Source organism: Diceros bicornis, chromosome 4 (assembly GCF_020826845.1).
Source record: "Diceros bicornis minor isolate mBicDic1 chromosome 4, mDicBic1.mat.cur, whole genome shotgun sequence".
Classification (NCBI taxonomy): Eukaryota; Metazoa; Chordata; class Mammalia; order Perissodactyla; family Rhinocerotidae; genus Diceros; species Diceros bicornis.
Window position 1 is genome coordinate 73,308,727 of NC_080743.1, and position 72,089 is coordinate 73,380,815.

Consider the following 72,089-nt stretch of genomic DNA (forward strand, 5'->3'; position numbering starts at 1 on the left):
GGGTTCATTCTTCGTGTTGCACCTTCTATGGATTTGGATAAATGTATAATGACATGTACCCATCATTATGGTATCATGCAGAGTAGTTTCACTGCCCTAAAAATCCTCAGTGCTCTGCTTATTAACCTCTCTCCCCACCCCAACCCTGGCAACTGCTCATGTTTTTACTGTCTCCATAGTTTTGCCTTTTCCAGAATTATTTTTTTTACTGTGAATTATTTTACTATGAATTTAAATAACAAAGAATCAAATGACTTCCTAAACTATAACTAATTATAGTAGTGTTAATATCTTCTAATATTTGCTAATAATAAGACATGTTGTCTACATAGTTGAAATTTAGGTGTGTGTGATATGGGTTCTGTCCATAATAATTATTTTGTGTAAAAATATCCATGTCTTATTATGGATTATATATTTGTGATGTTAAGTGGATAATCTATGTGATTTTATCATAGATTGTTAAGTTATTTACTCACTGCTGGGCTATTTTTCTTTGATGTTATTGATCATTTAGCAAGATCTTTGCAGGTTAATTAAACCACCTCTGGCACTACTCAGCAAGAAAAATAGAGAAAAGGAAAATATAAAAGATAAGGCACGAGAAATTAAATAATCATAGATCTATGGGTAACAAAATTATAAATGAAAACTATGTTCTATAATTACATAATAAATTTAAAATATGAGTGTAATTGATTACACGCATGTTCACATAAACATATATAACCAATATTTACTTGGTTAAAAGTTTATTGACCTCTAGAGAAGTGGAAACATTTTTAATTGAAGATAAACCTCTAAAGAAGGTGCAAGACCTAGAAAAGTTTTTATAGTAAACTGATAATACCTTGCTAATTTGAATATTTTCAGGGAATTTTAAATTTTTGACAGGGGAAGGAGGCAGCTTGTAGAGCTTCTCATTCATTTCTTTGAATCTTTAAAAGCCAATGTTAGCTTCTTCTGGTGAATACTTGTGAATACAATGAGCACATTCATTGTAGGAAATTGATAAAATATGGACAAATAAAAAGAAGAAATGATAGTTGTCCCAAAATAACTATTCTTAACAATTTAATTGTTAAGAATACTCTTCATACCCATTTTTAATAAGCCTTATTTCTTCCAATAGTTATTTTCAAACCATGCTGAACATTTCAATTTTTAACATTTGCCACCGTCATAAGTATTGTTGCATTGTGTGTCTTGGGACCAAAATTATGGGAAAATTCCATGATTATTTTCTTGGGATAAATTCTGGGAAATAGAATTGCTAGGTCAAAGGGTATTTGCATTAAGGCTTTGGTATATATTGTTCGTTAGCCTTCCAGAAGTTTCTGTGCAGTTTTACTGGCAACAACTCTGCATGTGATACTGAATTCTTCACAGCCTTAACACTTTACCAATTTGTAATCAGTCATTCTTCCATGTTCCTCAGTGTTTTGAGTTCACTTTACAATATGCAATTGACAAGAATGGACGGTCAACTAATGAAGAACAAATACAACTAGGGCATGATACTGGAAGAATTTGAAGGAAGAATAAACAGAATGACCAAGAATAACCAGAATAACCATTCTGCAGAATGACCAGAGGCTTGAGGCAATTGCTAAGAATTATATGACCTTCTTTCATCATTCAGAGTAAGAGTAATAAGGAAGAAAGCAATCCACTTCCTGGGATTGTAATGTACTATTAAGAGGTGGCAGAGACAAATTTAATTTTCTCTAATGTCTTTTAAGTTTAGTCACTAGGAGAATGATCTTTATACTGGAAAGAGTTTACTATCAAAACAGGAAAGTAGGGCAATTGTATCTGAGTTCAAGTCCACAGTTTCAGATAAATTACCTCTAAAATAGAGAATCACCAGAAGAACCATGCAGGACATGACTCCAGTTTTCAAATATCTGAGAGACAACTCGGTACGACATGGATTGGATTTCTTCTCTGTAACTCCAGGGGCAAATATGGATCAAATGAAAGGAATTATGGGGAAAAATATTTCAACTGACTCTCACAAAGAGGTGCCTCCTAATCCCAAGTGACATTATTGCGTGAGAGGAGACAAGCAGCAGATGGGGAGCCAATGAGTCAATACCTAGAGGCAAAGAATGAAAAATGATTATACTCTCTACATATTTCCCACCTAAGTCACCATGAGAAAATAATAGCAGGTAGATGTTACAAATTGCAGGACAGATTAAAATCTGGGGGACCTCAAGAAAGAAACCTCATCTCCATCTACAAATTAGTCCTTTCTTTCTAAGGACAAGCTTAAAACTTCCCTCTTTAATCCATTCTCATTCCTAGTCTCTCACAACTCAGTGCAACAGTTCTCTTATTCACGATGAGACATCTTTGTACTTTTCTTTTGGAAACCCCCCAGAGTTGTGTTATCCATGTGTACTTCCATCCAGGAAATTATAAGATCCTTGATTAGCAGGGAAGATGTCTTATTGAAATACATACACTCTCTAGCACCTCACCTCAAGACTTTCAAGTGTGGGGTGCTCAAAAAATATTTGTTGATTGGAAAAAGAATAATCATGTTACCCTGATGATTCAGTAAATGAGAGTCAGAGGAAACAGCTAATCAGCTTTACACTTGAAATGTAAAAGGTAGGAGTACTTACTCACTGTGCCACAAAATCACTCAAAGTATGGCACAAAATTTGGAACATTTCATCATCATTGATTTTTTATGTATTAGGTATCTATACTCTTACTGTGAGAAATGTCACAAAGGATGCTCAGCTAAGCTATTCACATCTTCCAATGTACAGCAGGGCTAGACATGATTAAATAAAAGCTAAGGGGTATCGTGCAATGTCATATGACAGTGAGGTAGGTACCGGAACAGCTAAAAACTTTGCCTCTTCATTACGTAAGACATGTGATTAGGGCAGTAGCCATTTGTAGCAGAGACTACTGGTATCTCCATATCTACTTTCCTTTTCTTTGTTAGTTACAAAACCCTGTATTTTTTATTGGGCCAATGGCCACCTTCAATAAAGGCTTCATTTCCCAGCTTCCCTTATAACCTGGGATAGCCATGTGACTACATTCTGGCTAGAGATATTAAGTGGAGTGTCTGGAAAGTGTCTTTAAAGGGATGAGTGTTCCCTTCTTCCATTCTTCCTCTTTCTGGCTGGAGTTTGGACCATGAGATGAGATGAGTCAGATGGAAGGATCCCAGGTTTCTGTGCATCATGGTGCCAGCACATGAGCCTTGGACAGCCCTTGGTTCTTAACCTGTGAGAGAAGTAAACTCCTATCTTGTTTCAGCTCTTGTTGTTTTGTGTTTCTCTGTCTTTTATAGTTTTAATCTAATCCTAACTTATATACCAGTTCTTCCCAAAACAGTGATATAAAGATGATGGGAACCATGTGGGTATAGCAATGACAGTGAATATTTTTGTAGACACATTGAGTCTCTTTTATATTTAAGTAGTGATTGAATTTTACTTATTGTTAACTTGTTTTTTTATTGGCTATGTTGTAAAATCTTTTCAAGGGGCAAGCAATTATTTAATCTTTAAAATTTCTGCAAGCAAGCAAATTGAGATCCACTAGAGTGAGGAAGAAGATAATAATCCCTCCACTGCATGTGTGTTTCCTTCTGTCTGTCTCCTATCATACATTTAAAAGTTGTCTTAGGAGCACCGGATTATGGATGTTTTCTGATTTTTGACCTTGTAGAGGTTGCCGTTAACATGCTCACTATGGCTAATCTAGACAATTGGAGGAAAAATGCCAAGCAGTTTCCAGCCTGTTAGCTGCAAAAAACAGTGCATATTTTTCAAGGTGTTGTAAGACAGTGACATGCCACAGTAATGCTTATGTTGTAAGTTTTCGTGACCTGATTTCCCATCTCTGTGAAGTTCTTTCATTGGAGTCTACTTCTTAGCTCCCCTGGGCATTGGAAATTTGGGTAACCATGAAGCTAAACCATTGTCCAAGAAGAGCCACCAGTTTCTTTTGCCTATAAGAAATATAACACACTGTGGAGAAGTATGCCGAAACATATAGAGCCCATTAGGTGAGGTTCTGGAAGGGAGAATTAGGGGCTGGATATGGTGCCATTTCTATCTTTTTCTTTTGTCCGTGCATTTTGAACTATTTTGCATTTGAAGGAATCTATGAAGACTTTTTTTTTTGTGTGTGAGGAAGATCAGCCCTGAGCTAACATCCATGCCAATCTTCCTCTTTTTACTGAGGAAGACTGGCCCTGGGGTAAGAACTGTGCCCATCTTCATCCCCTTTATAGAGGACGCCTGACACAGCATGGCCTGACAAGCAGTGCGTCGGTGCATGCCCGGGATCTGAACCCAGGTGGTCAGCAGCGGAGCGCGCGCACTTAACCGCTAAGCCACAGGGCAGGCCCCTCTGAAGATGTTTAATAGGCTGCAGATTATTAAAGGTAGCTCACAGATATGGTTCTGTAGCAGGCCTCTTTTATTTTAAGAAATTTAAAGTAGAATTTTATTGGATTATAAAAGTTAACATATATTCATTCTAGACAAATTTAGAAGTCATCATTAACCCAAAGGTCAAAAAAATTCACCATCCATAGTTCTACCACTCATCATAGTTAAGTTTTTGCTATGAATCCTTCTAGCCGTTTTATCTAAAAATACACATGTAACCCAGATGTCAACTGGGCTATTACCTTTCAAGCAAGAGCTGGTTAAATTGGACTCAAGCACCAATTCCATATCTGTAAAGTACAGATTCCCATCTGCCCTCACCACCCCTCCTACCAGGAGTTCTCAGGTTTCTTAGGGCTGACTTCCTCATGTTTCTCTCTGTTTCCACGCCTCTATGGCCTCATCTGGTGGCTCAGGATTCTAGGTACAATATTTAGCTGCAAAGCCAAATCCCTTTGTGCATTTCTGTAAAAAATCCACTCACATTTAAGTATTTTATGACTATATTTCCTTTACTGAAGATTTGGAGGGGGTCATATTTTGAAGAGCGTCTCTAGCCATAATTTTGGCTCCTCTTTCCCTAGGCCTCCCTCTCTGGACTACTAAGTATCTTGCACCTATCCGTAACAGAACTGTTATACCTATATTTACTCCTCGCTTTTTCTCCAAGTAGTTTCCCAAACTAATGCAGTTCCTTTCCTGAGGATGGTTAAAAATTTTAACCTGTTTAAACCTTTACACATCTATAGTTACAGTTTAAACCAAAATGTTTAAACTCACACTGTACATGTTTTTATAACAACTTCAATAATTATAGACTATATTGTGAAAAATTTCTTCATTATTATGTATTACTCCACAACATCACTTTTAGGAGCTGTTTGTTGGTTATTACTTCAGTGCACCATCATCTATCTAATGAATTTCCTATTATTAGAAATTAATTTCTCATTTTGACTGTTAGGAAAAAACATTACATTGCACATTCTTGTACACATGAAAAGAAAAGAGACAGAAACTTCACGTACTTCAAAGCCTTCAAAGACAGCTTGAGGATTCAGATGTTAAGGGCCACCCAAGAGAGAAGATTTGTAGATTTGGGTGAAAGGCTATGCATAGTTTTAAGCCTTTTGGTACATATTTCCAGTTTGCCCTCCAGAAAACTTTGACCATGACCTACTCGTATGTCATGGCAGTGCACGTTTCTCTGAGCCTATATTACTATGAGGATTTGTCAATTTGCCAATCTAAAAGGAAAATATGGCATTCCATTTTTAAAGTGTTTTTCTCATATTACAAGTGATATAAACCTTTTTCTATGTTTATTTGACTGTTTCCATTTTGCTTTTGTAAATTATTTTTTCATAATTCTTTATCATTTTTCTACTTGGGTATTTACTTTCTATAATTGATGTATAAGAGCTATTTTGATATTTTTCCTATTTGATGTTAATCTTTATTTTTGTATGTTCAAAGGTGTTTTTTCTTGTTATTCACTTTTGTCAATCTTGTACATAGTAGAATTTTTCCTTGCTATACGCCTACAGAGGTTTCAAATCAGAAACATATTTGCTTAAATATTCATCTAGTTGCTTTATAGTTTTATTTTTAACATTTAACCTTTAATCTGTACAGACTTTTCTTTGGTGTATGACATGAGGCAGGGATCTAACTTATCATTTCAGATATTTGTCTTATATATGAGTAATTCAGGTTTTCCATGCCTTGAAATGCCATGTTTACCACTGCCACATTCTTACAACAACTTGTGCTATTTCTTGGGTTCTGCGTTTTGCTCTATGGATCTATGTCTCTATTCCTGCATCATATCAATTATTTTATTCTTTGAAATAAATTTTAGCATCACTTCGGTTTTGTAATATGTTCTGGTAGTAAACACCCCTTTTGTTACTATTTCAGGAAGTTCTGTTCATCAGTCACATGACATTTAGAGTCATTTTGTCAAATTAAAAGAAGAATGCCATTGGAACTCTGGTTGGAATGACATTAAATATGCATACTAATTCCAAGATAATTAACATCTCTGCAACACTAAGTCCTCTTCTAAATAAAATTTTTATCTTTCATTTCTTCAAGCATTTTTTTGTCTCCCAAAAAAGTGTTTAAATTTTCTACTTACATGTCCTACATAATTCTTGTTAAATTTGTTTCTAGATGATTTTGCTGCTTTTGTGAATGGTATTTTTTCCCACTATATCCCACTTGGTTGTTAATTATATAAAGAAAGTAACTAATTTATGAATATTTATTTTTTACTAGACATCTTACTAATATCTCTAATAGGGTCTGATAATTATTTAGTTAATTCCTTTAGGTTTTCGGGTAAACATTCATCAGCTAATATAATAACTTTTTCTTCTCTTTCTCAATATCTATTTATAGAGAGATCTGTCATTTTATTAGTTTGAATTTCAAGAACTTTAAAAAATAGGAAGGATGTGAAGTGTTCCTTTCATTCTCTTAACTTTAATAAATCCTCAAGCATGCTTCTATATTTTAGCCATTAATTATAATGTGGGGTTTTTTTGGCATCATAGAGTATATTTATATGACATTTATAGAAAGATATATTTTTCTATAATATTATAAAAAGAAATTTGGATTTCCTCATTTGGAACTATTTCTAGAATACCCCTCCTTCTTCACTTTGCATAATTCCTTTTATATTTTATGGTCATGTGCTACATAATGACATTTCAGTCAATGATGGACAGCATATAAGTCAGTGGTTCCATAAGGATTAGTACCATATATCCTAGGTGTGTAGTCTACGTTTGTGTAAGTACATTCTGTGATGTTTGCACAATGATGAAATTGCCTAACGACACACTTCTCAAAGCGTATCCCTGTCTTTAAGCGATGCGTGACTGTATTTAACATTTGATTTAGGATTTTAGCATTTATATTAGGAAATGAGCCAGAGATATATTTTGTTTTCATTTGCAATCTTTGGCAAACTTTAATATGGGCATGATTGTATTTCTGTGCTCTATAACAGTTTAAATAATCTTTTTATTATCTATTTCTTGACGTTTAAAAGAAGTTACAAAAGTGGGCCATTTTCTTTATTTGAAGGCACTTCTTTGTGGTGGTTTTAAATATGCCCACAAAGTCTTTGATGCACCTTCCTTCAAGTTCTGGAGCCTAATTCCTCTCCTCTTGAATATGGGCTGGGCTTAGTGACTTGATTCTAGTGAATAAAACAAAATGTAAGGGAAAGTGAGCAACTTCCGAGACTAGGTGAGAAAGGCACTATGATGTCTTCCTCTGTCTCTCTGATTCCTCATCTAGAAGAAGCCAGCAGCCCTTACAAGAGGCCCCTGAGGTGAGGAACTGAAGTCTCCTGCTAACAGCCATGTGAGTGAGCCTTCTTAGAAGTAGATCCTCCAGCACCACTCAAGCTATTAGATGACTGCAGCCCCAGTCAATATTGAAGACACTATCAAGGGAATGAAAAGACAACCCAGAGAATCGAAGATATTTGCAAATCATTTATCTGAGAAAGGTTTAATAAACAAAACTATAAAGAACTTCTGAAACTCATCAACAAAAAGACAAACAAACCAATTTAAAAAATAGGCAAAAGTCTTGAATAGACATTATCCAAGGATGATATACAAATGGCCAAGAAACACAGGAAAAGATACTAAACATCATTAGCCATTAGGGAAATCCAAATCAAACCACTTTTCACCTTCTAGGATGGCTATGATAATAATTTTTTAAAAAGAGAAAATACTTAGAATCATGGCCCTTCCCAAAACTGAATCAAGAAGAAATAGAGAATTTGCAGAGACCCATCAAAAGAAAAGAGATTGAAGCAGTAATCAAAAACCTCCCAAAAAATGAAAGTCCAGTATCAGACCTCTTCTCTGGTGAATTCTATGAAACATTCAAAGAATATGTAATACTTTTCCTTCTCAAACTCTTCCAAAAACTTGAAGAGGATAGAATGCTTCCTAACTCATTTTATGAGGTAAACATTACCCTGATACCAAAACCAGACAGAGACAACACACAAGGAAAATTACAGGCCAATATCGCTAATTATGTTTGATGCAAAAATCCTACACAGAATATTAGAAAATCAAATACAGCAACACATTAAAAGGATCATACACCATGATCAAGTAGGATTAATTTCAGGGATGCAGGGATGATTCAACATCTGCAAATCAATCAATGTGATACAGCACATTAATAAAATGAAGAATAAAAATCACATGGTCATCTCAATAGATGCAGAGAAAGCATTCAACAAGACTCAACATCCATTTATGATAAAAGCTCTCAATAAGATGGTTATATAAGGAAGGTATTTCAACATAGTAAAGGCCATATATGACAAACCCACAGCCAACATCATACTTAACAGTGAAAAACTGAAAGCTATTCTCCTAAGAACAGGAACAAGACAAGGATGCTCACTCTTGCCGCTCTTATTCAACACACTATTGGAAGTCCTAGCTAGAGCAATTAGGCAAGAAAAAGAAATAAAAGTGATCCAAGTCAGAAAGGAAGAAGGAAAACTGTCATTTTTTGTGGATGTCATGATTCTATGTATAGATGATATTTAGGAATCCACAAAAAAACTATTAGGAATAATCAATGAATACAATAAAGTTGCAGAGTACAAAATCAACATACAAAAATCAGTCATATTTCTATAAACTAACAGCAAACTGGCGGAAAGTGAAGTCAAGAATACAATCACACTTACAATCTCAACAGAAATAAGAAAATACCCAGGAATAAATTCAACTAAGGAGACGAAAGACCTATACACTGAAAACTATAGGACACTATTGAAAGAAATTGAAGAAAACATAAAGGGAAAGATATTCCATGCTCATGGATTCGAAGAATAAACGTAGTTAGAATGTCCATATGACCTAAAGTGATCTAGAGATTCAATGCAATCACAAACAGAATCCCAACAACATTTTTCACAGAAATAGAACAAAGAATGCCAAAATTTATGTGGAACCACAAAAGATCCTGAAAGGACAAAGCAATCCTGAGAAAAAAGAACAAAGCTGGAGGTATTACTCCCTGATTTCAAAATATACTACAAAGCTATAGTAATCAAAATAGCATGGTACTGGCTCAAAAACAGACACACAGATCAATGGAACAGAATTGAGAGTCTGGAAATAAACCAACACATGGATGGACAGCTAATTTTGTGTGTGTGTGTGAGGAAGATTAGCCTTGAGCTAACATCCATTGCCATTCCTCCTGTTTTTGCTGAGGAAGATTGGCCCTGGGCTAACATCCATGCCCATCTTCCTCTACTTTATGTGTGGGACGCCTGCCACAGCATGGCTTGATAAGCAGTGCATAGATTGACGCCTGGGATCCAAAACTGTGAACCCTGGGCCACTGAAGCAGAGTGCAGGAACTTAACCACTATGCCACCACACCAGTCCCAAGGGACAGCTAATTTTTGACAAAGGAGCCAAGAACATACAATGGAGAAAGAAAAGTCTCTTCAATAAATGATGTTGGGAAAACTGGACATCCATATGCAAAAAATGAAAGTAGGCCAATTTCTTATACCATACTCAAAAACTAACTCAAAATGGATTACAGATTTGGATGTAAGACCTGAAACCAGAAAACTCCTAGAAGAAAACATAGGCAGTATGCTCTTTGACATTGGCCTTAACAGTATCTTTTTGAATATCATATCTCCTCAGGCAAGGTAAAAAAAACAAAAAGTAAAAATTGGGACTACATCAAACTAAAAAGCTTCTGCATGGCAAAGGAAACCATCAAAACAAAACAAAACAAAAAGACAACCCACCAACTGGGAGAAAATATTTCCAAATCATATATCTGATATGGGGTTAATTTCCAAAATATATAAAGAACACATACAAGTCAACAACAAAAAAATGAGCAATCCAATCAAAAAATAAGTGGAGGATATGAACAAATATTTTTCCAAAGAAGATACACAGATAGGGAACAGGCATGAAAAGATGTTCAGCATCTCAAATTATTAGGGAAACGCAAATCAAAACTACAATGAGATATCACCTCACACCCGTCAGAATGGCTGTTATTATAAAGACGATAAATAATAAGTGTTGGAGAGGATGTGGAGAAAAAGGAACCCTCATACACTGCTGGTGGGAATGCAAACTGGTGCAGTCACTATAGAAAATAGTACGAAGATTCCTCAAAAAATTAAAAAGAGAACTACCATATGATCCAGGTATTCCACTTCTGGGTATTTATCCAAAGAACATTAAAACACTAATTCAAAAATATATATGCACCTCTATGTTCATTGCAGCATTATTCACGATAGCCAAGACTTGAAAGTAACCTAAGTGCCCATCAATATACCACATCTTTGATATATATATATCACACACAATGGAATACTACTCAGGCATAAAAAAGATGAAATTGTGCCATTTGCAACAACATGGATGGACCTTGAGGATATTATGTTAAGCAAAATAAGTCAGAAAAAGACAATCACCATATGACTTAACTCATATGTAGAAGATAAACAAAGAAACACATAGATACAGAGAACAGATTGGTGGTTCCCAAAGGGGAAGAGGGTGGAGGGAAGATGAAATGGGTAAAGGGGGACATATGTATGGTGACAGATGGAAACTAGACTTTCAATGGTGAACACGATGCAGTTGATACAAAAGTCAAAATATAATGATGTACACCTGAAATTTATATAGTTATAAACTAATATGACCTCAATAAAATAAATAAATAAATGAATAAAAAGAAAATATCTTCTGTCTCCACATGGGTATAGAATCCTGGCTGGAAAATGCTTTGCCTTCAGAATTTCTAAGGCATGGCCCCACTGTCTTCTAGTTCTAATTTGGCTGTTGCAATGTTTGTGCCATTCTGCTTCTTGATTCTTTATATGTTATCTGGGTCCTCCCCCTGACCCTTTATGGACATTTTTTAAGTGCCATCTTTTTCCTTGATATTCTGAGAATCAACCAGAAAAGTGCCACAAGCTGTATGATAATTTAGTAAGGTAACAGAAATTAATAAAAGATGTCATGGAAAATAGGAGTGTTGGTGAGAATATGGAAAAAGTGGAACCCTTGTACATTGCTGGTGGGAATGTAAAATGGTGCAACCTCTGTGGAAAACAGTTTGGTGATTGCTCAAAAAGTGAAACACAGAATTGCTGTCTGGTCCAGTAATTCCAATCCTAGCTGTATATCCAGAAGGATTGCAAACAGAGACTAACACAGATATGTATTTATGAAGTGTAGAGTTCAATTTGCTTTTAAGATTCAAATTGGAGTGTAGCATACAGAACAACATATATATCAGATTGTTTCACAGAATGGACTGGTTTGTGGAAACTTACCATAGAACCTCAGAATCAAGCAGTTGCACGGCTTCAAAAAAAGACTACCGTGCATCTCCCAGTAAATGTCATTTATGGCTAAAGAATTGTTTTCTCATCCCACAGACTGCTGAGCCTAGTGCTGTGTCAGAATCACTCAGGAGTCCAGCACAGGCATTGCTGGGTGGTTCATCTCCAGCATCTTCCCCACTCCCGCAGCCACACTGTGGGAGATCACAAGGCACGAGAGGAGCAGGAGAAGAAAGTCAGCTACCCCCAACCACCTGGCCCCTTGCAGACCCAGTCACGCTCCTGTCTAAGTTTAATGTGTGAGCAGTCAGTAACATCCCAGTTCCATGCAGAAATATTGCCTGGGATCCCCCTGCTCCCGGGAGTCTTGCTCATAATGAAGTTCAAGAACAGAATGAGATGAAAGTCCAGCTATGGAGCAGGCGGCAGTGGGCAGAGGAGCAGGAACACAGACTTTGGAGTTAGACCTGGGATCTACACCAGTCATTAGTCCTGTGACTTGGGACAAGATTTGCAATCACGTTAAGGATCAGTTTCTTCTGCCACAATGGGAATAATACCTGCCTCACAGGACTATTGTGAGAATTAAAAAAAACAACTTGGTGTTCAAAGTTTATTTCCTTCTCTTCTCTAGACACGGCATACTGTTATTTCCAGGACCCATGAAAAATGTAAGCCTGTATCTGGAGGCCTAAAGAATTGGTAGGGAACCTGAAACATACAGAATCTACTTTATGTCTTTCTTTCTCTTGTTTATGGAATCAGAGGAAAAATAGCCATGTTTTTTTAGTTTTAAATAACCAAAAAAGATGATGCAATTGGGAGATGGGAAATCAAATTTGAACACAGTTTACAAATTTTATTTTTAGGCAAATTTTGAAAACAATAAAAAACAAAACTCATGGGCTGGGAGGAGTGCGGCACAGTGTGTGGAGTGCGGCGGCCAGGAGAGGAGCTCCACCCCAGGCCTGGAAACCCAGTCTCCTTTGGCCCATTGTCCCAGGGCCCAGCCAAGCTGACCACAGGTTCAGTCCTTGCCCCTGACCAGCGTGTGTCCCCCAGCAATGTGCAGAGACCCGGGATGCAGCCCTCTGGCAGGGCAGCCATCAGAGAGGCAGCAGGCCACGATGTGCTGGCCGCAGACCTCTGGTGCAGCCTCTTTGCCTTGGCCCCGCAGAGGTATAAGCGCAACTCCCTGCTGCGGCCCTTCCCTGCATCCTATGCCCGCCACGACTGCAAGGACTTTGAGGCCCTGTGAGGAAGAGTGACCCTGAGCTAACATCTGTTACCAATTCTCCTCTTTTTGCTTGAAGAAGATTGTTCCTGAGCTAACATCTGCATCAATCCTCCTCTATTTTTTGTATGTGGGATGCCACCACAGCTTGGCTTGATGAGCAGTGTGTAGGTCTGCACCGGGGATCTGAACCCGTGAACCCTGGGCCACTGAAGCAGAGCACACGAACTTAATCACTGCAACACTGGGCCAGCTCCCTGTTCGTGTATTTTTAAAATTTATTTTTAATTATGCAAGTAATGTTTGAATATATCCTTATTATAAAAAACTCAAATGAGATAGTGATGTCAACATCCTGGTGGAGTGAGCTTCCCCCATTGAACTCTCTCCATCTAAGACATAATAAAAAGGACATTCACGTTCCAACAGAAGCTATTCACACAACAAGGGGACGTCTGAGGCACCTGAGGGCTGAGGTGCTGGAATCCCCAGAGTAAGTGGAAGAGGGTAAGAGGAGCTCCCTTCCTTCCTGAAAGACTGCGACCTTGAGACTGAGATCATGTGGCTCTCGGGGGGGCGGGGGCAGCTCTCCGTGGGAAAACCGGCGTTCTCCAAGACCCCTCACAGCCCATGGGGAATCACCCTACAGAAGCAGTGGAACTGTTGTGAGGGTACTTTCAACAAGCTAGCCCCTCAGGAGAGCAGAGAGTAACAGCGAGACGAGAGACCTCTGAGATCAGGGAGGTGAAAGTGCCCCTTCCCCACCCGGCCCGCCTGCCTGGTGCTTCAGCACAGCAGCCCTGCAGACTTGGCACAGCAGCGCTACAACTTGGGTCCGGCCCCCAAGGCAGCAGCTCCCAGGTGCCCAGGCACCAGGGGTGGTGACGCCCCCAGCACTGGGGCCCCACCAGCGGTGGCAGTGCAACCAAGCCCCGCCCCCAGAGGCAGGGACCCCCAGGCACCCAGGCCCCACCAGCAGCGGCAGTGTGACCACGCCCCCCCCCCAGAGGCAGTGGCCCCCAGGTGTCCCGGCCCCACCAGTGGCAGGGCGTGCCTGCACCTCTGCACCAGGGGCAGTGGCAACTCAGGTCCCACCTCACCACAGCCCCAGCTGTTCTGGCTGAACCGTGCCACAGCCCCAGCTGCATCAGCTTGACCGCACCCCACCCCCAGCTCCTTCTGCTCGACTGCTCCCCCAGCTCCAGCTGCTTGTGCTTGGCCATGCTCAGGCTCCAGCTGACTTGGCTCCAGCAACTTTGGCCCAGCTGCACTTCAGTTCCAGCTTCTTTGGCCCAGTGGTGCTCCAGCTCCTGCTTTTTCAGCCCAGCCATGCTTCAGCTGCAGCTGCTTCAACCCACCCACACCTGAGCCCCAGCTGCTTTGGCCTTGCTGCACTTCAGTCCCAGCTGTTCCCATACTCCAGCTCCAGCTGTTCCCACGCTATACCCCCAGCAGCCTCCACTCAGTGGTGCTTCACCTCAGCCATGCCTCAGCTCAGCTGGGGGCCGACCAGAATGCCCACGGATCAAGGTGGGCCAGAATACACACAGGCTTTGACCCCCACTCAGCGGCAGCAAGAGGAAACTGCAACTATATATTTTCACTATGAGGAAAAATAAGGTAACAACCGACAGGCACTATGCAAAAATATACTAAATCTCAAGACCAAAAAGAAAATGACAAGCACCCGGAAGTCAACCTGGAAAGCACAGAAATGTATAACCTTAATGACAGAGAATTCAAAATAGCCATCATAAAGGTCTTAATGAAATACAAGAAAACACAGATAGACAATTCAATGAAATCAGGAGTTTCTTCACAAAAGAGATTGAAACTATAAAGAAAAACCAATTAGAAATCTTGGAGATGAAAAACACAATAGAGGAGATAAAGATAAATCTGGAAGCCTTAAGCATCACGGCTGATAATATGGAGGAAAGAATTAGCAATATTGAGGACAGCAATGTAGAAATGTTCCACATGGAGGAGGAAGGGAATTAGGACTAAAGAGAAATGAAGAAACTCTCTCAGAAATATCTGACTCAATTAGGAAATCCAACATAAGGAGTATAGGTATTCCAGAGGGAAAGGAGAGGGAAAAAGGAGCAGAGAATTTGTTCAAAGAAATAATAGCTGAGAACTTCCCAAACCTGGGGAAGGAGCTGGAAATACCACTGAATGAAAAAAATAGATCTAAATATATCAACATGAAAATACCCTCTCCAAGGCATATAATAGTAAAGCTGGCAAAAGTCAATGACAAAGAAAAAATATTAAGGGCAGCAAGACAAAAAAAAAAAAAACAAAAAAAAAAACCTACAAAGGATTTCCTACCAGGCTTGCAGCTGATTTCTCGACAGAAACTTGACAGGCTAGGAGACAGTGGAACGATATATTTAAAATTCTGAAGGACAAAAACTGTCAGCCAAGAATACTCTATCCAGCAAAAATATCCTTCAGATATGATAGAGAAATAATAACTATCCCAGATAAACAAAAGCTAAGGGAGTTCACTGCCACAAGACCCCCACTACAAGAAGTGCTCAAGAGGGCCCTCATGCCTGAGGAAAAAAAGAGGAAGGGGATTCAAAGGTTTGAATAAGGAGGAAAATAGGTTGACAAAACAAGAAAAATTGCAGCTCTCCATCAGAATAGATTAGCAAACACTTAATTATAAAACCAAAGATCAAGGGAAGGTAAGCACCAAAAATAAATATAACCTCATCATGTTAAAACACAAACTCACAACACAAGAATGAATATGTGACAACAATAACTTAGAAGGGGAAGAGGTAAGGGATTGAATCAACTTAGTCTAACAGAATAAGAAGCCATCAAAAAATCAACTATCACATCCACGAGATTTTTTTATACAAACTTCATGGTAACCCCCACTAAATAATCAGAACAGAGTCACACACAGTAAAGAAAGAGAAAACTAAGAGAACTCCCATAGAGAACTACCAAACTGAATTGGTAGTCCAAAGCACAGGGGACGAGAAACAAACGAAATGCAAAAGAACCGGAAAAGGAGTGATAATATAGCAACAATAAGCCCTCATATATCAATAATTACCCTAAATGTAAATGGACTGAACTCTCCAATAAAAAGACACAGAGTAGTGGGATGGATTAAAAAACAAGACCCAACAATATGCAGCCTCCAGGAAACAGAGCTCAGTTCTAAAGACAAACACAGGCTCAGAGTGAAAAGATGAAAGACAAGACTCTAAGCTAATGGCAAACCAAAGAAAGCAGGTGTTGGGACTGGCCTGGTGGCACAAGTGGTTAAGTGCATGTGCTCTGCTGCAGTAGCCTGGGGTTCACCGGTTCAGATCCTGGGCATGCACCGATGCACCGCTTGTCAGGCCATGCTGTGGCGGCATCCCATATAAAGTAGAGGAAGATGGCCATGGATGTTAGCTCAGGGCCAATCTTCCTCAAGAAAAACAAAAGGGGAGGATTGGCATCAGATGTTAGCTCAGGGCTAGTCCTTCTCACAAAAAAAAAAAAAAAAAAAAAGAAAGCAGGTATTGCCACACTTATATCAGACAAAGTTGTCTTCAAGATAAAACAGGTAATGAGAGACAAAGAGGGGCAATATATAATGATAAAAGGGACACTCCACCAAGAAGACATATCACTTTTAAATATATATGCACCCCATAAAAGAGCACCAAGGTATATAAAGCAACTATTAACAAACCTAAAAGGAGATATTAACAACAACACAATAATAGAGGATCTTACCCCATTTTCATCAATGGTAGATCATCCAGACAGAAAATCAATAAGGAAATAATGAACAAATGAAAAACTTGATGAGATGGACTTAATAGATATATATAGAGTACTCCATCCACACACAGCAGATTATACATTCTTCTCAAGTGCACAGGGAACATTCTCAAGAATAGACTATATGTTGGGAAACAAGGCATGCTTATATAAATTTAAGAAGATTGAAATCATAACAAGCATCTTTTCTGACCATAATGCCATGAAGCTAGAAATCAACTACAAGAAAAAAACCGAGACAGTGACAAAGTTATGAAGACTCAACAACATGCTGCTAAACAACCAATGGATCATCGATGAAATTATAGGAGAAATCAAATCATATCTGGAGACAAATGAAACAAAAATATACCGTGCCAACTCAAAAGGGATGCAGCAAAAGTGGTCCTGAGAGGGAAACTCATAGCAATACAGGCCCACCTTAACAAACAAGAAAAGCCCAAATAAGCAACCTCAAACAACAACTAACAGAATTAGAAAAAGAAGAACAAACAAAGGCTAAAGTCAGTAGAAGGAGAGAAATAATAAAAATCAGAGCCGAAATAAATGAAATTGAAATTAAAAAAACAGTAGAAAGAATCAATGAAACAAAGAGCTGGTTCTTTGAGAAGATAAACAAAATTGACAAACCCTTAGCCAGACTCACCAAGAAAAAAACAGAGAAGCCTCAAATAAATAAAATTAGAAATGAAAAAGGGGAAATTACAACAGATACCACAGAAATACAAAAGATTATAAGAGAATACTATGAAAAATTATATGCCAACAAATTGGACAATCTAGAAGAAATGGATAAATTTTTAGACTCCTACAACCTCCCAAAACTGAATCAAGAAGAAATAGAGAATCTGAATATACCAATCACAAGCAAAGAGATTGAAACAGTAATCAAAAGCCTTCCAAAAAATAAAAGTTCAGGACCAGATGGCTTCTCTGGAGAATTTTACCAAACATTCAAAAAAGGTTTAATACCTATCCTTCTCAAACTATTCCAAAAAATAGAGGAAGATGGAACACTTCCCAACACATTCTACGAGGCCAACATCACCTTGATACCAAAGCCAGACAAAGACAATACTAAGAAGGAAAACTACAGACCAATATCCCTGATGAACATAAATGCAAAAATCCTCAACAAAATATTGGCAAATCGAATACAGCAATACATTAAAAAGATCATACACCATGATCAAGTGGGATTTATACCAGGGACACAGGGATGGTTCAACATCCGCAAATCAATCAGTGTGATACACCACATTAACAAAACGAGGAATAAAAACCATATGATCATCTCAATAGACACAGAGAAGGCATTTGACAAGATCCAACATGCATTTATGATAAAAACTCTCAATAAAATGGATATAGAAGGAAAGTGCCTTATAATAAAGGCCATATATGACAAAATCAAAGCCAACATCATACTCAAAGGTGAAAAACTGAAAACCATCCCTCTGAAAACAGGAACAAGACAAGGGTGCCCACTCTCACCACTCTTATTCAACACAGTTTTGTCCAGAGCAATTAGGCAAGCAAAAGGAATAAAAGGAATACAAATAGGAAATGAAGAAGTATAGCTCTTGCTGTTTGCAGATGTCATGACCTTATATATGGAAAACCCTAAAGAATCCCTTGGAAAACTGTTAGAAATAATCAACTACAGCAAAGTTGCAGGGTACAAAATCAACTTACAGAAATCAGTTGCATTTCTACATACCAACAACAAACTAACAGAGAACTCAAGAAGACAATCCCATTTACAATTGCAACAAAAAGAATAAAATATCTGGGAATAAATTTAACCAAGGAAGTGAAAGACCTATACAATGAAAACTATAAGACATTATTGAGTGAAATCAATGATGACATAAAGAAATGGAAAAATATTTCATGCACTTGGATTGGAAGAATAAGCATAGTTAAAATGTCCATGCTACCTAAAGCAATCACAGATTCAATGCAATCCCAATCAGAATCCCAAGGACATTCTTCATGGAAATAGAAAAAAGAATACTAAAATTCATAAGGGGCAAGAAAAGGCCCTGAATAGCTAAAGCTATCCTGAGAAAAAAGAACAAAGATGGAGGCATCACAATCCCTGACTTGAAAACATACTACAAAGCGATAGTAATTAAACAGCATGGTACTGGTACAAAAACAGACACACAGATCAGTGGAACAGATTTGAAAGCCCAGAAGTAAAACTGCACATCTACGGGCAGCTAATCTTTGACAAAGGGGCTAGGAACATAAAATGGAGAAAGGAAAGTCTCTTCAATAAATGGTGCTCAGAAAACTGGACAGCAACTTGGAAAAGAATGAAAGTCGACCATCTTCTTTCACCATACACAAAAATCACCTCAAAATGGATCAAAGACCTGAAGATGAGACCTGAAACTACAAAACTCCTGGAGGAAAATATAGGTCGTACACTATTTGTCATGGGCCATAAAGAGATCTTTTCAAATTCCATGTCTACTCAGACAAGGGAAACAAAAGAAAAAATAAACAAGTGGGACTTCATCCAATTAAAGACCTTCTACAAGACAAATTACACCAGGATCAAAATGAATATGCAACTCACCAGCTGGGAAAAAGTATTTGCAAACCATATATCTGACAAGGGATTACTTCCATAATATGTAAAGAACTCACACCCTGAACAACAAAAAAACAAACAACTCGATCAAAAAATGGGCAGAACAAATGAACAGACACTTCTCCAAAGAAGAGATACACATGGCCAATAGGCACATGAAAAGATGCTCAACTAATCATCAAGGAAATGCAAATCAAAACCTAAGATATCATCTTACATGCATTAGAATGGCTATAATCACCAAGACAAAAAACAACAAATGCTGGAGAGGCTGAGGAGAAATGGGAACCCTCATTCACTGCTGGTGGGAATGCAAACTGGTGCAGCCTCTATGGAAAACAGTATGGAGATTCCTCAAAAAATTAAAAATAGAAATACCTTATGAACCAGCTATCCCACTACTGGGTATCTACCCCACAAACCTGAAATCAACAATCCAAAGAGGCTTATGCACGCCTATGTTCACTGTAGCATTATTCACTATAGCTAAGATGTGGAAGTAACACAAGTGTCCCTCAACTGATGATTGGATAAAGAAGATGTGGTATATATATACCATGGAATACTACTCAGCCATAAAAAAAATACAAAATCATCCCATTTGCAACAGCATGGATGGACCTGGAGGGTATTATGTTAAGTGAAATAAGCCAGAAAGAGAAAGACAAACACTGTATGATTTCACTCATATGTGGAAGATAAACCAACATAGACAGATAGAACTGTTTGGGGGTTACTAGGGGCAAGGGGGGTAGGGGGTGGGCACAAGGGGTAGAGGGATGCATTTATATGGTGACTGACAAACAATCATGTACAACAAAAATTTCACAAGAAAAACTCAATTCAGTGCTAGAGGATTATCTAATTAACACAATTTTAGGACACCATTTTTTTTGTGTCACACCAAAGGTGAAATAAGATTGCCGGCGTTCTGACACTTCCATATGGCTGGGAAGGAGGAGTCCACACTCTTCCTGAATAGGCCACGTGGAAGCGTTGCCCTGGCCAGCTGAAACTCACCTTTGTGGAGAGGCTGGAGTCTCACAGGTAGATAGGGTGCTGGTTTCCTGATGAAGTGAGTAATATCGGAAAACACTTGGCATACTGTGAACTATTTTACAAAGCCGAGCAATACTAATTTAAATATTAACCCATTTTAATAACAGTTTGACATCTGCTTGTTCCTAGATGCCCTGGAACATTCAGCTGCCGTTGTAGCCCAGCTAAAATCAGACTTGCCACCTGCACTGTCATGGTGCAGGACCCCTAGGAGCATCACAGGCTGACCGATTTCTCCTGGCCTCCAGAATCTGTTTTTGTCTAGCACCGTTAGATATCAGTTGCGATGCAGGGGGAAAAGCAGCAGCCTCGAAGATGGGTGGGCAGAGAGTGGGGAAGGAAGATCACACTTTTTCCTACTAACTTCTTTAACTGAGTTTATGATACTTTATTGCAGAGGTAAGAGATAATTTAATGGATTTTTTTTTCCAAAACAAATCAAGTAAGACATGGATTCTGCCTGCAGGTAGAGCTGATTCTAGTCCCCAAATGAGTAAGTGCTAGAAGATCAAGTTTAGCATTAAAGCACAAAAACAATGACTTGAAACATCTTTTCCATAAAGTAGTTTCTGGTGCTCCCACTAAATGCTTCATTTTAAACAGTCCACGTGTCTAGGTCATGAGAAGCAAAATGCAGGCCCCAAGGAACTGAGGTGCCCCTCACACAGGAATATTTGCTTTATTCATTGGAGGCTGACGGCCCTTTCCCTAAAATTGCCATTCCGAGGTTCTTCATAACAAATTGTAGCAGAATGTTTCTTCTGGGGATATCTTGAATCTGCTTTCGAGGCCGTGATTTCAACCTATGAACCATCACTGTCACAGTACTATACTTGTAATATGGCAATTTTAAAGGACTATTGTGATGAGTGACTTAATAATTAGGCCTGTCAGTATTTCTCTAAGACCACTATATTTTTCTGTTTTTCAAAGTCAATACAGTTTTTTTTCTGTAGTAGTGGAATCCTTTTCTTTAAATAGAATTTTAAATAGAAATCCAATATATGAGAAAGATAAGTAAGCATTATATTCAAAGAAATATTTATTTGATACAACAACAAACCTATTGAAGATGATAAAAATCTGAAACTGAATCACTAAATACTGATATTTTCTATTAGCTTCAGCATTCATTTAATTAACTTCAAATATTGGTAGACACCTTGAAGCTCACAACAGTGTGGAAACTACTTTCCTGGTTGGCTTTAGCCTCAAAGGAATGCTAGGAGCCCAGGAAGAAACACAGGGCTGGGTGGGCCCAGACTGCCATTCTAGCTGATATGTTCTGTCTTTCCCTTTGCTCCTGTGATCAAAGACACCACTTGGCTTTTACCAAGAAATTGCCCTTCATGTTGGCCTTTGTAGAATCTGCTCCCAAACTCTTGATTGTAACCTCAGGTACCGCCTCACGTTGTAAGAGGTGGGATACATATCTCCCTCTCTGCCCAGCTATGTGGACACACATTTTGGCACAAATAGAGGAACATTTCCAATTCATTTCACTCAAAGACAGAGGGTGGCTGGGGTCAAAGGTTTTAAGGCAGTGCACATCATAATTTTTCAAAATCAGAGGATGTTTTTATTGGTTTCTCTTTCATATGCTAAAAATATTCTTGTCAAGGGAAACAGATAAATGCCTTTACAGAATTATTTACAAGTTGACATTGAATACATTTACAAAAGTAAGTAAAATGTATTTTGGTTTCTGTAAAAGGATATTTTTTGCTTCCTGCACTTAAAATGAACAGATTCTGTGATTATTTCCCATTTGGTTAAAAAATGTCCTCACTACTGGATTCACAGCTGCTAGAAAGTAGAGGAAGCTAGATAGTCTGATAAAAGGACGAGGGGACATTACTCTACTGGAGTGTATAGCAAAGCAAAAGCGGTCAGGACACTTCATGTTACGTTTAGAACAGGAATGGTAGAAGAAAACACCAATCACTGAGCAAAGGCAACAGGACTCTGAGTGTCCTCTGATGTTTCCTGCCCACATATCTTAGCTCAGGTCATTGCTGTCTCAATATTCACTGAATATTCTTCAAAAGAAACGACATCGCTGAAAAAAATCACAACAGGAAGCAAATACATTTTAGTGATAAAAGCAAACCTTTCCCTCATCTCTTCTTCTCAGAGAGAAATAAATTTTACCTCTCTATGGCTCTCACCAGTTAGGTATGTGCTGAATGGAGGAAGGGAAAAGTGCAGAATAAAAAGTAACATGAAACCCAAAGGCAGCGTGAGTGGCATAATAAGTAGGGTCAAATGAATGACACAGGAGAATCGAGGTAAAGCTGATAACCAGGTTCATAAATTAAGACTTTTCTGACTCTCACTTAGGAACTTGAAACAAGAAGTTTGTGCAAGAAGCTACTTTAACTTGGAAGTCGTATAGATCACCCAGCAGACGAACAGATTCTGAATTTCTGTGCAATCTGTTTACCTCTGAAACCGTTTAGCCTGAAGTGAATAACATAAACTCTCTCTCTCAGAAAACAGACTGTGTGAGGAGAAGGGGTCCTGGACTCTAGCATCTTATTTTGAGGGAACACACAGAGCATATATTAAGTCCATGTAATATGGTCTTGGAAATCAATTTTATGACATCATACATTCTCAGATGCATCTGGACTTTTGCACTGAGTACAGTTTCTTCCTGGGAACATTTGTTTTCAACCTGAGGAAGATCTCTGTAAAACTTAGTATATGACCTCCTGTATTCTGGGACGGATTTAAATTTCATAAATGTGGTATATAAACCAATTACAAAAATCTTTGTTATTTATTAATTTTCTGTTTCAAATTTTTTGAAGAGTTTGTTCAATGCTCAAGAATCTGAGAGCCAAGTAGAAAAATGTTCAAGTTAATATGACCCTTCAATTTTTTACCTGATGTCATTACACTCCCCACCACCTGAACTGGCTACTATATATATTACATCCAGTAAACTTCTGTAACATTCACTTAAGCAGACAGCTTAAAAATTACGAAGTTATTGAATTAGTCATTATTAATAAAACATTAAAAATAGGTTTAAGTTATAACAAACAATAAATAAACTGAACAGAGAAAAAAAGAAAAAAACAGTTTAGTCACAGGTAATAAAACACATAAATAATGCAAAGAATTCTAAAGCATTTAGCGAACTCTCACTTATCCAGGGATGATTTAACCAGAGTAAAGAAAATCATGCATTTATAGAAGAAAAATCATTACAAATAAGTGAAAACATTGAACTAAATGCACCTGTTTTTTGGAATCACACAGTCATGACATGCGAAACAGGACTCAAGCAGTAGCAAAGGACAGGGAAGGGCTGTGGATCCCAAGACGAGAAAGTCTGGTAGAAACATTAGTTAAGAAAAGACACTGGAGGGGAAAAGAAAGGAGCCTGTAGATGGGGCAATTTCAGACCAATTGGGATCTTATTCTATTCTTGGCTGAAAAATAAGAAACAGAAAACTATAGCAGAATACTTCAACCTTGTGGCCATTTTTTCATCAGTACTTTAAATATGTTTAATGATCTTAAAATGACTACTTATAGTATTTTTGTACTGTGGTATGAAGGCCATAGAAGGGTAACTGTGTTCCCAAATCATGATAAGTACAGTTTACATCAAATCCACTTTGTACCAAGTTATAACAGGAATTTGGGATTATCTGTGCCTGGTGCCCTGCTTCCAAGGGACTCCTAGAAATAGAGAAGTAACTGCACACATTTTATAGTCTTGTAAAGGAGTTTCTCAGGCAACAACAGCCAACTGGGGAGAAGATTATGGACATTAAATAGTGCAAAGAATATAATAAAAATCCTGACTTTTTTAAAAGTAAAGCTAAGTATTACCCCATACTCTTAAAAAACATACACATAGATGAGGAGTCTTTAAAAAATCCAATGATCTTAAACAGGAAAAAAATTTGCCAGTAAACTGGATGCTGTTTCTTCACATTTCAAGAATATGGGCCCGTCAATAATAGTCTACACCCTGGATCCCTAAAGTGACGTCCAGGCCCAGCAGCAGCGTCACCTGGGAGCTCATTAGAAATGGACTCTCAGATCACTGATGCTACTGAGCCTTTATCGGGGGAACAACCTCAGATAACTGTTCAGCTTTAAAGGGTCCTTTAACCGTAGCTATTGAGAGTTTGATTCATACTTATTAAGGAATCTTTAAGGATTTTGATGCAGTCATGTTTTCAACAAAGAAGGAAAGTGAGGAGCAGAAACCTATTTTACGTCATTTTCTAGAGAAGTCATTTCTACAGAAACATTTTGGTTTTGTAAAAATATTCCACTGATAGTATTTCCTAGTCAGACTGCTGTGTAATGTAATTTTAAAAATATACCACTGATAGAGAAATCAAATATGCATACTATGTGTTCTACAAATATAAGATTTAAGATTCAAATGAAGGCATCATGGGTATTTAAAAAAGATAACCAAGTAATATTGAAAAAGTCTGAGCTCTTTATGAGTGAAGAAGATACTTTTATTACCTAGTCCAAACCCAGCGAGTAATATAAAAGGAAAATATATCATAAAATGATGAATACCAAAAGTCTTAAAATTCTTACTTTGATTTCAAAGCTATTTCCAAAGCTACAGGGGAAAAAAAATTCACTAAAAATCAGAAATTCCAAAGCACCTAATCTTGGTCTGTGCTCCAGGATTTATTCTAAGTCTTTGATTAAATTGTAAGTTATCTCATTAAAATCTAAGTTTGCTGTTTAAAAACATTAGAACATATGTATTTGTACATTTTTTTCTATTCTATGCCCCTCCTCCTTTTTCAATTTTATAGATAAAAAGACAAATAAAGTTAATGTGCCTTGTAAATCTTACCCCTCTCAGCAACTATAAGTTTAACCCCATCAGTTTTACTGCAACCTAGTAAATTAAGAGAATGTAAGAGGGAAATCAAGTAGTGTTGCTTTAATTCCCCAGTTTCACATGTATAAATAACCACTCAATGTGGAAAGAAATCAAATTGTGTATTTGAATGAGACAACTACAGAGCTCCTCACAACTACCTATGTTACACAGACAAATGGAACTTTCATCATGAAAACTGCCATGAATTCAACTGTCCAAGTCTCCACAGTGAATTATTTAAAATTAAATCTTGGCCACTAATCCAATTCAGGAAATGGGGTATACCTAGGGTAGAGAGGGCCCCATGATGGTCCATGATTCACTGCAGAACTTAAACCTCAAATCCCATAGAAATTTTTCGTGCAGTCATAATAGCCGAAGCAACTCTGCACAGGTTACTCTTGTTACAATTATACCAAAAGCAGCAGAAAATATTTTTAGTAAAGAAATGCAATTCATCCTGCACACACATGTAGGCACATTTTTTAAAAAGAAGGCATGCGATACAGAGTACAAACAAAAGCTGCACAAAAGTACATGAAGAATGAGAAGAACCAATAAATTAGAAGAAGCAAGCTTTAATTTATCCTCTCCTCCTGGTGCGCAGAAATTTGTACAGGCAGGTGCCAATTACTGCAATGCCAACAACTACAAGACACCAAGAAACAAGTGACATGTGACTGAAAACTAATTACCAAGATTCAAAATCTAGCAGGATAAATAAATGTTGGTTATATTTCAGAAAAGGTTATTTTATTTCAGCACGTATACATTTATATTCCATCTGGACTCTTTACTCTCTAAATCCAGTTCCCCGGAATCACTTAAACAGTCCACAGTAAGTCATAGAAGAGTCCTTGCTTAATTTAGAAAATTACTCAAAGCATATTTGGGAAGCAAACTTGTATGACTAATTATCTTGAAAAAACATGTATTATTTAGGATTTGTTACCAAGCTGACATATAGAATATAAAGAATATACAATCACCAAGACAAGGTAGTACATCATATAAAAGCTCAAGTTTCTAGACTGGTTTACTTAATTTCAAGCTATAAAAATTACAGAAACTGAAAAATCATTAAGAAAATAATGCACTTCTTCACAGTAATATTTTGATTTAAGTACTATCAAAGTTTGGGGTACGTACAGTAACAACAATCAGAGCAATGATTCCTCCACCTGAGAAAAAATGAAAAGAGTCTGAAGATAATTGAGCACATATGGGCCTTCAGATAACAGCTGTATTTTCATTTTGATCAGATCATCTAAAAACTATAGCCGAGAAAATGTTTATCTATCTAGTTTGAGGGTGACTGCTAGTGCATCCAAGTCATTTTGATCACAGAACCCTTCTAATCAGACTCCAGATATAGGATTCACCTTGTGAAACTCTTCATAGGAATCTCACTTTTCCTTGTTTTGTGCTGTAGCTACAACACCAGGATATTTAGTAAAGGTTATCAGAACAATTAGAATTCACAAGATTAGAGGAAAATTGTTTTAAAAATGTATTATCCCATCATGGTTTAGTTCAGTATTCATTCTATCGTTTCTTATGATTTTGTTAGGAATTTAATTTATATTTTTTCCCCAAAAGTGAGTCTGTGGAATAAGTCATAAATAAAGTTCCATTAATCGAACACAGAGATGCTATCTGCAGTGTCTTCACAAACAATATTTTATCTTATCATCACCCCTCCTTATTCCCTCCTCAACAAAATTTAAGATATAATCCAAATTACCAAGGAAATTCTTTCTAAGAATGTAAATGAAACACCAGGCACATGGATAAAAATTATGCAGAGAAACTAAATATGCATTTAGGTTAACATATTCTAACTGTCCAGAGAGCAATAAACAATACTACAAGATCTTAATTCGTGGAAATGTTCATCAGTAGGACCAAAACTTCTAAACTGCCATTATTTTTTTTAATTTCTATAAATCAAAGCATAAAATGTCATGTTTAACTCTGCTGTTTTCATTTCAGAAAAAATCATCAAGTGTTTCACATCTTAAGATGGCACTGGAGTTCCTGGCACAATGACAGTTTGACCACAGTGTTCAGAGGGAAAACATAACAAGCCTAAAGTGCATTTTATAAAAGGATTAACCTTACTAAGCTTGTCTAATGTAAATAAAAGTAATAGATATTTTTCTTCATTTTTTTAATCAAGAAATCTTTGTATTTCATTTAACTGTCACAACTAAACTTCATTATTCTCTTTAACACAAATTGTGTGAACTATGTGAGCCTACACAAAGTGTGCTACACCAGCCTGTTATGGGAAAAAACTCACCCAACTTATAGTATTTTAAGGCTTGTGTATACATGGTACAAATAGAAAGAAAATTTATCTACAAATTGCCATGAGAAAATAACACTATCAAATGGAAAGCAAGTTATATTTTATATATTTTAACCTACATATAACCATAGCATTTAACAAAGTTAGGATTCCTTGCCTTGCTAGGAATCCTAATGTGGGAGACCTCTTAAGAAAGGTATGATCTGCACGTGTCTACACATACTACTGATTCCAGGTGTCATGGTATTTACACTATTAAAATAACTACAAGTGTCAATTATCACCAATTTGTGACACATTGTTACTTCTCTAACTACAGAAAACTGAAATATGATATTTCCATGAAGACCTCTAGGGTCTCATAATGCAGGGCTATTAGTAACCAAAATAATACCTAAAGTTTTCATGTGTTTAAGTGGTAGTGATCCATCACTGGGACTGGGATGTCCTAGAAGAAAAGAAAAAAATGAAACTGGAAATGAGTCAAAGTATAAAAAAGAATAATAATAAAAATTAATGAGGCTTAAAGACCACTAAATTCATAGGTTTGATTTTTTGCCTTTGTACAAAAACCCTTATAACTTCATTTTCATATATAAATTATATTAATGCTTCTCATTAAAAGCAGTATCACAAAGTCTTATAAAGTTATATTTAATGTCATTAGCACTCTTCTTCCTGTCCAGTAACATTTCCTATGACAATTCTGTGGTACAGCAAGAAAATTTATCATTAGTGTATTGTCAAAATTAGCCTATGGACTCAAAGTGATTTTCCTTAAAATGAAAAGATACAGGAGGGTTTAATAAACTATTTAGAAGTTGATTTGCAATAAAAAGAAACTTCAGCATAGTAAAGGTCATGTATGAAAAATCCATAGGTAACATTGTACTCAATGGTGAAAGACTGAAAGTTTTTCCCTTAAGATAAGGAACAAGACAGGATTCCTATGTTTGTCGCTTACATTCAACATAATATTGGAAGTTGTAGTCAGAGCAATTAGGCAAGAAAAAGAAATAAAAAGCACCCAAATTGGGAAGGAAGAAACAAAATGATCCCTGTTCCAAATGACATGTTCTTTTACACAGAAAACTCTAAAGATACACGTGTGCACACATGCACATACACACACACACACAAACACAAATCTGTTAGAATAAATGAATTCAGCAAAGTTGCAGCTACAAAATCAACACACGAAAATCAGCTGCATTTCTACACATTAACAATGAACAATCCAAAAATGAAATTAAAAAAACAGTTTCATTTATAATGGCATCGAAAAGAATAAAATACTTAGGAATAAACTTAACCAAGGAGGTGAAAGACTCGTATACTGAAAACTACAAAACATTGCTGACAGAAATTGAAGAAGACATAAATAAATGAAAAGATATCCTGTGTTCATGTATTGGAAGAGTTAATTTGTTAAGAAGTTAATACCATGCCAAGCAATCTACAGATTACATGCAACCCCTATCACATCTTGAACATGCATTTTGCAGAAATAGAAAAATCCAACCTATAATTCATAAGACATCTCAAGGGACTAGGAACAGTCAAGACAACCTTGAAAAAGAAGAGTGAATTTGAAAGGACTCTCACATCCTGATTTTACAACTTACTAAAAAGCTACAGCACTCAGAACATAGTGGTACTGGCATAAGGAGAGGAACACAGACCAATGGAATAGAATAGAGGGCCCAGAAATTAACCCTCACATATATGGTCAAATGATTGTCCACAAAGTGTCCTTAGAACATTCAGTGAGGAAAGGGCAGTCTTTTTAACAAATGGCTCTTGGGAAACTGGATATCCACATGCAAAAGAATGAAGTTGGACCTTTACCTTACACAACATACAAAAATGAATTCAAAATGGGTCAAAGAACTAAACTTAAGAGCTAAACCTATAAAATTCTTAGAAGAAAACATGGAGGACAAGCTTCATGATGTTGCATCTGGCAGTGATTTTTTGCATGTGACGCCAAAGTACAGGCAACAAAAGAAAAAACAGATAAATTGGACTTCTTCAAAATTAAAAAATATGTGCATCAAAGGACACTATCAACAGTGAAAAGGCAATCCACAGAATGGGACGAAACATCTGCAAATCATATATCTGATAAGTGATTAATATCCAAAATATATAATGACATCCTAAAACTAAAAAAAAAACCAGTTCAAAAATGGGCAAAAGACTTGAACAGACATTTCTGCAAAGAAGATATACAAAAGACCAATAAACACATGAAAAGACAATCAATAATCATTTGGGATATGCAAATAAAAAACACAATGAGATACTACTTCACATATATTACGCTGGCTATTATCAAAAAACAGAAAATAACAAATGTTGGCAAGAGATGGAGAAATTGGAACCTTTGTGCATCACTGGTGGGAATGTAAAAAGGTGCAGCCACTGTGGAAGACACGATGGTTGTTCCTCAAAAAAGTAAACACAGAATTACCGTATAACCCAGCAATTCTACTCCTGTGTATATACCCCCTAAAATTGAAAGCAAGGAATCAGATACAGGAATGCCAGTATTCAGAGAAGCATTATTCAGAATAACCAAAAGGTAAGTACAACCCACATGTCTATCAAAAGATGAATGGATAAACTAAATGTGACATATACAAACAATGGAATATTATTCAGTCATAAAAAGAAATAAAGTTCTGATACATGTTAGAAGATGGATGAAATTTAAAAACATTACATGAAGTGAAATAAGCCAGGACATGTTATGCTAAGTGAAATAAGCCAGAAGTGATTCCACTTCTATGAGGAACTTAGGATAGTGAAATTCATAGAGACAGAAAGTAGAATATTGGTTACCTGCCTGGGAGAATGGAGAGTTATTGTTTAATGGGTGTAAAGATTCAGTTTGAGATGATGAAAAAGTTTTGGAGATAGAAAGTAGTGATGGTTGCACAACAATGTGAATGTACTTCATGCCACTGAAAAGTACACTGAAAAGAGTTAAAATGGTAAAGAATAAAATAAAAGTTGATCTGGAAATATCAACAGAAGAGAAGCCTGAACATTTCTGAAAAGAAAGTGTTTTACCAGATATTAAAACATATAGTAGAACTACAGTGAAAAAAAAAAACAATTTGGTGCTGGCACAAGATTGGACAGCATTCAAGGCAACAGCAAGACGAATGGAACCCCCATGAATTTAATGTATGATAAAAGTTGGCAGTTCAAAACAGTTGGAAAGAAAAACTTATTCAACAAAGACTTAGCCGTTGGATGGGGGTGAGTGGAGTGGAGAGGAACCCTGTCTCATTCCATGTACCATAATGAATTTCAGATGTACTGATGATTTAAATGCAAAGAATGTAAGCAGGACATATGGTTGAAATGTTTATATAATTTAGCATGGGGAAGATCTAAAACTTTTATAAGAAAGACATAATACTCATAGCTTTTAGGGAAAAGATCAATACATCCAACTACCTATTAATGTAAAACTTCTACACATACAAATGACCACTGATAGCAGAATAGTTCAATAACATATAATATATAGAATTAGAATGTAAACAGAGGGCCTGTTCCAGGAAGAGACCTATCACCAGAGATAACTACAAAGAATATGAGCTAGGGGTGATACAGTCCCCAACAGTAGAAATACTATAATGATAATGATAATCCCCAGACATTTAAAGAATTTTGAAAAAATAACCAGGAACTTAGAGGATTTTGAAAAATATAAGCAGGAAGTTACTCAACCTGAGATACTGGAATTTGGAGGTTTTGTACTGGGAAGAGTCGACACTGGAAAACAAAACAATGTAGACTGGATCAAACACTTGGGAGTGATTGCTGGCATTTGCACTAGGAATCGAAAAGATTTCTGAAAAATATAACCAGGAGTTACTACACGCGAATGATTCAAAATCAGAGGTTTGGTACTGAGAGCAATCAGCACTGGAAAACAAAATAATGTATACTGGATCACCCACTTGGGAATTATTGCTTTCTGTTTATTTATATGAATTATGCTTTTTATTCTTGACTTATTTAGGTAAAAATTCCCATGCTTCAATTTTCTCAAAAATGGTTGTTATCCATTTTTACACATAAAAAAGCAGAACACTAGAAATTTATATACCTGTGTGATGTACATAACCTGGTAAGACCCTATGAAAACATATAAAATCACAACAGAAGAATTCCTTGTGAATTGTTTTTGTGTGTGTGTGAAGAAGATTACCCCTGAGCTAATATCTGTTGCCAATCCTCCTCTTACTGCTGAGGAAGATTAGCCCTGGGCTAACATCCATGCCCATCTTCTTCAACTTTGTATGCGGGACGTCTACCACAGCATGGCTTGATAAGTGGTGCATAGGTCCCCGCCCAGAATCCAAACCTGCGAACTCATGCCTCCGAAGTGGAGTGTGCAAACTTAAGCACTATGCCACCGGGCTGGCCCCTCTGGTGAATTTTATGTCCCGCATGTGTCATGGAAATGAATACAAGAGAGTTAAATTGCTTCTTTCAATTATTCTGTATGACTAATATTTAACATCAAAGAAATAAAATCTGAGAAAGAAAAAAAAAACAAGAAGGAAGAAGACACTTTGTACCTTTAATGCACGTTGGCATCGCAGGCTCCCAAGTACTGTCAGCACCACAGACCACTGTGTTGCTGCCACTGAGGTAAAAACCCTGGAGACATTCAAATACAAGCGTCGCTTTGTAGTAAAATTTTTTTCGAAATCCTGATACCATTTCTCCATTTTTAAGTACTGGATATACACATTTGACCACTGAAAAGTGGAGAAATTATAGAATTAATGGAAAGCCACTTTAACAGGGCACCAGAAGAACTAGTGCAAAGGAGCAATTTCCAGTGGGAACAAAGAGACAAGGAATCAAAGGCAAGATGTTAATTTAAAAGAACAAAACTTCATGTGGGCATTTTAATTCCAGGTATACAGATTAGAGAAATCTAATAACTTTTTTCCACATAGAATAGACTGCCATTATATTTTATTGGCTTTCCTACATTTTTTTCCCTTACTGACAAGTTTTAAGGAAGGTCTAACTACCAGATACAAATTCCAGATAAATTCAAAAGCAACTTTTGATACTCTTTAGCTCTAGGGATTTTTTTAAGCATGCAAACATTGATTACAGTACCCTGCTTTTCGAGAAAGTTATGAAAGATTTTTTGAGCAGGTAATACTTGAGCTCAAATTTAAAGGTTGAAAAGAAGCTAGCCATGCAAAGATATGCAACCAGAAAGTTCAGAGGTAGCAACAACATACCCGAACTGGGATGTTCACGAAATAGAAAGGCCAATGGAGTTAGGGCAGTGTTTTCTGAACATTTTGGCCTGCAACCCAGAGACCAAGAAACACATTTTACATTGTAAACCAGTATACAAGCACATAGACCTGAAACAAAGTTAGTACTTAGCCTTCATACCAGTGTACTCTGGTATTTCCCATTCCACTCTACTTCTGAAGAAGTAAACGCTGGTCATGACCCTCTAGATTGATTTCAGGATCCATTAATGGGTTTGGCAGAATTTGGGGGAAAAAAAAAAAACCAAAATACTGGCCTGGGCACTGAGTACAAGACAACATCTTTTGAGATTAAACCTGAGCAATAGCTCAGGGCCAGATGATATAGAGGCTTGTGAGACAGAAGAGTGCTCTTCCTCCTTTCCCCTGGATCTGAGTTTCCCTCAGGTGTCATTTCCCTTCAGCCTGAAGAACTTCCTTGAGCAATTCTTGTAGTGCAGGTTGGCTAGTGACAAATCCTCGTAGCTCTTGTTTATCTGAAAATGTTTTTATTTATTTGACCTTCAGTTTTGAAGACTTCCCCTTGACAGAGGGTTCTGGGTTAGGTGTTTTCTTTCGCTTGCAGCACATTAGCACATATTATTGTCTTCTGGTGTCCACAGTTCCTCCACAGGTCCTCAAGGGAAGCAGCTGTCATTCTTACTTGTGGGGGTGGGGAGAAGAGATAATGCATTTTTTTCCCTCTCTCTCGCTGCTTTTTCTTTTGTTTCACTAGTTTGACCAGGATGTGTTTAGTTCAATAAGAGTTTCTTGGTAAATTTTAAAAATTCATTTATCCTGCTAGGTCACTGAATTTCCTGTACAAGTAGGGTTGTCGTTTTTCATCAAATATGATAATGTTTGGCCCATATTTATTTAATAATTGTCTGTACTGTTCTTTCTCCCCTCTTCCTGAAACTCCAATTACATGTATGTTTGACTGCTTGCTACTCTCCCACAGGTCTGAAAGTCTCTCCATCTTTTCTTTAACATTTCTTTTCAAAGCATGTTGGATTTCTATCATCCTGACTCCTGGTTCACTGGTCTTTTCTCTGTTGTGCTAAACTGCTGTGAATTGCACTAATGATTTTCTGTGATTAGATTTAGTGGCTATAACTTATGTACAATAAAACTCACCCTTTTAACTGTACAGCTGTAAGAGTTTTGACAAATGCAAATAATCATGTAATTACCACCACAATAAAGACAGACAAGTTCCATAAGCCCCCAACATTTCCTCATGCCACTTTATAATCCACCCTCCACACCCTCCCAACTGCCTGCCCCGAGGAGCCAACCATTGGTCTGTTTTCTATCTCTATTGTGTTGCTTTTCCAGAATGTCAGAATGCGATCACAGCCTCTGACTATGGCTTATTTCACTTAGCGTAATGCATGTGAGATTTATTCCTGTTGCTGTGTGGATTAGATGCTCATTCTGTTTTATTGCAGGGTCTTATTCCATGTATAGATATATCATGGTTGTTGACCCATTCACCAGTTGAAAAACACGTGGGTTGTTTCCAGTGTGGAGTGATTATGATTAAGGCCGCAATGAATATTCTCATACAGGTTTCTTTGTGAACATGTGTTCGTTTTACTCGGATTGCTGAGTTGTGTGTTAAGTGTCTGCTTAACTTTATAAGAAATTACCAAGCTGTGTTTCAAAATCGTCACACCACTTTGCATTCTTACCAGCAATGTACACAAGTTCCAAGTGCTCCACACCTTGCCAGTAAGTGGTATTTTTATTTTTTTGTATTTGTTTTTACTTTCAGCCATTCTAGTAGGTGCTTAGAGGTATCTCATTGTGGTTTTAAATCACGTTTCTGTGATTACTAGTGATATTGAGCAACTTTTCATGTACTTTTTTGCCATCCATACATCTTCTTTGGTGAAATAGGTCTATTAAAATATTCTGCTTATTTTTTAAGAATTGTGATGTCTTCTTACGATTGTGTTTTGAGAGTTCTTTATACATTGTAGATAGAAGTCCATTATCAGATATGTGCTTTGCAAATATTATCTCCCAGTATGGCTCTGGTTTTTCATTCTTCTAACAGTGTCTTTTGAGAGTAGAAGTTTTGAGATTTTAAGTCCAACTTATTAATTTTTTTTCTTTAAAGGATCATGCTTTTAGGGTTGTATTTAAGAAATCTTTGGCTAAGTCACAAATGTTTTCTACTAATAGTCCTATAGTTTTAGGTTTTACATTTAACTCTATAATACATTTTGAGTAAATGTACATGGTGCTAACATGGGTTGAGGTTTTGTTTTTTTTTTTGCATATGGATGTCCAATTGTGCATATATTTTACCATTTTTCTGCTGAATTGTTTGTATACCTGTGACAAAGTCAACTGCACACTTTTGAAAAGGTCTATTTCTTGGCTCTCTGTTCTGTTCCACTGCTCTATACGGTTATCTTTGCACCAATAGCATACTGTCTTGATTACATGCTTCATAGTATGTTTTATAATAAGTCTTGGAACCAAGTGGAATGAGTCCTCTAATTTTTTTTCAAAATTGTTTTGACTATTCTACTTCTTTTGGCCTTACATATAAATTTTAGAATTAGTTTGTCAATTTCTACAAAAAGTTCTGCAGGACTTTTCTTGGGATTGTGCAGAATTTATAGATCAATTAAAGACAACTGACATCTTTATTATACTGAGTCGTCCAATCCACGACCACTGAACTTCTATTTATTAAGGTCTTGTTTAATTTCTTTTATAAGTGTTTAGTTGTTTTTACCATTCAAATCTTGCACATGTGTTGTGAGATTTACACAAAAGTATTTTGGAGCTATTGTAAATACTACATAAAAAATTTCAATTTCTAATGGTTTGTTGCTAGTATATAGACATACACTTGATTTCTGTATGTTGATCTTGTGTCTTGCAACCTTGCTAAAACTTGTCTTTCAAATTGTCTACACAGACAATCATGTCATAAGTGAATAAAGTCTATTTTATTTCTTCCTTTCCAATACATACATCTATTTCTATCTTTCGCCTTATTGTACTGGCTAGGACCTCCAATACAATGCTGAATAGAGTGGTGAGAATACACATCCTTGTCTTGTTCCTACCTTAGTGGCAAATAAATTAGTTTTTCACCCTTAAACATAATGTTAGCTGTGGGAGTTTTGTAGGTTCCTTTTATCAGGTTCACATAGTTCCCCTCTATTCCTAGTTGGTGAGAAGTTTTATTATGAAAAGATGATGAATTCTGTCAAACGCTTTTTTTTTTTGCATCTATTAAGATGATCATGTGAGTGTTTTTCATTATAGTCTCTTGATATGGTAAATTACACTCATTAATTTCTGAATTTGAATCAACCTTGCATTCATGAATTAAAATTTACTTGATTATGATTATTTTTGTATATGACAGGATTTCATTAGTTAATATTTTGTTAAGAAGTTTTGATTCCATGTTCATTATGGATGTTTGTTATTTTCTTGCAAAGTTTTTATCTTGTTTTGGTTTTATGGAAATGCCTTTCTCGGGATATAAGTCAACACGTATTCCCTCCTCTTCTATTTTCTTGAAGAGTTTGTGTAGAGCTGCTACTATTTTTCCCTTGAATGTTTGGTAAAATTCCCCAGAGAGCACATGGGGCCTGTAGTGCTCTTTGTGAGACGGTTTAAGTTGTCAAATTTATAGGCATAAAGTTGTTTGTTTTATTCCCTTATTATCCTTTCAGTGTCTGCAGGATATTTAGTGATGTCTTCTTTTTCATTCTCGATGTTGGTAATTTACATCTCCTTTCTTTGTGTCAGACTGGCTCTAGTCTATCCATTTTACTGATCTTCTCCAAGAAAAAGGTGTTGGTTTCATTGATTCTCTACTTTTTTTCTCTTTTCAATATCATTGATTTCTTTCTATCCTATTTCCTTCTGTTTCCCTCTTTTGCATTTAATTTGCTCTTCTCTTTATTTTCTTAAGGTAGAAGCGTAGATTAATAATTTGAGACTTTTCTCTTTTTCTAAGATAAGTATTTCATGCTATAAATACCCTCTATGCAATGCTTTTGCTGTATCCCACAAATTCTGATATGTAATGTTTTCATTTTTATTCAATCCAAAACACTTTCTAGTATCCCTTGTGACTTCTTTGATTCAATTGTTAATAGTATCTCACATAATTTTCATATATTTGGGGATTTTACAGATATCTTTGTTTTGATTTCTACATTCATTCCATTGTGAACAGATAATGTACTGTGAATGATTTCAACTTTTTGAAATTTGTTAAAAATTATCTATTGCCTAGAATATGGTATTATAAAATGTTCCAAGTGCAGTTGAAAAGAGTAAAGATTTTGTTGTTATTCAGTGGTTCCTTTCTTTCAAGAGTCAAATCCCCTCCAATGCCTCCCTGCTTTTGGTCACTCTCAAATGCCTGAAATATTCCTTTTTAAATATGTTCTGTCATATTTATCAATCTTATCAGTAAGAGAGCTAGTATTTTACAATTTACTCTACCATTTCCTATAGCCACAGCTCTCAGACTTCTTGTAATACAAGCTAAAACTTTCTTATTTTTAAGCCAGTGTGTGTTGTTTTTTGATAGTTTCAAGCAAAAAAATCCTAACTCGGGCATATACACAGTAGTTCACAATGTAAAATTGGAATGCCAAGAATATGTGAGGTGAGGGGTGGGGAACTCTGCAAAGAAAACTGTTTTTGACTCAATTTGACCTATATGAAAATAAATTAGAAGTCAACTTAACAGGAGGAGGACACACACATGATTATTTTGTTTAGCTGTAGGTAAAACTATTTACAAAGTGTTTCTACAGTATTTACAAATGAAGACAGAAATAAATGGAAATATTTTTACCTTTACACATAGGAGGGTCACTACTCCATGTGTTATTCCCAGAACAAACAAGCTTGCTCTCTCCAACAAGCGAATATTCACTTCTGGTCCATCTGAAGGATCACAACTATAAGTTACTACATCATTGTATGTAAATTTCTCCTGGTCGCTTCTGGTGTATTTTCCATTTTGTATTTTTGGAGGTGGTTGACAATACAGCTCTTAAAAAGGAAAAAAAGGAGAGCATGAAAGGCAAAAGGAAAGGGAAAAGATTAAGACAGCATTAGTAAAGTCCTATGAACTCCTTCTACAGATTAATTAACATATGATTTGTACAATCTAGTTGTGAATCCAATATTCATTTAGAAGAAGGTTTCTAAGATAAATTGTATTATCTCAAATTCAAGCCATTAACATAGAAATTAACTTTCAGATAAAACCTATTTTCTTAAATACCTATATAAAATATCTATTACATTCATCTGTAAGGCCATGCTATGTTTTGTTCTCATCATAAGAGATGCTGACAATTTAAGCAGAAAATATGCTTGTGATTAAAAATAATACTCATTGCTAGTTGAGAAATGCTTTATAATTTATAAACATATCCATTTGTTAAATTGGTTGTTTACAGTACCAAGATATTATTCTTTTTTCACTTTCATCCTTACAAGTGTATGGTGAAATTTTCCAGAGGCTACAAATTGTGTGATAATGCAACAAACTCAATCCAGATGTCATCCTTTAAGAAAGATATGAAGAGATTTGCAATAATGTAAAACAATGCCACTATTCTCACTATTTATTTTGGAAAATTGATTTTTCATAAGAATATGTTGCATATGTTAACATGTATTGAGCTTACTGTTCTTAAAAATGAGTTAACAAATTATTTAAAAAACTTCTCAGTTTTAATTCCAATATAATGAATGTCAATAGACATAACCCACATAAAGAAAAGCTCTTTGGGATCTTTGTTAATTTAAAAGCATAATGGGGTCCTGAGGCCAAAAAGTTTGAGAATTGCTGGTCTAAATTCTAAAGTGAGAATTTACTTACTATTGCACTGTGGGATAATATCACTCCAATGCACATTATCTCCAACAAGTTTACATGTTAGAATATTTTGTCCAGTTAAGTAATAACTAAATGAGAAAAGAAAAGGTTACTCTGTTTTTTACCAGTTAACAAGATGAACATAAAAATGAAAAAAATTTTTACATGGTTGTTTTTCTGCACTAAAGTAGTTTGAGAAGTTTCTAAAGTGACAGAATATAATCAAAGTACTAATAAAATATGCAATTTAATTAAAGAGTTTCTGCACTTGAAAACACATTTGCCAATAGCAAAAATGTCTAAATAAATCTGTCATACCTGTTGGTCTAGACTCTTCGCTATCTCTGGCAATCACATTACACATTCATTTCTATGTCCTTGCTCATGCCATTCTGCTCAGTAAGGACAACGAGTGAGTAGAGAGAACAGGCCCCAGAGCTTGCCCGCCTGGATTCGAGTTCCAGCTCCATGACTGACTTATTATTTGAGCTTGGGAAAGTCCCTTAATGTTTCTCTTGCTCAGCTTCCTCATCTATGATAGGGGATACAGTACATACCTCAGGGGGTTGTTCTGAGGATTAGAGGAGTTAGCATCTGGCACACAGTGAGTGCTAGGTAAGTTTTAGCTCTTATTAATATTCTTTAGATCAGAATATCTTTCGAGGAATAGCTCAGGAACACTGCTGGATGAAATCTTCTCTGATGATTTAAATTCACAGTACTCTCTCCTCCTTCTGGACTCTCATTGTAATGATCATGAGTAATCCTATGTATTTGGTACTTCTCATGTACTATTTTGCTTTGACACTTCTCTGGATATATTGCATTTCTCAAGAAGGCTATAGCTTCTTTGAGAAGAGTATCTGTCTTAAACTTTTGGTATTCCTCAAAATGCCTAGCAGATCTCTCTCTCTTACTATTAACTGGATGTTCAAATATTTGTACTTGATAAAATTGAAAAATAGTAAGTGAAACTGCCTGTACATGCTTACAGTTGACTTTTCCCCCAAGGCTCACTCATTGCTTCCATGTTAGAATGTATTAGGAGAAGATTCTGGGATGATGGCAGAGCAGGAATCACCAAGAATCTCTCTTTCACTTAGATAACAATTGCACTAGTAGAATCTGCCTGATGTAAGTATTTTGGAAATCTAGAGTATGTTAGTAGCTTGCAATTTCCAGGGGAAGGCTTAGACAGGTAATTTGCCTTAATTTCAGTCAATTTCAGCTCCTAGGACAGTGGCAGCTACCCATCCCCTACCCACAACAGGCGACTGTGTATGTGTTCCTGGAGCAGCTTACAAGCAGCCTGTAGGAAGCAGGCTGGGCAAAAAGGACTCTGTCCTCCAATTATCAGGGATCTGTGCTCTTATCACTGATTGCTGCCTCTGATCACAGAGAAGCAGACAAAGAGGTGGGTGGTCATTGTTGTGACACCTACTCCCACTCTTGCAAGCCCCTTCCACGCCAGCTGAAGTGACTTTCAAGGGATTTAAAGATCCAGTGCCCTTTGCTGTCCCCTTCATTTTGCACGTTTTCCTCCTTCAGGAGCCAGATATTAAAAACTAGAACATTTGAAAACAACTGCATATGTGGGGAAAACTAGAAAGTGACTATGCTTGCCCAGGGATAGACTCAGAAAAGACCTGAGAAGACCTTCAGTTTACACATCAGGCTGATCCTCAGCACAGAAACACCCTACAACAATCAAAACAAACAAACAAAAAAACCCAAAATAATAACATAAAATATCAAGCTTTAGGAAATGGGGATAATCTGATTTCCAGTTACCACATTATTAGCTTCAAATGTCCAGATCAACAAAAAATCACAAGGCATACAAAGGAACAGGAAGTATGGTCCATTCAAAGGAAAAAATAAATCAAAAGGTACTGTCCCTGAAAAAGATCTAATGGCAGAACTAATAAACAAAGACTTTCAAATAAGTGTCTTGCACAGGTGTCTTGGTGGCAAATTAGTGGTTTCTACTTCCACTGCCCTCTTTTTCTTCAATGAGAGGCTGAGCAGTAGATGCAGAGATGCAGATCTTTGTGAAAACCCTGACAGGCAAGCCCATCACTCTCGAGGTTGAGCCTCGAGTGACACCATTCTCAGTGACACCATTGAGAATGTCAAAACCAAAATCCAAGACAACAGTGTCTGATATTTGTGGGCAAACAGCTGGAGGATAGCCACATTCTCTCAGACTATAATATCCAGAAAGAGTCTACCCTGTACTTGGTGCTTCACCTGTGTGGTGGCATCATCAAGCCTTCCTTCTGCCAGCTCACCCAGAAATACAATGGCAACAAGATGATCTGCCACAAGTATTACGCTCACCTGCACCCTTGTGCTGTCAACTACTGCAAAAACTGTGGCCTCACCAAGAATCTGTGCCCCAAGAAAAAGGTTAAATAAGACCTCTCCACTGGCTCCTCCCTTGCCTACAGGGTGGCCTCCTGACCCAGCCCCAAGGCCCTGAGGCCTCAATAAAATTTGAAAAGAAAAAGAAAAAACTATCTTAAAGATGCTCAAAGAACTAACAGAAGAAGTGTAGAAAGTCAAGAAAACAATGTGTGAACAAAATGGAAATATCAATTAGGAGATAGAAAACTTAAAAAGAAACCAAAAGTAAATTATAGAGTTGAAAAGTACAACTGCAATGAAAAATTAATTAGAGGAATTAAAGGCAGATTTGAGAAGCCAGAAGAAAGAATCACCGAACTTGAAGATAGGACAATGGAAATTATTGAGGAACAGAAAGAAAAAAGATTGAAGAAAAGTGAACAGAGCCTAAGGAACCTGTAGGACACCAACAAGCAGACCAACATATACACTGTGAGACTTTCAGAAGGAATAGACAGAAAGAAAGGGGTAGAGAGAATATGTGAAGAAATAATGGCTGGAAACTTCCCAAATTTGATGAAATACATGAACATAAATATCCAAAAACTCAACAAACTCCAAGTGAGATGAACTCAAAGAGATCCATAGTAAGACACATAATAATAAAACTTTCAAAAGACAAAGGGAGAATCTTGAAAGCTTAAGAAAGAAGTGAATCATCATGTACAAGGGGTTTTAAATAAAATTATCAGAAGATTTCTAATCAGAAACTTGGAGGCCATAAGACAGCTGGCCAATATATTCAAAAGTGCTAAAAGAAAAAGAAAACAGTCAGCCAAAAATCCTCTATCCAGTAAAACTGTCCTTCAAAATCAAGGGAAAAATTAAGACATTCCCAGAAATAAAAGCTGAGGGAGTTAGTGACCACTAGACCACCAGCCCAGAAGAAATACTCAAGGGAGTCTTTCAAGGTGAAATGAAAGGACACTAGAAAGTAACTCAAAGCCATATGGGTAAATAAATATCTAACTAATGGTAAAGATATGGGCATGTATGAAAGCTAGTATTAATGTAATAATAGTTTGTAACTGCAATTTCTGTTTTCTATGTGATTTAAGAGACTAATCTTTTTAAAGAAATAGAGAAATTATTAGTGTAAAGTTAGTATTACAATTATTAGTGTAGAGGCTAGTATGACGTCAAAAACCAAAAGGGTTGGAGATGGATCTGTAAAGGAGAAGTTTTTATAATTTATTGACGCTAAGTTGGTACAAATTAAAATTAGAGTGTTATAACTATAGGATGTTAAGTGCAATCCTTATGGTAACCACAAAGAAAATAGCTATAGAATATACACAAAAGGACACGAGAAAAGAATTTAAACATTTCACTACATAAATCAACTGAACATAGAAGAAAATAGTAATACAGGAAATCAGGGACAAAAAAAGCCATAACACATATAGAAAAGAAATAGCAAAATGACAGAAGCAAGTCCCTCCTTGTCAGTAATTACATTAAATGTAAATGGATTGAACTCTCCAATCAAAAGACAGAGATTGGCAGAATGGATAAAAACACATGATTCAACTATACACAGTCTACAAGACTCACTTGAGATCCAAAGAAAAAACAAGTTGTAAGTGAAAGGATGGAAACAGTTATTCCCTGAAAATAATAAACAAGAGAAGGCAGAGGTGGCTATACTAATATCAGACAAATTAGACTTTAAATCAAAAAAGGTTCAAGAGATAAAGAAAGACACATATCAATAAGAGTTCAATACTGCAAGAAGATATAACAATCATAAACATTTATGCACCTAATGACAGGCTATCAAAATACATGAAGGAAAAACTGACAGAATTGAAGGGATAAATACACATTTCTACCTAATAGGCATATCTACAATAACAGTTGAAGACTTCAATACCCCATTCACAATAATGAATAGAACAACTAGACAGAAGTAAAGTAAGGAAATAGAAGACTTGAACAACAAAATAAACCAACTAGATCTCACAGACATATTCAGACCACTCTACCCAATAATGGAATATGTAGTCTTCTCAAGTGCACATGGATATTTTCCAAGATAAACCATATGTTAGGCCACAAATTAATAACACAAATTAATGTTATTAATAACAGAATTAATTATAGACTAAAAAACGTAATACATAACATCATAATTATGCAGGTGACAAATTAATATTAATTAATCAATAAATTTACAAAGATATCATACAAAGTATCTGCTCTGACCACAATGGGAAAAAGTTAAAAATTAATATCAAAAAGAAAACTGGAAAATTCACAAAATTGTAAAAATTAAACAACACGGATTTAAACAGCCACTGGATCAAAAAAGAAATTAGAAGGAAAATTAGAAAATACTTTGAGATAAATGAAAATGAAAACATAACATACCACATCTTATGGGATGCAGCAAAAGCAGTGCCAAGGGGGAAATGTATAGCTATAAATGCTTACATTAAAAAAATTGAGGGATCTGAAATCAACAACCTAACTTTACAACTTAAGGAACTAGAAAAAGAAGAACTAAACCAAAGCTAGCAGAAGTAAGTATAAAATAAAGATTAGAGCAGAGATAAACAAAACAGAGAAGAAAAAAACAATAGAGAAAATCAATGAAACCCAAAGTTGGTTATTTGGAAGGATGAACAAAATTGACAACTCTTTAGCTAGATGGACTAAGGAAAAAGAGAAGACTCAAATTACTAAAATCAGAAATGTAAGTGGAGACATTACTATCACTTCCACAGAAATAGAAAATATTACAGGAGAGTACTATGAAAAATTTTATGCCAATAAATTGGATAACCTAGATAAAATGGACAAATTCCTAGAAACACAAAACATACCAAGACTAAATCATTAAAAAATAGAAAATATGAATAGACCTATAACTAGTAAGGAAATTGAAACAATAATCAAAAATTTCCCAATAAAGAAAAGCCCTGGACCTCATGGTTACACTGGTGAATTCTACCAAACATTTATGACCAAGTGGGTGTTATTCCTAGAATATAAAGATGGCTCAACCATGAAAATCGATCAATGTAGTATGCCACATCAACAGAACAAAAGGAAAAAAACCATGTGACACTCAATTGTTGCAGAAAAAGCACTTGACAAAATTCAATATGCTTTCATGATAAAAATACTCAACAAACTAGGAACAGAAGGAAAATATTTCAAGACAATAAACACCATACATCAAAAACCCACAGCAAACATCATATTCAATGGTGAAAAGCTGAAAGCTTTTCCTCTAAGATTAGAAACAAGACAAGGATGCCTGCTTTTACCATTTCTTTTCAACATAGCACTAGAAGTTCTAGACAGAGTAATTAGGAACGAAAAAAAATAAGAGGCTTTTACACTTGAAAAGCAGTATTAAGTTATCATTGTTCGCGGATGATATGAACTCATATGTAGCAAATGCTAAAGATTACACGCACACACTCGCAAAACATAGAACTAATAAATCAGTTCAGCAAAGTAGCAGGATACAAAGTCGATATAAAAAAATCAGTTGCATTTCTACAGTGTATTACATTTACCCTCTAAATATACATTTTTCATAAATGCTCAGTATTTCCAATATAGACTATTAAAAGAGCCCCATAGAACAAAGGTTATAACTAAGTGCTCAGTACCTCTTTTTGAGATGCTCCATTCCTTTGCAGCAGTCTCAAAGATAAAGTTTTCCAACTTAGAAATCTTGATCAACATTATGGTCCAGGCTAACCAGGGCAATTTTGGTGTGCTAACAGCTTACAGAGTTATTTCAATACAAGAATATCTTTGGATGGCAATTCTACTTCCCATTTCCATAAGCCGCACTTCAACTCTGAGAGTCAGTCATTTTAAATAGGGTGCACTTTGATGTCAATGATAAAGTCACCATGGTTACTACATTTTCAGTGCTTGTGATAGGCTTATCATTACATATAGTATTATACAATTTTTCTTGCCTTCAATTTAAATTTCTTTCTATTAATTACACATCTTTTCAGTCTCCATAAAAATCCCAAGACTTGTTTGGCTACAAGTACAATTTGTCACATAGAAAGAAAAATGAAATCAACTTTATGGGAACGCTCAAGAAGAGAAGCAAAACAAAAATGGAATTCATAACATTTACCTTATTTCCTCTAAGGAGCAACTTACTTACCCCTCATTACAAACATAGCGAACCTGTGAACCAAACTCCAAAGTTCCATTTACATAGTTTATTCTGCCATTTGTGGGTTCTTGTAGAGGTGGACATAATTTTCCTAAAAGATAATTTTCAGATTAATTGTTTTATACCAATTTCAAAACAGATTTGAATCAAAATCAAAATTCTACACTGTTCTTTTGAATGCATAGACTATTATTTATTTTCCTGGACTATTATAAGGCCAAACTTAAGATTCACATTTACCCAGGCAACCAACTGCCAAGAAAAAGATTCCCTGGAGATTTTTCAAAGCCTGAAAAACTACATTGCTCTCTAAAACCTACATTCGCATGAGAAAACCATCATTACAGTAGTGGAATGTGCATCCTAAAATGTGTGAATATCTCTAGGGCAATAAAAAAAAAAACCAAAAAGTTTTGTTTACTGACTTGTACAAGCCTCCTGGAGAGGTGTCCATGTGTTATCAGGCTGACAGGCAGCAGAGGTGTTAAGAGGAGGTCTCTCAAGCTTGTATCCTGGAAGACACACATATTCTATTGTGTCCCCAGGACTATAAGAGGATTGAGTGACACCTTTCAGCTTCATAGAATTGAATCTTGGTGGATCACGACAGGCATCTAGGAAGAAGAGGATAAGAACACAAAAATAAAGCATTTTACCTCTTTCACCAGCCTGGCAGCAGGTAGGTAGCACAGAATTAATGTAAACTTTTCTTACCCATCTTGCCACCTTTCCTTCAATTCATTTTTCACACTGCTACCAGAGTAATACTGATATGATACAGTGACCAACCCTCTTCCAAGTCACATGCCTGTCAATGGATCCCCAGCCCTCAAGATAATGTCTAAGCCTCCTTAACACGGCTAACAGACTCTTAAAACCTGTCACTCTCAGGACGCTGCTCACTCTTGCACACTATTCTCAAGCCATATTCCATTCCACGTAGTGCCTGTTAAATTACTTAAATGACATTAGCACTCTCGGCCTCCATGCACCATTTTACTCCAGCTTTGACCAGAGACCCTGCCACTCCTCCCACCCGCTCATCCTTCAGTTTCATCCTAGACGCCACTTCTTCCTTGAACCTCCTGACATCTCTCAATCAAAACACTGGGTTAGGTGTCCTCACGCTGCCCCAATTTACTTCTTTCACAGCACTTTTCATACTGTAATTCTTTATTGTTGACACTCCTTGCGAGACTGTCACCTTCTTGAGGACCATGTCTCACTCATCACTGCATTTCTAGGACCTCAGGCCAGAGCTGACTGAGCACGGGTATCGGTTCTATACACTCTAAGGTCCAAATTCAAATCTTTACTGATCAGCCAACCTGTCCCAGAGATATCTGCAAATCATATTTTTTTCTTTGCTGTTTTTATGTTTGTCTTCAATTTTATTTTGTTGGTTTAGTTTTAGACATTTCCAAGTATCAGAGTTTTTCATTTCTTTCATGTCAAAATATTTATGCTTAGTTTATTATTTTATTGAGTTCATTCTCCATTACTGCTGTTATTAGAAACAGTATTTTAATATTATCAAAGGTGAACTCCAAATATTGTGAGTTTTTTCCTAAAATATGTTAATGAAAGATTTCAGTAGTTGGTTCCAAAAACAATGATAGTGATGATAGTAATAATTTTAGAAATAGCAAACAATAATACTTGTGCCAACCATTATTTTAAGTGCTTTTAAACTAACTTAATCTTCATAATCATCCATGAGTTGAGATTACTCTTCCATAATAGTTCCACAGGTCCTATTTCCCCCTCCTTAAGATGCGCAAACTGAGGCACAGTAAGGTGAAGTAACTTGCCCAAGAAACATTCCCGTAGGAGCAGACCCAGGAGCCAAGCCAGGCAGCCTGGTTCCTACCAACACTGCTTCCCGGCCCGGCCTCCCATCTGGACCCTCGCGTGCTTACACCAACACACTCTGTCTGCAAGTTAGTCCTCAAGAAATGGTCTTCTACCGAGCCTGGGAAATTAAAGCAAACCCAGTATAGATCTGTGTTGTGCTAAGTCAAACAGAAGGGCTCAAGGTGCCCTACAAGGACAGGTAACAATATCGTCTCTGAATTTTATGATGGTGATTGTTCATTCCTGACTATCCTGCTGCTTTTCATAATTGTTCACTGTGATCTAGTCCTCTCCTTTTTCTTGCCTCTTTTGCCCTACTGCTGCCTCTCTGGGTAGCTTGGCAGTCCATGAATCCCCGAGCCTTGTCACGTCTCTGAGTCTTTGCTTACACTGCTCCCTCTGCTCAGAACACCCATCCCACCTGCTCAGCAGCAACTCCTGCTCAACTCTCGTCTTCTTAGATTTAATCCACTGAACATCTCTTCTAGGAAGTACTTTCTGTTTCCCCAGGGAAGCAGACCAGTCACCTTCTCTTGAACTTCCCTCTGCGTGGATGTCTCACGTCACTATCACATGTTTATTTATTTATTTATTTATTTTTTATTTTTCCCCCAAAGCCCCAGCAGATAGTTGTATGTCATAGTTGCACATCCTTCTAGTTGCTGTATGTGGGACGCAGCCTCAGCATGGCTGGAGAAGCGGTGAGTCCGTGCGCGCCGGGGATCCGAACCCGGGCCGCCAGCAGTGGAGCGCGTGCACTTAACCGCTAAGCCACGGGGCCGGCCCTATCACATGTTTTTGAGTAGAAGAGTTAACATGGCTGACCCCATTCATCCATGTGGCAGTAACACCTAGCATAGTATGTCCCTCATAGTAGCTATTCAAAAACATTTGGTACTCAAAGTACCACTGCTGTCAAACAGAGAACAATGGAGAAGAATATACTGTAATGAATCTAATATTGAAAATCATCATCTTAAAGCTTTATGCACTGGAGAGAGATTTGGCCACGTAGTTTCTTTTGTTGCCCATCTCCCAGGATTCTGGTAACCCAGCAATTGACCAGATAAGGATTGCTCTCTTTGCACTGTAACATGCAGAGGAAGGAAACTAACTAACTACCCTGTAAGCACTTATTGATCTTGGCTTCTTTACTGGAAAGAAAGAAAAGACCTAAAGTAGACAAGAGAGACCACCCATAACAGGAGATTGGGGGTTTTGTCAAAAAAGCAGACTCCTGGAGGAAAGAGAATGCTCCTGAAATTTGACAAATGTTCCCTTCTGTGACCTCATAACATTTGCCAACTACCTCTGAGATGACAAGGCACAACGGTGTCTGCTTATAAAACCTTCTCCTCATGAGCTGCTTCAAAAGTGCTCTGTTTATTTCATCCACATTCTCCCCTGCCCGGCATAGCGAGTTCTCATTTCTAGTCCTCTAAGTCTCATACCTCTCCTGATTTTACTTTTAAACCTTAACCTTAACTTTGTCTTTCAACTTTTCAACAAAGTCAACTTTCTCCTCTTCATTTCTAGTTTTGTTACCTTCCATGATGCATCCTATTCATTTTAGTTATGTATTTTCCTCTATTTTAAATAGCTTTCAAAGTCTCCTTCCACTTCTAGCTTTAAGCCTATTCTAAACGTTATTCTTCTTTAAAAAATTCCCTCTGTTTTCTTCTTACCACCACTGTTCCACCACCCACCCCCCTCCTCCACAGAAATGACCTTGTTCATGATCTGTAACAAGCAAGCCTGCAATACTGTGAGCCCTGGAGAGTCTACTAACAGGGAAGACAGAGCCTCTCCGACCTCAGCTGTCCCAGCCTTAGCTTTTTAGACACCACAGAAAGGCCATCCTAAGCATGGCACTTTAAAGAACCTTCCTCCTGGAGGCAGGAGGAATATTTTCCTGGGCTCTGGCCCCAGCCGAATACTATGTTTAATTTTCTGCTACTTAATAATAATACGGGAGTGTTCATACTGAGGCAAAAAGAAATGGGCACTTGGAACCAGAAGTCTGACAAGATAGACAAGATCTCTGCATTCTAGGGGGGAGATCACAGAAAAGATAGTTTGGGAAGGGTGACTACAAGCTAGGGGGGATTTAGGCTGGAGAGTGTGTGGGGGTCTACCTGAGACAAGGTGGTCAGAGAAGGTCCCTCTGATGGGGGTAACATCTCAACTGAGTTTGAAGACTAAGAAGTAGCCAATTATGCAAGAGGCAGGAGGAGAATGTTCCAAGGCTGAGGGAATACAAGTGCAGAAGCCCCCAAGTGGCAGAGTTGGCCTGTGTGATGAGCAGAAAGGTCTTCCCTGCCTCCAGTCACCTGTTAAATGCTCTCAGAGACTCATGCTCCTTTCCTCCAGAGCACCTCTCTTGGGTTATAATATATTCATTAGTGTTATGTTTTGGTTACTGTCTGCCACTCCCAATAAATTTTAGCAAATATTTCTTGACTACCTACTGAGATATAACAGTGAGCAAAACACAGTCCCTGCTTATATTCGTGTGTGTACGCACGCGTGCAAACAGACAAAGATCATGAAAACAGGAATGGTTTGTTATTCTTCACCAGTGTATCCTCAGGACCAGCACAGGACCTGGCTCAGAGAAGGCAAATCTTTGTGGAATGAACGCTGTTAAGGAAAGAATGCAGCATACAAACTGCATACGTAATAGGATCTTGAAAATAACTTGGACATAGAAACACACGTGCATATGAAGACATAGGAAATATACCAAAGTACTAAAAATGGCTGTCCTTTGATTAAGTTTTATACATACATATATATTTTGTGTATGTGTGTGTGAGGAAGATTAGCCCTGAGCTAACATCCGTTGCCAATCCTCCTCTTTTTGCTGAGGAAGATTGGCCCTGGGCTAACAACGGTGCCCATCCTCCTTGACTTTATATGGGACGCTGCCACAGCATGGCTTGACAAGCGGTGCGTCGTAGGCGCCCAGGATCTGAACCTGAGAATTCCTGGGCCGCTGATGCAGAGCGGCGAACTCAACAGCTAGGCTACCGGCCCGGCCGCCATATATAGTTTTTACAGTACTTATTTCCATTCAACAAAACAAACTTAGTAGATGGGCCTTCAGCTATAGTTTTTGAGCTGCAGAGGAAATCCAGACTAATATTATTTATCGTTCATCTCTTAGGATAATCATTTCTCACTAGGTTTGGCTACTTATGCTTTTTATGTTACTTCGGATATCCCCTCAAATATGATCCAATTTAATGCAAAGAAGGGAACAATGCCAAAAAGCCATTCGGTAACAGAACTGGATACTGTCTGTACTGGATGGGAACAGGAAGATAGCTTCATGGCAAAAAAAGAAAAAAAAAGCAACAGCCTGCAAACGGATACCAATAAGATCTTGGGCAACACGGAGCCTGTGAACGTCAGGTACAAAAGCACAGCGCCCTTCCCAAACCCTCTAAACCCCAGGCCCCCAGAACCTGCTCTCACTCAAGCGCTACGGGCACACCATGCACTTCCCAGCCCCCTTACACAGCGAGCAGTGAGCCTCCTTGCCCCACACTCGGCACCGCGGGGCTGGCCACTTCCACAAAGCACACACCCGATAACACCCGCCGGGGCTTCCGCAGCCCAGCCCAGCGGGGCACCAACACCCCTCTCAACAAGGCACCACCCTGCCCAGGGAACAAGGGCAAACCCTCCCCACGGGCACAGCCCGAGTCCTAGCAACACCCCCGCGCACCCGGGCACTCAAGAGCAAGCCCTCGCCGCAAGCAGCGGTCCGCGCGCCCATCCCGACTTGGCTCAGCGCGGGCACCGCCCTGCAAGCTTTGGCCAGGGACGCGGCTTGGCCCCGGTAAACGCCGGCCGCACCCACCACCCCGCCCCGCTCAGTGCCGACCACCAAGCACGCCTCCGCCCCCCGCACTACGCGGTCCTCACCCCCCCGGAGCCCCGCACAGCACCACCCGGGGGGAAGCCTGGCCACGGAGCGCCAACTCCGCACGGCCCGGCTCGACCCAGCCCCGCGCCTCCCACCCGACCCACCGAGCGAGGCTCCCCCGCCCTCGGCTCCGGTCCGCCCGCTCCCCGACCCGCTCCGTTCGCCGCCGGAGCGCACACCCTCTCCAGGCTCCTACCGGAGGACACGGGCAGCAGGAGCACTAGGGCCCCCAAAAGGACCCCAACGAGGCCCCAAGAAGAGAAGTGGCTCTCGGGGCGGCAGGGAGGTGCCGTGCGCGGCGCGCAAGACGCCGTCATTTTCGGGGAGATCGGCGGGATTCCTGAGAGCCGGCGGAGCGAACCTTCTGGAGTCTGGTTATGAGACACAATAATCTCCAGGCTTGCAAAGTGTCAAGTCGGAACGGCCGGTGGGCGTGGCCTGTGTCGGGCGGGGCCAATCAGCGGGCTGCAAGGCGGGGCATCGACGCGCGGCGGCGCGTTAAGCCTGGATCTATAAAGACATGGATCCATTCAAGACTCCAGAACAGCTTATTTAGAAAGTGTTAACGCATGTTTATTAACTTAATAAATTCCTAAATGTCATGCTTTCTTAGTTAATTTGGTGTATTTTGAATCCAAACGAAAGTAAGCTAGTTACTTTTAGTATAAAAAAATTATTCTATTTAAATATTAGTATGTTTTTATACAGAGCATAGTACAAAGTGCTTTGGAAATAGAGCTTAAGAAATATCCACAGCTCAATTTTTTCCCAGATATTTCTCTTGACTCCTCTCCTAAAATCATTTCATGCCTTTCACATAAACAGAAGTTACTTTTTTCCTAGAGAAAGTGAAAACTGATGTAGCATAAATTTTACTCCAAAAGGTCTAAAAAGAGTGGGTTCGGCCCTATCAAAGAAAAAGAAGCTAAGACAGAAAGACATATAAACAGAAATCCTAAGCAACAGCTTCTTCCTTGAAGTAATGGAAACTGTTCACATTTCCTAAATGCAGTCTTTTCCCCTGACTAGACCGTGTGTGCTTTCAGCACAAGGAAAGAGGGTGAAGGAGTGACAATAATCCAAACTGGGAGGAAGGAGCTTCACCAGATCCTGGGAGAGCTTCAGCGTCTTCAAGTGCACATATTTGCATCTCTGTGAAGTCACTTCAAAGATTTTATGAGTCTCAGATCTTCTGCTGAAATGCCTTGGCTCCTTTGCAACTAACCTATTAAATCGAGGTGTTCTCCAGCTTTATAGCACACTGTTAAGGAAGGACACTGAAATAACAGGATATTTTGATTTAGATGGCAACATGGTTGACAACTGAACTACCCAGAATTTGTATGCTGATAATCATGATGCTAGCATTACACACAGATTACAAGTTCAAAAAAACTGTTTATTGCTCTCTGTTGTGGTTGCTCTGTTGGGCACAAGAAAGTATGGCATAAACTGAGACACTGAGTAGGTAAAGAGAGATTAATATAACTTGACGTTTCCTCATTGCTCTTTTGCCAAAGGAAAAGTGTTCTCAGAGTTGAGCAACTAAATCAAAAGAGCCTTGTTCCAGAAAACATACAAGTCCCTCATAACAAACAAAATATTTCCTTGAGTCTCTTTTCTGAACCCTGGATGTGACAGGGGACTGTAAACAGGAGCTGGTGGTTTGGAGGAGGGTCAGCTTCAGATAGCATGTCCTCCTCCCCTAATCACAGTCAAGATGCAAAGAAGGGTTGTACACTCCAAGACATGGCAGTGCTTCCTTGGCCACGCTGAAGCCTCTCTTCTTCCTTAAGGAGAAGGCTTTGGCATGGCCTCTCTCATTAAGGAAGACAGGTAGAGAGGCTCCCTTTCTACCTCACAGGACTTCCCCACATCGTCTGTTACCTGCCTCATCTTTGAACCGTCCCATGTCCTTCAGCACACGGCTGTGTCTTCGGAGTCTGCTTCGTTACCTGCATCGCTCTCTCTGCCCCTGCGCCTGGCCTGGGCACACAGGTCTTAAGCTTGGTACAGACTCTAGCTCATTCCTCATCTACCATATGTTGCCACAAATGCCTAACCTTGCTCCTGTGGAGCAGTGTGGTCAAAATTCCAATCTTAAAAGAGAAATTTGAGACAAATTCATTAAGAACTTCCTCCTTTTATTAAAAGGTGGTCAACAGAAAATGTATACAATTTGAGATGTACCCTGATGTTTCCAAAAAGGTGAGGATAAATGAAATTTTGATAAATCAATTCTCAAATATTTACTCTACACTTCTCATTTGATTAGGTCTGTACTCAGAAATTTTGGCAAATTTGAAAAGGGGGAGCCATCCCTGATGGTCTAGTGGTTAAAGTTTGGTGCTTTCAACACTGCGGCGGCCCAGCTTTGGTTCCTGGTCGCAGAACCATATCACTCATCTGTCGGTAGCCATGCTGTGGTGGCGGCTAACATAGAAGAACTAGAAGGACTTACAACTAGAATATACAACTATGGACTGGGGCTTTGTGGAGGAAAGAAAGAAGAAAGGGGGAAGATTGACAACAGATGTTAGCTCAGGATGAATCTTTCCCAGCAAAAAGAAAAGGTCACCTTCTCTCTGATGCTTAAAAGAATTTAAAAGGGGGTCCTTACTCTTAAGTTAATTTGGCATGGGAAAGAAAACACATAATCACAATGTTTGGTACATTATAAGTGACTAATCAATCTTTAAAGAATGAATGAATGAGCAAGTGAATGAATGCAATAATGTTAATAGGCAGAAAACAACACATGAAATGTTGACTATTATGGGATGTGTTTAGATATAGCTTTTAATGATAGGGGAAGTGGTAGTCATTTGGTGACATAAAAACAAAACTTAATATTATACAGACAATGTAATCTGAAGGTACAACCCTGCAAATGTAAAGTGATATGCAAAGAGGCTTAAGAATACTAAGCACTGGGTGGAGGCTTATTTATGTCTAATAGCTTGTTTATGGAGGTAATTTTAATATTGTCTAATAGCTTGTTTATGGAGGTAATTTTAATATTCTTTATATTTTTCTGTAATTTCTGTATTCTCAATAATGAGCACATATTACTCTTAAAAGCAATGGTTTATTTAAAAAATGGTACAGACAGGAAGTGCTGTGAGTTCCACAGAGACGTCCCTTTGGACTGGAGTTATTCGGGAGAGCTCCTGGGAGAGTGAATCTGAGCTGGGTTAATGCAACTTGCATGGGAAGAAAGATGGCAAAGTGTTTTCAGCAGGTAACCTGGCAGGAATGAGGTGAAATCCAGTCATATGGAATATTTTTAGGTGAACTTTTGTAAAGACAACCATTGCCCTCACAGCCTGCTGCTGTTGTGTCTGGTTATATGTGGTGGCGGCACGGCCGGCTGTGAGTCAGTTTTGCACAGCTTTTCCATCACAGACCCCACTAGTAAAGGGAAGCAAATGCATCGCCCTAAGAGCCTTGGAGGCAGAACTTAAAGCATCCCTGAAAGCACAATATTCTGTCTGATTTTATCTTGAAATCTCCTGCATTATTTGCCTTCTGCTCCCTTATCTATGTGTTTGTGTTAATATAGAAATAATGCTATTTTCCCTTCGAACTATTGGAATAATGTTAGAAAAAATGTTCTCCTAGGAAGCCATGCCATTTTCACTCAAGACTTCTGTAACCCCTTGGTAAACCAGCCACACATCCCCAGACATATGCAAATGCCCCTCTGAGAAGGATCAGGCTAGATGATTATTAAACCTTCAACAAGTAAATTACCAATTCTGAATGTTTAAAAAGCAATGCACATTTCATTTGCTTTCATAAACAGTCATGAAAAACAAGCTATTAGACAGAAGCAAAGGGAGCAAAAGCCAGACAATAAATATAGGGCTTTGTATGTTCATATCGTTTTAGGAGAAAATAGGACATAATCTGTATTTGTGTTGCTTGGAAAAACTTGAATTGCCTACATCTTGGTTAACTCTCCAATGCCTCTCCCATCCCCTTAGCTTTTTCTGTGACCACTTCCAGCGTACTCTGTTGAATTTTGGATTTCTGACATGTGTGTAGATATGAAATGCCAGGTTTCTGTTAATGCACATTGATGTGGGAAAGAGGTAGGACACAAATAAAGGAAATTTACCAAAAATGTGGGGGTTTTTTTATTCTGCTTTCTACAGGAGAGGCCTAATCTCTTTCGAGGGCTTTTGATGCTGTTGTTTCTGACAATTCCCTGAGGATCTTCTGGATGGGAATTTTAGGACTCCCGGGCACGGTCAGAGTCAGGAAGGCCCAGGTGATCTGCTCTGTATGATAAAGAAAAATGAAGTTCTGAATTTACAAGAAAACCCAGAGTGGAAGTGAGGTACCCTGAGAGTGCATTAAAGGTTTGAACAAAAGGGACAAGTGTCTAATGTGAGAGACACCTGGAGAAAGGCTGGAACGCCAAGGCCTAAAGAGGGACCAGCAGCGAGAAGATCCTCACAGTGTGGTAGGGTTCAGGGGTCAGCAAACTTTTCCTCTTAAGGGCCAAATAGTAAGTATTTTGGTTTTGTGCGCCGCACAGTCTCTGGGTCTCTGGCGTCTATTCGACTCTGCTGTTGTAATGTGAAAGCAGCAATAGACTGTAGGTAAATGAATGGGTGTTGCTGACCCAGTAAAACTTTATTTTCAAGAACAGCTACTTTTCAGTTCAGTGATTTCTAATATTCAGTTCTATGTTGTGTGCCACTTGGGTTGAAGTATAATTTCCCTTTTCACCCCAAACCTTTAGCAAACAGCTAAACGTTTACTACACAACAGCTTGTGGTAAGGCTGCTGTGGATAGGTGGAATGAAGGGGTAAGGAATGGGAACAAGTCCAAGTGGAGGAGGACAGAAAGGAGAAGCAGTCATAGGAGGCTGGGTGAGGTCGAGAATTCCGTGAAAGTGGGAAAGCAGGGGAGGAGGTAAAGCCAAAGTCTCCCCAGGGTCCCTAAGAGATGCTGCACATCTAAGGGGAGCTGGAGGCCTTGGAGGCACAGCCACGTGGCAAATGCTTGGGTTCCACCAGAAAAAGAAAAGCTTGCTACTTCTCAAAGGTTCACAGCATAAATGCACAAAAATATAGGGAGGCTTTGAAAAAACAGTGCCTGTGCACAGCACTGACGGAGTCATCACCTCAAATCACTGGAAACAACATAATCCAAGAAAAAACAAGGCGTGTGCAGCTCCTGAAGTACTTTCTAACTTCTTTGGTATCAATGATCCGACTAGTGCAATACCATAGTCAAATCCTGTTTCCATTTTTGATATTTCAGTTGTTGAAAACATTTTGAATTCAATATGTGTTAGGTACCTGTCATTTTCCTGATTTGTTTGCAGAGTTTGAGGATGAACACAGCTGCCTTCTGGGGATGTAAATGGATAATAACTTCTTTAGATTTTTCATCTGTATTATTGCTAAGTGGTAGAGGAAAAAAATTGGAAAATAATTATGTAAGTTTCAATCACTTCCTTAGATTTTTTTTTTTTTGCTGAGGAAGACCAGCTCTGAGCTAACATCTATTGCCAATCCTCCTCCTTTTTTGCCGTTTTTCTCCCCAAAGCCCCAGTAGATCGTTGTATGTCATAGTTGCACATCCTTCTAGTTGCTGTATGTGGGACGCCACCTCAGCATGGCTGGACAACTGGTGCATCAGTGCGTGCCCGGGATCTGAACACCGGGCTGCCAGCAGCGGAGTGTGCGCACTTAACTGCTAAGCCATGGGGCTGGCTCCCCTTAGACATTTCATCTGTATTTTCGCTAATTGGTAGAGGAAACAAATAGGAAAATATCTTAATTATATGGTTCAGTTTTGAAAGAAATTAGTAGCTTTCATTTTGAAATTTAGGGCATAATTTGCCTCAAGTTTCTGAAATCTTTGCAAGATATCTAAAAGGAAATACATAACCATATCCCACCTTTCAAGACTAATAAAAACAGATTAGAAAATAATACTAAATAATACTATCTTATACATTGTGTCAGAAGACTCTAAATTGCTTATAGACAAGTTTCCATGCCTTAAAGCAACACATTTCACTATTTTCAAAGAAATTTTGATTAGTAAATATTGTTTACCACAAGACTGTGACATTGAAGCTTCACAATATAAGTAGCTTTGCACCACAATCTTAGACGAGGCTCCCCTTTTCCCCTTATAGTGAAGATACAAGTTCTGTTTTCTGTACAATTAATACCTACAGTTAGGAGAGCAGCACTAGCTGTCATGAAGGTACATGAGAACTGACAGTAACAGAAAGTATTTAATTACTTTTAAATGTCTGCTACTCTGTGGGTGTTATTTAATAAGCACTTCATTTTACATAAATGAAATAATAAATAAAACAATACCAGTACCTTTAGATTTCAGGTATGCATTGGATTTAGAGATTTAAGAATGGAAACACAAAGAGCTAACTCACTCAACCCCTTACCAGTACCTCCTCATTACTCAGTCCCTCTTTACCCACCAGGGACATTAGAAGGACAGCACCACTTGAGACAGAGGAAGACTGTGAGTCAGGAGCCAGTGTTCACAGCATGAGGAAGTGCAAACTTGAGATCCACGCATGAGGCAGAGAAGAGGGTTGTGCAGCCAGGTGGCACGGACTTCCAAGGAGCAGTGACTAAGTGGTTCCAGGAGGAATGCCCTGAAAGTGGCCGTGGATGATGAGCGGTACATGGGGTGCGAGATACCACCCTAGTGAGTGGATGCTGAAGGAATGGCTATCCAGTTGCTTAATGGTGGTTAGTGCGGACACAGGGTAATGCAGGGAGGCTTTACAGAGAGTGGATGTAATAGTGTTGTCACTCCAAGCATCATACCAGTGACATCTTTAAAGTTTTATCTATGAACAAGAAGCCTGTTTTGTATAGAAATGGGAATGGATGAGAGGCAGAAACAAGAGGTAAGGATAAATGGGCTCTGAATGGAGGAGGCCAACGGTATTATTCCTCAGTGATCAGTGCAGACTTATCTTGTTTAATGTTTATCATGAATTATTGAAGTAGTAAATAGATAGTGAAATATCAACTGAGCAGATAACAGCATGTTTGTCACTAGTGAAATGTCAAGCCAGTGAGGTTAAATCACAGAAAGAACTTGCAAGTCTGTGTGAACCGACAGGAAAGTTTTCGCTAAACCTTAACATGGACGGAGGCCCTTATAGAAATATTGTAATCTTCTTATAGGTTAATTACACTGAACAGAGTACAAAAGGAGAGATTGCAACTTCTCTAGAAGAATACTCCCTCAATATACCAGAGTAGCTAAAACAAGCCCAATAAAATAGAGGGAAAGAAAAGAATACTGAAAGAAAAAAGGAAATATTCCAGATTTATAATATATGCGGTTTAGGATACTGAATTTCAGTGATGTAGAATCAGACTCCGAAATGGGCAACTAAAATTATCAATGGAGTTGCCGAATGGGTTCAAGACCTTGAGTCAGTTAATCAGGACTAAAGCCCTAACTCTTAACAACGTCCTACTGGTATGATTTTAAACAAGTCACTGAATTTCTCTGCACCTCAGAATCTTCTCTGCTTTGGGATAATCACATTGTCAGGCCTACCTACCTCACAGAGTTGCTTTGAGGACCAAAGAAGATGCTAAATGGTAAAGCATCTTGTAAACAAATATGTTAGCTGTTGCTATTCTTATTATTAATCTTGACTACTGTACACGTGAAGATCAGAAATCACTAAGTAAAAATTATTTTGAGTGCCTGCAGGTGGTCCTCGCTCACAAGGAGCTCATTGTCTGGGAGGGGATGGTGAGGCCTGTCGTGGAGACCAAGACCACAAGAGATCTTTTAATAGCGTGTGACAAAGCCCCCTGCGGGGGAGAGGGAGGAAAGGCACCGGCATCCTGAATCTGCGGAACCTGAGGATTGAGGAGCCATGTGAAATCATCAGCAGTGTGATATTAGTCTAAAACAGACTTGCTCACCAAGTTCAGTGTCAGGATCCTAAACAATGAGCATCCTTGAAACCTGGGGTAAGTTTAGAAGTCAAAGACGGACTATTTGACTTGGTAGAGAGTGTGGCAGAACTCCCTGAGGGGAAGAGTGGCAGTTATATCCGTGAGAGTCCTTCAGTCTCTGGACATCACACACCCCGGAAGATTTCACTGACTGGTCACAGCCCTGCTTTCTGCTGGCTCCTAAACACCACCCCAGCTGCTGACGAGTATTTGTAGCTACTATTTCCCCTGCTAACATCCCTTCCTGGCCACTTCTTTCCTGCTCCCCTCTCTCAACAGGGCATAAAACATTAATCTCCTTTTTTTTACAAACACATAAGCAGTTTGAAGGTTTACTAAGAAATTAAAGCGAGACAAAAATAGAAAGAATACACACACAGAAATGATCTCACTTTAAAACCCTCCTCACTGAGGCCCACTCTAACCATCATGTTACAGACTGCATCTACCCCTCACCTACATTCCCAATCTGTCTTACTCTGCTCTATTTTTTTATAGCTTTTATCCCCTTTAATATAATGAATGAATGAATGAACGAATGAATGAAGTGTGTTGTTTGTAGTCTCTCTCCCTCCACTAGAATGCAAACTCCAGAACGGCAGGGATCTTTGTCTATCTTCACTGATGGATACATAACAAGCTCTAGTACTGTCCCTGGCACAGAGAGGTGCTCAGTAAATACTTACTAAATGAAACGCGTGTGCTAAACACCACGTAAAAGTGTTACCACCAAAGGAAACATGGATAGTTTCTGAATTGTCTCCTGCATCAGAGGTAGACTTCAGCCTGCGCCCTTCCAGGCGTGGTTTCATTCTGCGTCTCCCCCAGAGCAGGCCATCTCGTTCTACACTCTTCTGTCTCTGTCAGTCTTTTGGCTCTGAGATAAACTGGTCTTCTAAAGTCCTCTCCACTCTTATATCCTGTGTCTCTCACGTGGCTTCCTTCTTCTTTACTGTGAGGACCTTTATGCGCTTCTCTTGCTGTGAGGACAGCTTGAGCTCCTGATAAGAATAATCAGTCCTCCCCAGGTAGCCGCACCTGCTTAGCTTACCAGCTTCACCCCCACAAGCACAAGCACAAATGACTACACGATTAATCAGCCCAGCTGCTTCTAGAGAAGGGACTTCTGCATTCTGTTTTGTTAAGCTTAGTACCTCCTCTCTGTAATTTTTAGTTATGTGTTATTTCTAACATAAAAATAAATGGCACTTTGTTATAGCAATCCACTTATTATCCCAAAAAGTAAAACAGGCCAAAAATAAAAGTTTAGAAAATGTTTTGAAATGTTCATGGGATTACACATATACGACAGGTTTAACTGTGGCTTACTTAGATGTTTGGGAGGTTTGTTCCCTGACCTTTAAGGTTAAAGAGGACCGTGATCTTTTCCTGCCACATCCTGGTTGCCACTGCTCAGAGAGAGAATGGTTGTGCCGTGGACTTTACACTTTTAAAGAACAGGAAAAAACAGGAGGCAGGTTTAAAGACATGGAATACATGAAGAAATGGTGTGTGATCTGAGGTTATTTACATAAGACAAGATAATCATCTCTGAAGAAATAATTTTTATGAAATGGTATTGAATCTACGCCTCAGGATGACTAATAAGAGGAAATGATCTTAAATTACATGGGTGAAACAAATCCATAGCTAGTCTTGGGAATTTGATCCTCTGGTTGATTAATAAGGAATAGACTGTAGGGATGAGGAAGGAAGTAGTTGGAAAGCAGAAGGTGGAGGATCACCGTGAATATCGCTAAGAGGAAGAGGGAGTCATTTGCCCTGGGTGTTTTTAATGGGAGACTCGTACAGAAATAGAAAGGTAGAAGCCCCAACTACTTTAATTCAGTCTTAATTTCTTAAAAAGTCTAAAATTCATAAATTATAATGGTACAAAATGAAAAACTTTAAGCGGAAAATGTTATTGACACAAGGACTTTTACTAACGAAAAGTATTAGGCTACTTTCATTTTTTTTTGTAATGAAGAAAAGCAAAGTGTATTTACATGTCAAGCCAAAAAATATAGAGACATTAGTTAGGAACGATAAAGATTTAACTTAAATTGACATCTCCTAATTATTTTATCATGGAATTGAGTTCCTGACTAGATTGTTTGTAAGAAGTTCTGCTGTGATATTCTGCTTTAAAAGTTTATTTTGGCATCCTCTGTGAAATTTCAAAACGTCAATTTCTGTAAAGCTTGTTGTAGGAGACTGCCTTTGTTTAGAATGTTTGCTATAGAAAACTGTTCACCTAAAGTTATAGACTGTTTCTCATGGGTATAGAATTTGCTTCTGAAGCTTGTAACATTAATCTCATTAACTTCAATCTCACTGATTTTGTTCTAATTAAACCAACTAGTACAGAAGCTGTGTGTGTTCTCTTCCCAGTCAAGAACGTTTCTTTTTTTAGATCTTAATCCTTGCAAGATTCTGCAAGTTTAAAAAGTAAATGGTGTTTATAAAAGATTTGTTTATTTTTTCAGTATCCAATGCAAAGCTTCAATTCTTCCACACTGGCAGCCTGTGATGTGTGCCAGTGGGACCCACTATCTAACTTCTAGAGGGCTGACAGGGTCTGTGTATAGAGGTCGGAGTCTGGAATGTCTCAGCAAAATTGGGATACCAACGGCCTCCTCAACACCTTTGTAAAAATTCCTTCTGCCCATTTTCCCTTTTGTAAAACTCAAGTCCTTCTTAAAATTCTGAGCTTTTTAAAAATGTGTTCTTAGTATCATATATATTTCTTGTAGTGTGAGTACATCACTATTCATAATGTGCATTAAGGGCTTTCTCCATAAGAATTACTACATCTGTTTATGTGGTAGTGGGTTTTTTTTGTTTGTTTGTTTGAGGTTTTCTTTTACTTCTCTTTGGCTTCCAAGAGGAGGAAAGTACAGTAATAAACATTTCCTAGGAGAATATGGCTGTACTTAGCTTTTTTTGTGCTTTAGAACTATCCAACAGAAAACAATGATGGGTACAAAAAAGAAGATCATACCAGAGAATGTGCCTAGGTGGTAAAACAGGTCATTAAATGCATGGAGAATATAACCCCAAGGTTTTAAACTCTGTCTTAATATCTAGTCCCACTAGAGGTTGCCAATGATTTTTTAAAATTTAACTACAAAGTCTGCTTTAAAAAATACCCGTCACAGGCTCACCTTTAATGTTTCCCCTCTGCTCCTGGTTTAATCTAGTGCATCAGTCTTACCACCATAGGGTTATAGATAAGGGGTGAGCAGAGCAGTTTTGTGACCCTTAGTCCAACAGCAGCCTTTCAACAAGTAGGTGTTAACGGCACTGGAGGTCCTGGGCTCCAGCTCTCCCTGGCCCAGTAGACGTCTCTTATGGAAGGCAGAAAACAGGAGCCATTTTACACAACAGACTCTGCTAATTCCCTTTGAAGCAAACTCTATCACAAAACTATTTCTCTTACACAGGCAGATCACAGAAATGGGCTTAGAAAATGGTCTTTGGGGTTTTGAATTTGTGCAAATGGGTGAGACTACCATCCTGAAGAAGGTTATAAACAAAAGAGGAAGTTGCATTCTCCCACCACATTAAAATAAAAGAATGATGGTTCATTCGTAATGGTTCAAATACTATAGAGCCTTTGATAAAGGCACTCATTCTATAGGCGTATGAAGATACCAGTTTTGCCACACCATGGCCTAAATTCATCGTTATTTTCTTTCTAATTGAAACTGGAATATAAGATATTTTGATCCCTCTTTTTACATTTCATTCACTGTAAGTGGATACTTACTGTTAAAGATGCTAGAGTTCCTCAGCAAATCCTTCATAAAACTCATCAACTATAAGAGCATCACGTGGGCCCAATAGGAAGACAAAAGCCACAAAAACATCAGCGGAGCACACAACATGATGGGAGAGGAGCTCTCAGCCAGTGACCATTCATCCTGATTTTTTTCAGTACACAATCTAAATTTTTTCTAATATAAAAAATCATTGGTTGTACTCATAAAATCTCATTTTATCTTGTACACTCTGTGAAGTCTGTTTTTTCTTTCTAACTTAATATTTCATCATAAAAGTAATACAATTGCAGCAGAAAATTTATAAAACAGAACAAAAGAAATATATCACCTATAATCCTACCACCCTGAAATGTTTTGGTATGTTATCTTCTGGTACATTTTCCTGTGTATCTAAGTTTTTGCATAGTTATACAATAGAAATGCAAATTATGACAGAGGCAAACTAACGTAAACTATTCTAGTGGTTGCATCACAGTTTAGTCCAAGATTTCTATTGTATATTTAAGTTGTTTCCAGTTTTATTTGTAATGAAACCCTTGATAAAAATGTGTGAAATATTTTTCATATTTTACATTATTTCATGAGATTGGATTCCTAGGGGGGCTAATTGGCACAAATATTTGTTTTTCTTCTCATACATTGCATAATTGTTTTTCATATGGTTTTCGCCAATTACAATGCTACCTTCAACATATGAGGATATCAGCTTCATCACATATTGCTTTTTACTGGGTGTTCACATAAGAACTTTTTTTGTTGTTGTTAATTTAATGGGCAAAACATGGCACCTTGTTCTTTTCTTTTGCATTTCTTCAGTTTTAGTGAGATTAAAAAGTTTCTAGATATTTATGTGCCAGCGTAAACATATATTTACACCCTTTGAACCAATCCTGCATTCCAAGACAGAGTCTACACTGCTCCTCTTTCAGTGTTGTGTTGTGTTGAACTGTGCAGAAGCAACTCCATTTACCTTAGAAATGTCATGGAGACTTTTGTGAGCAGTAGAACACAGACAAGCCTACTTGAGCTGGAGCTTTTCAGAGACAGTCTGGGTGGAAGAGAGAGAAGCTAGGTTCTAGGAAAGCAGTTGCTTCAATGAATGGAACCCTGGGGGACAGAAATGGATAAAGTGGATTTTAGGACATTTGTATGAGTGTCACATAGTGTAATCCTTCTCTGAGCCTCTTTAGGAGATTCCAATAAAGTCTTCTCTTAGTTTTTATATTATTTCTGGAGTTCACTTTATTTAGCCATCAAGTAATACTATGCTGTGTTAGTCTTGAGACAGCACAGTTAATGTGGGTTTTATGTATTCTTAGCAGCATGTTCTGGTCTTAAGGGGGAGCTCAAGATCACCCCATACTCTGAGGAAGATGTTGATATGTGTCAGGCCTCTGGCATAATTGAGCCATTGAAATAGGAGTTGCGGTGGATTTGAGTATTCCAAGAAATTCTTAATTCTGTGATGCTAGCGTTTAAAGGTTCCTTTCCCTATTGGATTGCTATTCTCTCTCAAAACTCCCTATGGTGTGTTATTTCAAGCCTGGAACACCTCTCCAATCTATTTCCCCAGCTTCCTTTTTAGGAAAGCCTAGGACTGGTATTTTGAGCAATCTGTTTTAAGCCTTAGAGGAAAATACTGTCTTTTTTCTCCGTTTTCCATGGTCTGATCTTTCTTTACCTCTTCTCACTGCAGAGTGGTAAGATTTCAAGGACCAAGATTAGGTAAGGTAAAGAGACTAGGAACAAGAGTGCAAGGGGACCTGCTTTTAGTCTGGGTCTGAGTCCAGAGGGACCAAAGGAGTTCATGTGTGGTCCAGCCCAATTCCTGAGGAGTCTACACTAAAGTCTGAGTTCCAGGAATCAGCTGGTTGATAGTTATTTGGGTAATTCTAATACTTTGTCTATATCTCCTTCATGACTAAAGAACTGCTTATTGTCTGGTGTGTGGGACCTTGGCCTAATAGCTTTCCATTTCATCATGTCTAATACTGGAATATTCTCTTTTGTTGAATTGTGTATTTAAGGTCTTTGTCCACTGTTTTACTGATAAAGTACACAGGCTTTACAGATAGGTAGGTTGCCTGGTGGGACACAGGCTATCCCATTTTGTGGTCTAGGGCAAGTTACCTAAACCATGCGTGTCTCAGTTTCTGCATCTATAAAATGGGGGTAATAAAAGGACAATCCTCTTCATAGGTTTCTGTGTGCATTAAATTAGAACCTCTGTATCTAAACTTTGGACAGTGGTATTAAGTGCTCAATATAGGTTAACTTTTACAACTATTACCACCACAACCACCACTACTGCTATTGGTATAATAATAGTATTAACCCTTCATCATGTTTTTCACATGTCTCCCATCTGTCTACTGCCTGCATATTTACTTTTTGAAGTACATAAGTTCTAAATCATATTTGTTATCCTTTTAAGATTTTCTCTATTATTCAAAGATTTTAAAAAGGTGGCCTTCTTCTAGCTGTTTGATAAATATTCTTTTTTTTTAAATTTTAGTTTTTTTATGGTTTGAGTTTCCAAACAGCTGAAAAGAGAATAGAATTTTGCTCTTATCTTCAGGAAAACCTTCCCAAGGTCTTAGTGTATATAATTAATCCTTGAACCGTTCCCTGGATCTTCATACTTGTTTATGTAATGAAAGTAAAGAGGGGTGAGCTTTCCAGTGTCTGCAGAGCCACAGGGATTCTGTAGTTTGTGCTGCCCATTCTTGGAAATAAACACAGGATAGTCACTTACCATCTCTGTGCTGGGCCTCATTTTCTCTGTCTCTAAAATCGGAGGGCTCTGAGGACAAGAAGGATTTCTGAGATGTTTAGGTTGGGGAGGGCCCTATGAGCCTGTAATGGAAACAGCAATAGGACTAACTGCTCCTTAACATTAGAACCACAGGCAGGTCTGAAATCCCTCCTCCCTCATCACAGCCCAAAGCCTAGTATTTCTAAAAAGAAAGAGAAGAAGAGAAAAGAAACAAACAAAGCAAAATCACTAATTTATAGTTTTGCAAAGTAAAAGAACCACATTTAAAAGGAGACAGTACACAGTGCCATGTTCAAAAGCAGGGGCCGAGCAGGGCTCTGATCCTGGCACCACCACTCGTGAGCTGTGAACCATGGACTAGTTACTGGATCTCTCTAAACCTCAGTGTCCTCCTCTGGAAGATGGCAAGAAGAATAATCCCACCTCATCAGATTCTTTTGGAGACTACCACAAAGAATTTTTGTAAAGACCTCAGTACCAGGCCTAGTCAGACAATATTATTTTTATATCCACATTTTGTAGCTGTTGAGGATAATGCTAACAAAGATTTTTAAGTCAGATGCCATTTTGGCAAACATAGACATGAATAAAGGAAATAATTCCTGGGGACTTGTTCCAGGGAAGAGATGAGATAAACACCTCACCTTTGGGCTTGGAGATTATAATGAGGTTCCATGTCTAGTAATTCTAGGAATTAATGCTTTTGACCTTGCTCAGTTTTCAATTTTTCTCACAACAAAATTGCTTCTAGTCTTCTATTGACCTTCTAAGGTATTTGTGAGCACCACCTGTGACCCTCTGAGGTCCTTTAGAGCTGAAATTTTTTACTAGTTAAAAGTCCATAAATAATTTAAATTGGTGTTGGATGTCAGTTGTATTACTGGAAATTCCATCTGTTCTTCCTACTTATTCAGTAGAATTGAGGATCCTTCCTTCTTTTTGTTATGCTCTTCTCCTCCTCTGTTGATACCCATTTCATGACCCTCTCAGAAATGACCTCTCAGCCTTCTTAGCTCATGCATCAATTTTCCATGAAAACCCAGCTAGAATAAGAAATACCTCTGCAATGATGATCAAATTGGCTCCAGCTTCCCTGGTGTGTACAGAAAGTGAAGTCCTTTCCCACCAACAGGGTAGCCTGGGTCCCGAGTGTAGGTGACAGTCATCCCAGGAAGATATGCAGATGCATGTCCTCCAATATGATGCCCGTTGTGGATCTTCGGTGGATGTGGGCATGCTAAGAACAAGTTCCCCCAAAACACAAGGAAAGACATTCAGTTAGACAAAGAAATGTGAACATGCCAACACATCTATTAGTATCTCTGGCTGTTGTAGCCACAGGAGGACCCAAGGCAGGCAGGTTCCCAAATACTAAACGGTTTCTGATCAGTGGGAAGACCAATTCTCTAAATCCATACCTTTCAACCTTTATATTGGATGATCTATATTGTCTAACTGTAAACTGCACCAGATGGGAGTTCCACCGAGATCTACAGACTACTAGTTCAACACTGCCTGTCCTCACTGGAGGGTGGAGCTCGTGTGGGCAATCACAGCCACAAATGAGCCTACAGTTGTCAGGCACTGTCATTTAAAGCCAGACTAATACGTAAGAGGAATGAGCTACAGAGGCCAAGAGCACAACCTTGAACTCCACTTCTCCAGGGCGTCCTGAGTTCCCTTTGTTAAAGACAAGATAAAGGGTCAAAAAAATACAGTCACTAGTTGAGCAGAACACTTAGAAGTAAGAAAAGGAGATAAATGCCTATATCAGAGTTTCTTTAACTATTTCTATGGTATTATCAATTCTGAAGTAAATTACTGCCATCAACACGTATGTTTTGCTCTCTACCTCCATCTATCTAGTATGAAGACAACTAGTAGTAGAGATGGCATCACAGGGTATTTTGTTTGGCATTTGTTTTCAGTGCTTTGTAAATATTCTCTATAAAATATGGGCCTCACTGATTCCACTCTCCACTCCCTCCTCTCCTCACCATCCCGCAGTCCTCACCCCAGTGGGGTCATCAAAATACCACCAACTGGGACACAGTGTGGCTCATCTAGAACCCATCTGTTATTCACTCGACAGGTAATTCTGTGTCTGACATTCATAACATAGCCATTTTCACAAGCAAAAATGACTGTCACTATAGAAATATGGAGGTTGTCGCCTAGACATTCTGATCCATCTGGAGTGTGTGGAAATGTGCATTGACCAGCAGGACCAGAAAGTTCACAGCGAGGGGCAGGGCCGCTCCAAATCCCATTCCCTTGACTGTCACTTTTGCAGCGGATGGTGCTCTCCCCAGTGAGGATGAAGGTCATCCCTCTGTCTGGGTGGGAGTCACATATGTAAGTAATTTCTTTTCCATAGGCAATGTCTCCCAGAGAAGTTCCTGTGTAGTTCCTGTTAAGGATAGCCAGAGGATTGGGACAAAAAACATCTAGAAGGAACACAAGAGCATTAGGTCCCATTAGAGTTTCCACCAAAATGATTATACAATAATGGAGCACTTCCTCCTTCTAGAAACTCCCAGATGCAGCTTTCTCCTATTCCCCTCCTACTTCTCTGATCGCTTGTTCTTCTCTGGTCTCCTTCAGGCTCCTTGCCTGCTTCTGGACCTGCCAGCAGGGGTGCCCCCCACCGCTCAGTCCTAGGCACCTTTCCTCCCTGTTGGGTGGCCTTTCCCTGGGGGTTTTGGCCACTGTCAGGGCTTGAGCTGTGACCCATATTCTGAGGACACCTCCATCACCTGTGGGTTCCAGATCTACATTTCCAACAGTTTACATCCTTGCTACTGAAAGTATGGTCTGGGGACAAGAAGCATGGGCATTCCTTGGAAGCTTGTTAGAATCACGGACTCCCAGGATCCACTGGGACTTCCTAAACCGGGATCTCCAGTTTATCAGGATCCAGATGATTCACACACATGTTAAAGACTAGAGAGCACTAGTCTATCTGATCCATGTGGACACCCCACTGTAGTTCAAGCTCAACATTTCTAGCCTGAAGGCAGACTCTTCCTCCAAACCATGAATTTCTTCTTTGTTTTCTATCCTAGTGAACAGCTTCTGCCAGTGTATGCAGGTGGGGGATGAGCTGGGGGGGGCGGGTCAACATCTCCACCATGTGGCTGCCTCAGAAAAAGATGATTATACAACAATGGTGCCCTGGGACTGTGTCATGAATAATTTTTTTTCCTGTGGAAAAATAAATTAGTAATATCTTGGTTTAGAAAACACTTTTCTCTATCAATTTCTGAATCTTTAGTATGTTTTATTTAAGTGGATGGTTTTGAAATTTAGGGCATATCAGCTCATCATTTCAAATGTTGACTCACTTCCCTGATCCACACTGACTTATCATTAACTCTGCTTTATTTTCTCTATAACACTTACCACTTTTTAACGCACCCTTTTAGATATTCTAGTTTTTATTTGTTTACCTATTTACTTTCTTGTTCATTGTTGCCTCCCCAAGTGGAAAATGAACTCCAAGAGAGCAGGGATAAGACTCTCCTGTTCAGTCCTCTCCCCACATGGAAAGTCCTGGGCCACGGAAGCCCTTCCTCAGTAAATACTGTAGACTAAATAACAGGCTGAATAAATAGTTTAGAGATGTGGGGGATAAAAGGACATAAACATCTAAGAAAGGTCACTCGTCGATGGCGAAACTAAAAAATAAATGATTACGCAAGATTTGTGTACATTTATGTCATCTAGTTTTCCCCCACATATTCCCCACAAAAGTCAACACTGGCATTAAACTAGTGACTTATGGATTAGTCACATAAACACGTGATGTATAAGACCTATAAGACTCCTTTGAAATTCTTCCAACAAAGAAGTATTTTATCAGTAATTTACTTAAGATCCAGACAACAGGTGATTCTGAAAGGGAAAACACACTGGCAAAAAAAAAAATAATAAGGGGAATATCCAGGCTGCATAGTTGTTCCTTCTACTCATGCTCACAAACAGGAACACTGCTGCTCCAAAGGTTTTTCATTCCAACAAAGACACAGTGACTAGCGGAGCTGCCTTTTAATTGGAACCTGAAGAATACAGGAAAATAAGGGGGACAGATGGGTGAGCAATTCCCATCTCTCCCTTCATCTCATCACTGATCCATGCTCAGCTTTCTCACTTCAGCCTAAATACCATTTGGTTCTTCGGTTCAGGCCCAGCTAAAAGTCTCAGTTCATTAGGGACCTGAATTCAGTAGCGGGCAGAAAATCAGACGCCAAATTATTCTAAAGAATCACAGTATCCTATGATGGGCAAAGCTATCAGAACTTGTACTCTTAATAGTCATACAGACATCATAGCCCAGTGTCACCTACGGAGGTCACTGAACACAGGCTACACTCCATCCTGTGCTCTAGCCCCACACCCATCTCTCACTGACAGTCCTCTGACACCCCACTTATTCTCATTAGTGGGTCATGAGGAAGAACAGCTCTCGATCTGGGTGAGCAAAGCAGAGAACATCTGGAAAGAGAACAGCAGTGTTCTTCTTGCCACGACATTTGCAATGACCAGAAAGAGGCTCACAGGAGCATAGAGAACCAGATGTTCTAGGAAAAAAAGAGGGATGAGAGGAGGAGTCTTTGTCACCATGAAAGGCCCAGCTTATTAATGGATCCTGTTGTCCTTCTGAAATCTGCTGATCACTATTGGGTGGTAGGCTTTGTAAATGTCAAAGATTCCTTGGAAATTATTAAAAATGACTGCTGTATTGCCCAATCTTGGTCCCTCCTACAGACAGATAGTGCAGACCACCAACAGTACTAGATGCACATAAACATCTAATAATACTACCTGAAACTATCACATTGGCCACTGCGATCCCAGTGTCAAAGACATTACTGATGTGAAGATATGTGATTGGATTAAAAATACTTATCCATACACTGTTACAAATTCCAATATTGATTATTTTTAAGTTTCCTGAAACAACTCTTGGCTGACTTTTACCACACTGCAAACAAATTTTGTCTTATACATCAACCTTTTTACCAACAAATTTTCCAGAAAATTACATTTTCCTGCCTTAAAACAACTCTTTATCCATTAACTTCAAGTTCCAACTGTGAATTCAAGCTCAGTGTCTATATTTATGTTTGTACTTGAGATTGAATTATATGTGCCATTTTCATTATCTCCTAATAGTGGTGACACTGAGTCCTTACCCTTATTTCAAAACTACCCAGAAATTAATCTCCCTGGGTACTTCTTTTCTGTAGGTCAGCCCCACTTTTTAGATTAATCCCTGAACCCAAGAGAGTCACTATCCAGCACTGAGTCCCTGTTCTCTATTCCAGGTCACGCTTACCCCTCATACAAACGAAGGACACTTTTGCCCCAAGCTGGAAATTAAAATGTGGAAAGAGCACATAGCCATTAGGGAGTTGGTCCAGGAGGTCAGTACATGATTTTACTAGGAAAAAAAAAATAGGAGTAAGACTGCCATGTAAAGAATAAAGAGATCATTGATCTGCAAACCAGACAAGAGTGTAGCCACCTGCACATCTGGGGGCTGCAGGGCTCAAGTCTCCCTGGGGCGTACAGCACAGAGAAGCAGCCCCTCTGAGATCATAGCCAGGCTCACAGCCATAGAGCACTTCCTGCCCAGGGGAAAATTCGTCCTTATTGCTTGGGGTGTGCTTACCATGTGGAGTTTCTGGAGGCAGCTGACATACTGTGGAAAGAACAGGTCCAAAGTACCTGTCAGTTATGGGAAAACATCTTTTGCTATATCCTCTGCCTGCCAGGGAGCTTAAAAATCCTCAATTACAGAGTATACATTTTAAAAGAAAAGATCTGGTGGTTCAGTACCCACATTTTATTGATAAGCAAACTTAAGACCCAGTTCAGAGCTGTGACTAGAACCAGGGTTTCTCTGACACCTTGTCTGTGTTAATTCTACTAAAATGTTCCTAAGGCTGCAAACAGAGTATTCCTTTTGCTTTCGGGTACTGGCTGTCCAGTACAGAGCCGTGAGTGCTGGTAGCTTGTTCTGCTCTTACACTTCCTAGAAAGGTAGCCTTTCTGGAAACCACAAGTGACACCTTTGCCCAAGTCTCATCAAACAGACCCGCTCACCTAGCTCACTGTACAGTCAGTCACACGTCCCTCTTCATTTTTCCTCCCTGCTCCTCTTTCAGAACTGTAAGCCTCCTCTCAGTCCCTATGTGCCAGCGTGGATTCTTCCCACTCCACTGCTAAGCCAGCCACTTCAGCACAAGAAGACAAGAGAAGCCATCAAGAACAAAATTCCCTTAAAAGATAAAGGCTATAGAATGTTTGAAGAGAGA

The 72,089-nt window shown here is 38.4% G+C and overlaps 1 protein-coding gene and 1 pseudogene across 7 annotated transcripts; one reads left to right on the forward strand and one right to left on the reverse strand.

Moving 5' to 3' along the window:
• Positions 1-21,879: 21,879 nt before the first annotated feature.
• Positions 21,880-51,596, reverse strand: LOC131404737 (membrane cofactor protein-like). 7 transcript variants are annotated; one of them, XM_058539743.1, is made up of 9 exons: positions 51,425-51,596; positions 45,869-46,057; positions 45,432-45,534; positions 38,888-38,973; positions 37,850-38,049; positions 32,302-32,484; positions 31,445-31,568; positions 28,095-28,148; positions 21,880-22,572 (listed from the first exon to the last, which is right to left on the reverse strand). In XM_058539743.1, exons 1-9 carry the CDS (start codon positions 51,543-51,545, stop codon positions 22,541-22,543), a joined length of 1,092 nt encoding a protein of 363 aa, XP_058395726.1. In that variant the 5' UTR covers positions 51,546-51,596; the 3' UTR covers positions 21,880-22,540. The 7 variants fall into 7 exon arrangements, with proteins under 7 accessions (XP_058395726.1, XP_058395730.1, XP_058395723.1 ...); XM_058539747.1 differs by having other exon boundaries at positions 22,554-22,572; positions 31,445-31,489; XM_058539740.1 differs by lacking the exon at positions 21,880-22,572 and adding an exon at positions 24,935-26,037.
• LOC131404744 (ubiquitin-like) lies at positions 40,921-41,302 on the forward strand (annotated as a pseudogene).
• Positions 51,597-72,089: the final 20,493 nt, after the last annotated feature.

Bases quoted from the DNA above. Each gene is read 5' to 3' on its own strand.
- LOC131404737 (XM_058539740.1), bottom strand. From the start codon at position 51,545: ATGACGGCGTCTTGCGCGCCGCGCACGGCACCTCCCTGCCGCCCCGAG. The intron at 45,535-45,868 runs GTCAGTAAACAA...ATTATCTTTTAG, and splicing joins TCTCCAGGAGGCTTGTACAA to GAAAATTATGTCCACCTCTA. The intron at 26,038-28,094 runs GTATTATTTTGG...GGTGTCTTGTAG, and splicing joins TAAACACATGAAAACTTTAG to TTGTTGGCATTGCAGTAATT.